The sequence below is a fragment of the Cryptomeria japonica genome, chromosome 8 (assembly GCF_030272615.1).
Source record: "Cryptomeria japonica chromosome 8, Sugi_1.0, whole genome shotgun sequence".
NCBI lineage: Eukaryota > Viridiplantae > Streptophyta > Pinopsida > Cupressales > Cupressaceae > Cryptomeria > Cryptomeria japonica.
The window spans coordinates 655,180,692-655,252,780 of record NC_081412.1 but is presented as its reverse complement, the minus strand read 5'-3'; the positions used below and the strand labels follow the sequence as shown (position 1 = coordinate 655,252,780).

The following is a 72,089-nucleotide window of genomic DNA, read 5'->3' as shown; positions in this document are numbered from 1 at the left end:
ACATTGACACCCTCTTACCAGAACTAAACAAAACAATAATGGAGTTTAAGGAATTGTATATAGACACATGCAAGACTAATATCTTGACAGTGGATATAGACAAGGAGATCAGTAAAGTATAGAAAGAAATAAATGATATAGCTGACAACATCATTGGTTCCTCCAAACCAATATCAGTTATAGAGAAAGAGATAGCAGGTTTTGAGGAGAAACTTAAAAAATTGAAGAAAGAAAAGGAAAGAATAAAATACAAGGCAAAAGAACTTAAAAGCGGACTCTGTCCCAAATTGGATTACCTCATCTCTTTGAGGAAAGAGATCTCAGAGGCACTTGTTCAAGGACTGAAGACACCAGAAGAGAAAATGCATCACCTCACTAATACAATTCAAATAACAGAGGCAACGTTGAAGGACAGTGACAAGTTCACTGAGAGCCTAAATTTTGTATTGGCAGATCTTTTTCAGATTGTAACCAACCGATTACAGGGTTCTAGCTGATAACTACACTCAGTTGAAATTTTGATAGCCTTTGTCATTGATTCCAAAGGGGGAGTAGTAGAGAAGAGAGAAATGATTGATAGAAGAGATCATCTGCTCAAGGGGAGCACACAGTTTGGGTAAGATTTTTTGGACTTCAATTTTTGGATACAATTTTTAATTTTTCTCATGGGTGTTGCCATCAATGCCAAAGGGGGAGATTATTGGCATTGCACAATCCAATGAGAATTGTAGGTGATTGAAGGTATTTTCATTGATGGAAACCTTGCAATCCTATGGCACCGGCAGGCACCGACAGTGACAAAGATGATTATCGGCACCCTAACCAACAGGATTTTGATTATTGTATATTGTATTTAATTGTAATATCTTTTTGTAAGCCAACATGGCATATAGTAATAAAGACTCATATATAAGTATGAGATCTTGAAGATCATTTTGGATATAGACATATAGATGATAGGATGGATATGATGAGCGAATATTAAGGCATATTTTGGAGTAAGGTTTATGGTTGTTGTATGAGCTTAAACCAGTACTGAACCTGACATAGCATTATGCTTTTTGTAGTAGTACATCACATTGGATTTCCATAATCCATTTTGTAAGTCAGTGAGACTTCCTTTTGTAATTCAGCAGTAAGCTCTAGGCAGCTGGCCTTCCTGCATGTGCAGGCCCCACCTATTGTAAGTAATATCCATTCATTGGCTAGTGAGTGAATATTGTGGGTCATAAATCCCACCGAGGTTTTTCCCACACCAGGTTTCCTCCCCAAAAATCTTGTGTTATGGTGTGTTTTCTATGTTGTGTTTATTGTTCATATTTACTACATTAATTCTTATTTACTAGTACACTATTTTGGAATGCAATTTATTTAAAAAGGTCAGAAAATCTCTTTACCGATTAGATACTGATTCAACCCCCCCCCCCGCTCTCTTAGTATCTTTGGGAATCCTAACAGACATAGTTTCCCTCACACACTCTAGGTCTAAGATGTATACCTTGTTAGTTCATCTTGATGTCTTTTTCTTAGTTGATCTTTCTTTAGGATCAACTAAGAGATGCAGTGTATTGGTTAAGTCTCTTCCACCTTGTTTCATAGGTCATGAGGTCAAATCTCTTTGGCTTCTTATTTTGCTTAGTCATGGCTTGGTTATAGTCTTTATTGCATGATTGGATTATTCATTTTAATTGATAATTTAATTAAGTAATTAATTTATTTAATTCAATTTATTGATATTTAATTGAGCTTTATTTATTGATTAATTATTGAATTTGTTTTATTTATTGTTGAAGATGACTTCTATTTAGTTATTATTTTTAATTTAATTATTTATTTGGGTTCTATATATTTTATTTTATTTTATTTTTTTGTTTATTGATAATGATGATTGATTATAAATTATAATGTGGTAAATTATTTAATTAAAATATAGAATATTATTTGCAAATAATATCATTTTTACCTATCGTCTAATTTTGAGGAAATATTTGTATTTCCCAATTAATTGTCATATCTATACTAAAGTGATTGAATTTGATTTATCTTTACCTACCTTTATTTTTTATTGGTTGGTATAATTGAGTAGGTAAGAAATATATATTTATATTATGCCTTTTTCGAACTTTGTAAAGGTAAGTAAGATATATGGTTTTTGGAATTTTCTATTGGTTGAAAAACTATAATCTTAAATTTATTTTATTTATTTATTTTGGCTTGCTGGTCTATGCACGGGTTAATCATCCAGCAGATCATTGCAAGAGGAGTTTTGAATCAGATTTGGAGTTTGGATTGTGATTTGGATTTTGGAAGGCTTGGCATTTCCAGATTTCTTCTTCAATTTTGGTTTTGTGATTTGCAGGTTGGTGGCTCTACTTTTGCGTTTCATTTCTGGAAAAGATTGTCTTCTTCATGGCTATAATTTTTGGATTTGATTGTGGAAATGATCTTCCTTAGTGGATTTCAGTTTGTTGTGCAAGTTTGGAATAGGGAAAGTGCAATTTTGGCTTTATATTTCCATTGAGATTGTTGTGTTTTCTCTACGACTACTCTGTGGGAGTGTGGACCTTTCCTTCCACTTGTTTTGGATGCATTTAGACCTTCTCTATCTTGTTTGAGTTCCTTCTTGTCGATTGTTACTTTCCTCCCTCTCTCCTCTGTGGTTTTGGCTCCTATTTCTCAGTTTATACTTGGTGGGAGAGGGATTTTCTTCTGCAACTTTCTTTTAGTGGCTATCTAGTGAATATGTTGATTGTCTATGATGATATTTTGATGTTCCATACCACCTTTGTTTGGTATGAGCATCGTTTTGTACCCCTAAGCCTTCCTAAGACCCCTCCTAATCCATGTGCCTTTGTATCGAAATGTTCTCTGCACTTTTTCCAGCAACATCATAGAAACACCCAGGAACTCCATGAAAACTACTAGGAATAACACCATATATGCCAAGAATGCCACCATACATGCTAGGAACACCACAGTTCATACCATATGCTCTATCAAACTTACCATGAGAGTTGAGGTCTTGATTTGCATATTCAACAAAATTGACCAGAAACACCACCCTAGAGATCAGAAACACCATCATACTGACCATAAACACTACCATACATGATATAAATGTTATCATTCCTACCAAGAATTCTATCCTAGGTTTTAGGGGTGCTGAGCTATCCCGGGGGTCTCTAGAAGTCAGTTTTTGGCTTGTTTGAGTGCATCTTTGGTCTGTGCAAGTACACCAGAGGCTTGCGCAGTATGTATTGGAATTTTCTGATGTGTTTATGATGTATTTTGATCTCTTATTATGTTTCATGTTCTCTGGTAAGAGGTTTCATGCCTTACCATTGAGGTGTTCCTATGCAATTTGATGCTCCAGCGAGAGGGAGAATGCCTCGTTGTTGAGGGATTGGTTTTGTGACTCCAATGGGATGTTTTATACCTCACTATTGAGGATTTGATGTTATTTGGACCTCTTTTATGGTTTTCATTCATGATTGTCTTATCTTTGATGTTGGATTTGTGTCCTTCTTTGAGTTGACCCTTGAGTCCTTGTTGCTCAGTTTGTGTTCAGTTATTGATATGGCTATTGTACCTTCTTGATATTTCATGATGGTGTTATTTTCTGATTTTATTTTTATCTTTACCCTATGGCCTTGGTTCATGGATAGGGGAGGGGGCTCTTGCATGTGTTGGTTCTAGGTTGTGAGTACTAGACCTCTAGGAAGGGGGTCTAAACATAGGGAATCACATCAAGAGTTGATGGCATAATTACAAGTCATAACATATTAATAACTGATTAGTGGGTTGGGTATTAGGACTACACCTAGTCAAGAAAAAGAATATGATATTGTATGCCCCAAATGGGCAGACCCAAGGAGATGTTTTTGGGATCCTAGATTGGGAAGATTGTTGGAGTGGTATACCCGATCTCCCTTGAGTTACTCCAAGGTGGAGATGGATGCCACATGAGGTTATCATGTGATGACACTCTACCCCACATGTATCCATTTCCCATATGCCTTGTTTGATCTATTTGCCTCTCAAGGATGATTGCATTGATTTAGCCACTTGTACTTTGGTAATGTATCCTTGTGTTTGGGATTTGTGGAGTTACATTGTATCCTTTGGTTTATTGGTGTCAGTTTAGGTCTTGAGTGTGAGTTGGAACCTTTGTCATCTCCTAGCATGGGGGGTAATTCCTTCATTGGTTCCACATGGTCAGGTGGTTGATTTCCTTCTTCCATTGGGATACTCTCCTTGGTGTTGCATGCGTGGAGTGGAATTCTTCATGAGATTGCACTTTGGCATTGGATTTTCTATGTTCGTAAAAAGAAGACATTATACCATAATGAAATATGTATGAAAAAGAAATGATGTATTCTTATATATTGAACTATCATGTATTTGAGAAGGAAGTTGTAATAGGACTTGATTTTTAGAATTAGGCATAGAGGTATGGTAATGTAAAAGATGCTTGTTATGAGTTTAAATTAATCATGTGAATGGAATAGTTTATTTTTACTTGAGTTGTATTGCATCCATGTGATGGATAGTCTTATGTTATGCTATAGAACGAATGATAGTAAAATGGAATGGATTAGCATTAATCTATACTTGAGTATCTAGGTGTTCATTGACACTAAAGGTTAAATGATTTGTATAATGTTCAAATAGAGTATATTGTGTGTTTGGAACTTTTCATGGTAGGAAACGATGACTTGACTAATTAAATGATCAAGCACCTTTGTGCTAGGTATCTAAATGAAATGAAGAAGGAATATGATGTAAAGGTTAGGAAGAATTCTTTGATGTTTTCTTGATGTATAGAATGATTAATATGTAAATTTTGCTTATGGGTTTAATGTGATTGCGAAATGGAGTAGTCATATGAATTTGAGTTGTATTTATATTCATGCATTGGGAATGAGTTATGTTATGACTTAGGATGAATGATGAAAAGAATAGAATAGTTACATTGAATCTTTATTTGAGTAGTTAAGAATTTATGAGAAGTGAATGGTTAAGTAAAATCTATGATGCAATATGCTAAGAGGAAATAAGATTACATACTTATGTTTCTTGTGATATTAAGCCATTAGGATGTGATGTAGCAATAGACCATGTGCTTGTTCTATGTACTCCTATGTATTAGGTCTTAATGAAATAGGAACAATGATCTTGTAATAAGATGAGGTGTTTCTATTTGAATCATATATAATAAATGTTCATTATGTTAATATTGAGATACTGTATTTAATTGATCAAATTATGTTTATAATATTAGATATGGTTCTTGAAATTGTTTAGTAGTATGGTATTCTATTTGGAGGATAATTAGTGCTTATTACTATGACCTTGCATATGAATATGGATAGTATTCTTGATGAGATGTATAATGGTTGTGATTAAGGAACTAAAAAAGTCATATATGAAGGAGAAGGATAAATGTATTTATATTCCTAATGTATTAAGTGATTGATGAATCAAGATGCTACTTAGACACATTTGATTAGTGTTTTAAAAAACATGTTAAGGAAATGAAATGTGATGGGATATGCATATGTATTAATGTTAATATAGTTGCATGTAAAGTAATTGGTTATATTCATGGTATCTTATGATCTTTTAGATAAGTGTTATGTTTAGACGATGTGAAGTAGTGACATTAATATACTCTAGGGAATGGATGTCTTTATGAAATTATAATCGAAGATATGTTAGTTTGAGATATTTTGCTTGTGTAATGATGATATATGCTTCCATACTTGTTTTTTATATGTTATTTCTTATTAATTATGTTATATGGTTGTATATTATAGATTAAAAAAAAAATAAGCTCCATTTGTTAGTAGATTTTAGGTTATTCATCTAGGGTATTTTGGTGGGCATTACACCACACATGTGTTAGAACACATGTGTGACCCCTTAGGACCCCATAAGACCCCTTTTAAAGTCTTGGTAGGTAAAACATACCCCTTAGGATACCATATGACCCCATAGGATCATATAATGTCCTAAGGGTCATAAGGGGTCCTAAGATCAGCCCTTAAGATCACCTATTATGACATAAACCCCCTTTAAGACCCCTTAAGATCGCCTATTATGACATAATAAGTCCTAATATGACATAAAACCCCTTAAGAACCCTTAAGATCACCTATCATGACATAATAGGTCCTAATGTGACATAAAACCCCTTAAGACCCCTTAAGACCACCTATTACATGACCTAATATTACTTTAAGATGTTTCCAAGATGTTCAAAATTCTTGATCTTTTATATGTTTAAAAAATGTCAAATTTATTAATTTACATGTGTTCTATATGTTTGTAATTCTAATTATATCTTTAAATTTTTTATATATGTAATTTATCTAGTTCTACATCTTTTTTGGAAAATTGCACTTTATTTCATTAATCTTCAATGTAAAAGATGTTCTATATAGATTTTTTGTTTAAAATAAATAAAAAAATCTTTTAAAATGTAATGTACATGTGCATGTAGATATCTATATTTTTCATATCATCATGGAGATCATCCTAGTTCACATCATACTGGTTCTGAACCTAGTGTTCACCTTGGCAGTGAGAAGCTATCAAATCGGTCTGCAAGATGTGTTAGTGATAGGGAACACCTTTTTGCACAAACTAGATAGAAATTACAGTGTGCTTTAGATCAACTGGATAACACTTTGAATAACACCCCTAACCTTCCAAATAGGCATAGGGAATTTAGCATTAGAGATGAGTTGCATCATACGATTGAAATTGTTCAAACATATAACCCATATGATGACATTAGCATCGATTCTTTCTATGCTTCTCTTTCACATAGTGTTGTGGGTACTACAAAATGGAAAAATATCAATGAAGATGTTTCTACTACTGATGCTAAGAGTATGTTCCCATTTTATCAGGAGAAAGATAGAATAAGAGGTTATCTTACTACTAGGTGCATGGATGTACTTGTGGCACCTTTTATATATCCGAGATGGTTGGCCGCTCATCATAGGTGGCCCCAAAAGAATGATCTGCCCCTTTATTTGTTCAAATAATTATTTGTAGAGATTCATTTATACTATGATATAGACTATTGGATTTTCATGTGCATGCTAGGCAAGGGAGAGGTAGGTTTTCAAATAATTTTAGACAACTTGATGAGCTAGACCCCCCTAAAAAGTGGGCATTAATTGGTCCAAACCTTTTGGTTCTTCCAAAACATTTGGAACTCTCACGTACAGCAGATAGTGTAGCCGATGACACCTGGTGAGATTTTTTTTCCAGTATTGCTACTATTACAACACAGGTTAATGATATGTCATCAGATCATGTTGACAGTTATTTGTTGTGTTCTCATACTAGCACTCCTCTTGTTGATGATACATCTAGTTGTTATGATCCCTACATTCAAGATGACATACCATCATCTATGGATGTTGCACGATTATATGAGGTTGATCCTTTGTGACAGATGAGTGCATGCTTATCTAGTGATCTTTTAGACACATATCAATGTATTTCTTTAGAGCATGGGCTCCCTCTACATGAGGCATCAACATATGTTAGACGAGTACTTGGTAGATCAACTCTTGCTAGCCATGGTGGTGTTGCAAATTCTTAGGGTGGTGTTGCACATCCTATAGCCCCTCCCCATCATACAATAGTTGGCTAGGATACACCTCCTCCTGGTGGTCATACATTAGTTGATCACACTGCACCTGATACCAAAATTCAGGGGTTTATACTAGTCTACTTATGGACACACACCTTGTTGGTGATGTTGAAGTCAGCTCCTTACATGATTTTAACATCAGTAGGATCGGGCGAGCATTACATTCTACAAATGAGGTATAAATTTTAAAATTAATTTTAAAAACTATTTATAGTTCGCTATAAAATTTGAATCACATGTATGATTTTTTATATTCTAGAGGTATAATTTTTTAATTTTGAATTATAATTTATGAACTCTATGGAATTATGTTGGGATCCACGTATGGAGATTTGCAGACACCTATTGATCTTCTTCATCATAAGACACAGGTTTAACTTTAAAAAAATAAGTTCAAATTAAAGGGATCATATATATATATATATATATATATATTAAATTTAATTTATTGATTTTTAATTTTTTTAGGAATTTTTCCTAAGAAAAATTGTACAAATGTTATAGGTTGAGTTGCGATTACATTTCTCTTCATCTCAAATTCGTACAGTGTGTGTACATGGCGGACACATTTGAGACCCGGTATGTTTATCTTAAAATATATTTATATATACAAGTTCGAATTAAAGGGATCTATATATATTAAAAACCATGTTTGTTCTTAGGAATTTGAATTAGATTAGAAATTTTGGGAAAGTTTATTTTTAACATTAAAAGTTGTGTACATGTGTATATATGTGGTAGGTTCATCATTCATGTATCCCTTCATCTCAAATTTGTACTGTGCATGTACATGATGCAGATATCATAGACCAGGTATAACTTAAATATTTAAATTTTAAATAAAAGTTCAAAAATTAAACCTTGATATATTATTTAATTAATCATATTTTTACCATGTTCTTAAATTTATATATGTATGTTTCAAGTATACGTGTGTACTCTATTGGATGCACAGGGATCGATACATGGATTAGGACAGGGCCCTGAATGACCTAGGATACATTCATTTGACATGTTTTATTTGCGTGTACATCATATATATATGTACACATGTGCACACATTTTCTAGACATTATAGACATATTTTATAGATATATTTGAACTAGACATTTCAGAAATATTTTAGTACATGTGTACATCTAAATTTCATTATATATAGCTATCTTATTATTCTTGTGTATGCAATTTACATTAGATTTCAACATAATAGAAGAGAATAAATAATAATAATAATATGAATTTAAATTTAAAAAGTTTACAAATACATATAATTAAGCAAGTGGATCTCAATAAGCCATAAATACTTTCAGATGTGCAAGATTTATCTCTTGATTCCTCTCTTGATAAGCCATAAATACTTCCAAGAGTCATTAGATGTGCAAGATTTCTCTCTTGATTTTAAAATTTTCTAGTTCAATTTCAAATCATTGTACTTCTAATAACCAATTATGATTATTTAAGTTATTGAATGAGTCCAAGTTGATGTTATTTTATAGATGAAAATTCCATCAAATTCATGTTATTGATGTTATAGGTATTAATGATTTGAATTAGAGAAAAAAGTTCAGTAGATTATGATTTTGTACACATAAGTATATCTAAAAGCTAACTATTTAAAATTTATCTCACAAATTCATATCGCAATAGTTGTAATGGGTTGCAATCACTTAAAGAGGAGTTTATTAGTGGAAATTTAAAGCTTCCTAATATAAGTACTATTTCATTTAAGTAAAAAATGAGAAATCCTAAAGGGTAGTTTATCCTAGGAGTAAGAATATTGTTATCTATTTCAATTAGGAAAAAGAAAGGCGTCCTAGTAGGGTCTAGGTGTTGGAATCAAGGAACACTGAGAGGGGGGGTGAATCAGTGTCCTAAAATTTTTAACTTTATTAACCTATTTTGTCAACCACATAATACAAATGAGGAAAAGTAAAGTGCAGAAACACAAAGCAAATATCAGCAACACCATAACACCATGATTTTTACATGGAAACCCGGTTAAGGGAAAAACCACGGTAAGTTTCAAACCCACAATATTAATATACTCTATTAGAAGTGTAAAAATGTTACAAAAGGGGAATGCACATGCATTCAAACACACTACCTAGAGATCATTGCTCAATTACAAGTAAGGGCTACAACCCCAAAATGCTCACTACCTTACAAAATGATTACATATAATAATTGGAATGTCTTAATTGATAAGAAACAACTAAAAATGCCAAAAATAGTTCCATTTAAGCACAAGATACTATGTTCTACAACTCTGCTTTGTTTTGATATTCTACTATATTTTGAAGCACAAATCCTTCAACTGTGCACGTGAAATTGCGCACAATCTCTTATACATGCATCACACATAACCATCGATCCATCAAGCTATTATATCAATTGGTCTAATATATCCACATCAATAAATTAGGTCTTCATCATGTTGCCCCAAAAACCGCATAACACACAAATGAAACGTGTTACCCGAGTCAACTCAATCCGATCCAAAAACAACCAAGCGGACCAAAACAAATTGTCCACATGCTTCCCACATGTCAACTTGATATCCTTGAACAAAAAAATAACCACCAAAATCAATCTACATGATCTGCACAAGGAATCTTCACACGTTACTATCAATGAACATTGTACTAATTAGAAAACTTGTCTACCGGATCTTTCAATTTACACAAGACTCGACATTGGAGGCCATAAACCTAGATTAAGGCATTTTACATTACCACAATTCTTCTCCAAAATCCACAAAGAAAAATATGCAGCACAAATGATCCGCTAACCAAAAAACTATACATTCAGCCGGATACACTATTTTTCTCACGGGACCTCAATCAATCTTCTGATATGAATGAATTATAAATTGCAGATTGCATATCTGACTCTAGTTGCCAACAATGACAATATTTGTACATACATGCAGTGTCTTTTGCAAATAATCTCCCCCTTTGGAATTGATGGCAACACTTAGTGAAAAATGACCAAGTGTCGTACCAAAACTTATATATATATATATATATATATACTGCAACAAGAATCTAATTATCAGACTCCAAAGAATCAGAAACTCCCCCTAAGATCAACACTTTTCACTCCTCTACTCTCCCCCTTTGACATCAATGTCAAAGGTAGAATTTTGGAAATAAAAAACTAAAGCCAAAAATGCTATATACAAATGTACATACAGACTTAACTCACAAAATTTGAAGATGTCTACATATGAATTCTTCAATGTGTCCAAGTGGCTATCCTAGCCCTTCTATAGATTTTCCAACACTATTATGAATCTACTAAACAAATAAGCTTGTGCCTTTGGAGTTTTTACATCTTTTGGATCACCACTGGCCAGAGCATCTTGAGTATCTTTAAGAGAACTCAACATAATGTCCATCTTAGGAATAATGATACTCCTAATTTCTCCAACTCTACCAATTATTCTCTTCCAGTCATCATTCAAATTTTTAATTTTCTCAGTAATCATATTACCTAATTCTCATGACTGCTCAATGATACTGACAGGGAATAAACTGATTGAGATATGCATTCAAGCTCATTTTCATGTACCTTACACTTTTTCTCAATATCAACAGTCAACTTGGTCAGAGATAAGCATGATTTATATAATTTCCCACCTTCAAACAATGCCTGCTTCATGCTCTTCACACAAGCATCTAAAGTGACTCTGTCTTTGGCAATCATCCTTTTCAAATTTTGGAGCCTCTTTGCATTGAATTTATGTCTAACCTTCTCCTCAATAGAATTTTTAAAAGATTTAAAATGTGTATTTACATAATTAATCAAACCCTTTAATTGTCCAGATGGAGTATCTGAAGTATCCTTTTGGAATGAGGGCATCAACTTTTCAAAAACACCAGTTGCCAACGTTAGCAACATACTATCCTCTATATGAGATTTCAAAAGATCCTCATGAGCTTTTTCTTCAACAAGTGATGCATGTTGAAGCTTTTTAATTGGAGATAGAGAAGAAATATTAATCGGACCTTGAATAAATTTTGGATCATCAATGACTTTCTTTCCTTTCATTGTCTCTGCGGTGTCTTTTGTCTCATTCTTGACTTCAACTTTAACCTCCACCTTTTCTTCTTCAACATTCTTCTTAAGAATCGGAGGATTAGTAGCTTCAACTAGAGGATTGTCAACCTTGTCCTTTCCATCGTCTGCATTCCCTGCATCTACATCCTCAGCATTAGTGTCTACCTGCTCACTAGTCTATACTTCTAGAATAGAAGTATCATCTACTATCTACTCATCTTTCAGATTGACTTTCAGATATGGCATGTTTTTTTCTCTCGGATGAGATTCTTCTTTCCCTTTAGCCTGATTGACAAAAAAATTTGTCAAAATATTTTATATTTCCTTTGAAACTTGATCAATCTTTACTAACATAATTTAATTTACTTTGTGCTTAATTTTGAATTCATTCTTTACTGATTTAATTAATCTATCTATCTCCTCCTTATAAATGACTGAAAATAGATTAACTAACACATATTCTTTCAATCTCTCATCCTCTTTATTTTTTGTTCGTCTTCTAGCATCCAAAATGTCATACAAGCTCTTGGGTATGACTGTCATTAGTTCAACTATAGATTTACTATATACATTTATGTATCCTATAGTTGCTTCTTCTAGAGTTATTTTCTCATATTCATCAAAAATGTCATACCATTCTGCTAATGGCTTCAGGTTTGATTTCTTAACAAATTATGTCACAATTTCTTAACAAATTATGTCACAATTTCACTCAAAGACATGGGAGGCTTAACTTCAAGTTTACCTTTCTTTAATGCCTCATCAAGTTCTTATTGGTTGATTTGACTCCACTAGATGGTTTTTCTTTTGCAACTTTGGTGGCTTGAGCAGCTTTAGCATTCACCTCCTTTATAGCTTCATTTGATTTGGTCTCCTCATCATCCACAGTCACAAATCTTATTGTCTTCCTCTTCTTCTCACCACCACCAAATGGCTTGACTAAAGATTTAGTCTTGCTTGTTGGCTTTGCAAGACTAAAGGAGGGAGTTATCCCTATGGATTGCCTTTTCTTAGGCTTTGATCCTTCTGGTTTGGATTCCTTCTTCACAATAAACTCCTCAGAGGGAATTTTCTCCTCCCTAGCTTTCTGGACCACTTCCTTTGTTATCCACATGCTCTCTACAAGAGCCTCTACCTCCTTGCTTACCTTCTTTTGTATTGCAGACATCTTGAACTGTTGATGTAGTTTTAGGCTTTTCTCCTTGTATGTGCCAAACCACTGCTCATTGGGGTCGACTAATTGACTCAATAAATATTGTGCATATAATTCTAAAATATGATCTTCCACCCCATATCCTATTAGCCCAATCCATACCATTTGCGGCTCTACAGCTTCCATCAAACATTGATCTGTGTGTAACATAAAATAGATGGTATATTTTTCTACAATATATTTAGGGATTCTCTCCCTCTCATGCATTTCCTTCTAGAATTTTTTGAATTAAACCCATAGATTCTTATTCTAAACCTTAGAGTCACTATAATTGTATAGGTATTCCCAGATATGAACTCCTACTAGCCTGTCAAAGGCCCACTACACTTGCCCAACACCCAGAACCTCTTTCACAAAGTAGAAAAAAAAACATAGAAGTAATGTTCTGAACTTGAAAGGATGTTTCTTAATTTATTTGATCTTCTTTATATTCTTAATAAGTTCACTCCAGAGCTACTCACAAATATCATACTTCTTGTTTTCTCTCATCATCTCATAAGCAGCATATATGGCAGTACCAAAAACGGAATTTTCTCTTCTAGAAAAATAGATCTTATAGCCAATGACCATTGATGAAAACTTGATATCATGCTCCAAGATGTCATTAATTGTCATCATTTGTTTATAAAATTTTGACCTAGTTACATTAGTCACAATGTCATTCTTTACAGCTTTCAGGGATGGCAGTTCACCGAACGCACACAATCCTATCACAGCTTGAATAATCGTCTTGGTGATCTTGTGGGTCTTGTCCAACCACATGAATTCATTATGTACTTGACTTAATATGAACTGGATCCACTCCTTTTCATAGAACATTGGAAACCTAATGAAATGGGTAAAACCCTTATTTACCAATTCTTAAAATTTTGATTTCAATATTGAACTCTTATCGGATAGTTGATTATTATATAAATTCAACATTTATGAGCTACCCAAATTCTCAATGGGGAAGTACATGTAAACCCTAATGTCTTCAATGTGCAGTACTTTTTAGGGCTCCAATGAAAACACACTCTTAGGATCATCTTCCATAGAGATGAAGGGATGATTCTTGATGTTAGGTTGTTCATGCTCAATGATTTCAACAACCAAAGGAGTTGTAGTACCAGATGCAGCCATCTTATCAAATTCAACTTTCAAACTTCAATCAAAAAGGGGATTCACTATTAAATACCTTTCAATTGAATATGAGATCACACACGAAGTCTAGATATTTCTCAGAATCTCTACAAATTCACCTTTACTGCACTCTTCTTCTCTCTTACTTTGAATGCAAAGTGACAAATAAAGTGATTAAGTCACTTTTTATTCACCGCAAACCTAAATTATCATCGCAATAAATGCACTTAACCCTAATACTTATGGATACTTTGTGTTTCATAAATATCTTTTGTGGACCTTTAAATATGCTCAAACTCTTCCAGAAATCCATCATAAACATCTGTGATCATCGCACATACCTCTACAACCTATTAGAATCAGGCATAGATCTCAAATAGGGGATTTGTAATATTTTTATGAAAAACCTCCCCCTAAGGCTGGATGCCTTAGCTTAATTACCGGATGAGGTTCGGGCATTGGAATTAGGTGTGGACCCATTTACTATATTATCATCACTCTTCTTCACCCAAGTCTTCTTCATCTGATCTCTGATCTCATCAACTTTTGCTTTACCCTTCTCATATGGCTTCACATTCTTGTTCTTGTCTTTCGGACCTCTCCTATTCACATTTCTTCTTCTACAATACTTAGCAATGTGACTGGATTTGTCGCAAGCATAGAAAACAATATTTCTTTACATAGGTCTAAAGTTCATGAGATTTCCTCTTGATCTGCATTAATTAGCAACATGTCCAAACCTACTACATGTATAACATCTGACATTTCTCCTATTTTGAAAGTTATTCATCACACTTTTGCATTCATTTTCCTTGTGACCATACTTGTTGCATTTGAAAATTTGATTGGTAAAATATGGAGCATTATTGATTATCCTATCTCTATATTTACTAGCCATATGACCAAATTTATTGCAAACAAAGCAGTTACCATGAAAATTGTGAGAATTAGGTTGTCTTACCAGAGGCCTTCTTGAGTTGTTCTTATGTTGTGCTAATTTAGAGCTTTCACCTTTCTCAAATCCAAGACCTCGAGTATCATTAGGATTCTTTTGACTTACAAGCATCTCATCTAGCTTGGTTGAACTGACACAGAACTTCTCCTTATACTCATTTTTCACATCAAGATCAAATTTTAGAAGGGGGGTCTGCTTTCCAATTTCTTCCTCATGCTCCCTAGCATCTTATAGGGCAGTCTTCAACTGTCCATTCTCATCCTCAAGTCTACAATATTCTTCAGATTTGTCTTTCAGGGATTGAGAAAACTTCTTCTCATTCTTCTTTCTTTCCTCAATTTTTTTTATCAATCTTATCGCAATGGCTTTCATCTCATTCTTCTATATTGTATTAGCTCTAGCAAGTCTGTCACATTCTTTTGTCTTTTCCTTCAAGGCTTCTTAATCAATGCTTTGACTCTCTTTCTTCTTAAGCTGATCAACAAGATCCTTTCTCTTCTCCCTTGACTTGTTCAAGTGATCTTTCAATGTTTCATGTATTCCTCAGCAACTTTAAGATTTTCTTTCACTTGTCAGTTATCATCTTGTGCATGATCAAGATCTCCAAGAGCAACAACTAGTTGATGTCTAAGACTACTAAAATTTGTTGATTCACTTTATCGGATCCACTTGAAGTTGTTAGGCTTCTTTTGAGGAACTAATCTCTGATACCAATTGTTGAAATCAAGGAACACTGAGAGGGGGGGTGAATCAGTGTTTTGCAATTTTTAACTTTACTAACCTATTCTTTCAACCACTCAATGCAAATGAGGAAAAGTAACACGTAGAAACACAAAGAAAAGATCAACAACACTATAACACCAAGATTTTTACGTGGAAACCCAGTTGAGGGAAAAACCACATTGGAATTCAAACCCACAATATCAATATACTCTATTAGAAGTATAAAAATACTACAAAAGGGGAATGCACATGCATTCAGGCAGACTGCCTAGAGCTCACTGCTCAATTATAAGTAAGGGATACAACCCTGGAAGGCTCACTACCTGTAATGGTGGGAAAATGGTGAATGATAAATCAAGAAGGAAACTACCCTTTCCCTCAAAGAGAGATGAGATTTTCACTATCGATTACCATTCAAGCACTTTTCACCATTACATTAGGAAGGGGGAGAAGATAATTCACTAGATCCAATATCTCCACATAAAGATGGTAGATTGAATTCTGAATGAATTGGGAATGCTAAGTTGATCTCCTCTTCCTTGTTTGATTTGGAAAAGAATTTATTGAATTATGTAGTGCAAAAGTGACAAAAATTTGATTATAACTTGAGATCGGAATATGGGATGAAGTTGTGCACCTAGATCTGGCAGTAAAATGTTGAGACAAAGTCGCCCTGCAAATTGGAGGAAAATTTGTCTGGACCATGGCGGGAATGTACACAGTCCCTTAAAAAAAAATTTGAAATGAAAAGGGATTTTTCTACCTCTACAAATGAATCCCAAATCTGAAAGTATAGCTATGCACCTGCAACCTACACATAGAAAAGAGAGGAAACAGGTTGGGATGGGGGGTATGCCTTTAGGTCAAACCCCAGTTTTGGAATTAACCAAGTAATAAAAGAAAGTACTTGCAAGTAGATGTAAATAAAAGACTAAATTATAAATTACCTCGAGGTTGTAGTAGCAATGTTGATAGAAATTCTTATATGGGATTGAATGTTGAAATCAATCTCCTCTTCAATGGTTGAATCCTTGACTTGAATGCAGCACCTAGCCTTGAAGGGAGACTTGAGAATGCTCATGCTGGAAAAGAATGCTTGAATGTTTGATCACTTGTGCAACTTGAATCTCTCCAACTTCGAACTATCCAACTTATGCCAATGTGAGAGCGAATGCCCCCTTAAATACATGTTGGTGGATTTGAATTTCGTCATGGGCCAACATCAAGGGAATTTCTTGCCTGAAGCACAACCCACAATGCATGCTCTAGGAAGGGTTCTACCCCAAAATGGGGCAAGGATAGGGGTGCCACGCCCCTATCCAAGGGGGGTAAATGGAATCATGCCCCTATCCTACCCCTTTCTCTAGGGAAGAATGCAGTCGGGGTGATGTAAAGTCCAACGAAGAAGTTGTTTTCACAAGCTGAGCAATCTCTGGTCTCTGATCAAGCTAGAGGATTCGAATTCGCACGCATGAGGACCCTAATGCAGTCAAAAATTTCTAGGGTCGCAAATTTATAAAACTAAACTACCTTAAAAAATGATGACATATAATAATTTGAATGTCTAAACTGGTAGAAACATCTACAAATGCCAAAAATAGTTTGGTTAAGCACAAGATACTTTGTTTTACAACTCTGCTCTATTCTGATATTTTGTTGTATTCTGGAACACAAATCTTTCAACTGCACACATGAAACTATGCACAATCACTCATACACACATCACACATAACCATCAATCTACCAAATGATTATATCAATTGGTATAATATGTATGCATCATTAAATTATGTCTTCATCATGTCAGCCCAAAAACCGCATAGCACACAAATGAAATGTGTTACCCAAATCAGCTCAGTCTGATCCAAAAACAAACAAGCGGACCAAAACAAATTGTCCACATGCTTCCCATATATCGACTTAATATACTTGAGCACACAAATAACTACCAAATAACTCTGCAAGATCCACACAAAGAATCTTCACACATTACTACCAATGAACATTGTACTATATAGAAAACCTATCTACTGAATCTTCCAATTTACACAAGACTCAACACCAGAGGCCATAAACCTGGAGTAAGGCATATTACATGACCACAATGCTTCTTTGATATCCACAAAGTAAAATGCGTAGCACAAATCATCTTATAACCAACAAACTGTACATTTAGTCGAATACATTGTTCTTCTCATGGGATCTCAATCAATCTTCCAGTATGAATGAATTATGAATTGCAGATTGGATATATGACTCTAGTTTCCATCAATGACAACATTTGTACATATATACAATGTCTTTTTCCAACACTAGGTATTCTTGAACTACAAGTCATTTGGTCTTTAAGCACTTATCTCCTTATTCACCTCTTTAAATTTGAGTTCATATACATGTATATATAAATTTAAAAAGGACCTACAAATACATATAAGTGAAAGCATAAATAAAAAGTCCACAAACACATATAAATGAATCCATACATGTACAAATAAAAGGTTCAAGTGAAAATACATGATTGGATCCACAATTAAAATGCTTTTCTAGAATAGTTACATGAATAAATTCATAAATAAAAGGTTTAACATTTCAATGTGCGGTTTTTTCTTTAACAATTTATGCATCCACAAAATTAAATTTCAATGTCCATGCAATATATTATAATATATAACCTGTTGGCATTGTATTGTTATTGATTTCAACCTGTATGCAGGCAGGCAAGTAAGATGTATTACCAATTGTTTATGGTGAAAATGGATAACAACAATATTGAAAGACTAAATGAATTCAACCACAAAACCCTAGCCTAACAACAACAAAGATCCACCATAACATATGAAGATTGCCTAAGACAATGCAAATCAAATGAAATCACAAATATTATACCATCACATGTCCAATAGGGTTTGGATCTTCATTCTTCCTATCTCCATTGATCTTGTTTGATATATTTGCTCTCAGATTTTATGTGTGCACAAGAGCTCAACAAAGAACAGAAATGTGGTTGCAAGTAGGATTGATCGCATATGAAAGTTCGAATGCTAGAAGACTTCAAAGATCGATTAGGAGTTGAATAGCTTGATTAGAATGATTAGAATGATTATATTTGATAATGAAGGAAGAATATCCTTATATAGAAGACACTATAAGAAATGGAGGGATAAGATTAAGAGGTGTAAAAGATAAATGGTTGGGAAAGATTAGAGGGTAGGTATGAAAAATAAGAAAATAATGAGAGGGTAGGTAGTGTAGGAATTAAGAGATGAATGACATGTGTCATAGGTAGAAAAGGATAATGAATTAATTAAATAAATAAAGATTTATTTAATTAATAGAAGAAGTGTGATCAATTAAATAAATAAGATATTTATTTAATTTAGGGAAAGGATAATTAAATAAATAAAAGTATTTATTTAAATGAGAAATAAGGCTAGAAGAGGATAAATGAATTAATTAAATAAATAAAGATTTATTTAATTAATAGAATAATTAGGCTAAAATAATTAAATAAATAAAGATATTTATTTAATTAGACAAGACAATATTAGGTGTCTACATTTTGCCCCTCTTTGAGACAATGCAGCTTGTCATGTTGTTTCAAAGAAGATAAGATGAACTGATACAAAGTTGCCCCAAGATCGGAATGATATGCCCCCTCGAGAGATTGGATGAAAATGTCTAGAAAGATCACCAACAATCTCTCAATAAGAAAGAAAGGCTAGAATGAACATACCGGATAGGATAGAGTGACAGAGTCATGGGATAAAGAAGACTGACTGGGGAAATGAGGACTAGGGTAGTATATAAGATAGACTATGAGGGAGAACATCCTCATTGTCATCCACACACCTAAGAGATAAAAGTGCAGAGCGAACAGAGAGTAGTCAGCAGTGATGGCATTGGTGCACAGATTCGATCCCTTTCGCCAATATCAGAGGCCAGCAGATGCAGGAGAGCCGATAAGTACCACAAAACCTCCTTGTACTTTTCTGCATTAATTTTTGTCATAAATGCATGCTATGTAGAGCAATAAATGTGCTCTAGGTAGGTCTAAAAAAGTGTCAAGCGGGGTAAAAATTGTAAGGCATGTCTGTGAAGTATGTAAGCATGTTTGCACCATGAATGCTTGTTTATGTCTTCAAGGTCGAATTGATAGTTCTATGATAAACATACGTTGTCGATTGGATAAGTTGTTGAGAGGATACACTCAAGAAGGTCCTCTAGAGAAGACTAGGATAGCAGACAGGGCTAGGATCGACAATTCTGTGATAGAACATATGTTGTCAATCAGGAAACTACTCAAGAGGATACACTCAAGCAGAGACCCTAGGATAGGATAGAACAAGGAACTTTGTGATGAATAGGGAGTGCCATGAAAATTGACAATTATATGATAGAACATACATTTCCAATTGGATAAGGCTGAAATTGACAATTCTGTGATAGAACATACGTTGTCAATTGGATAAGCTACTCAAGAGGATACACTCAAGTATGTGCCCTAAAAGATAGGATCAAAGCAACACTTTGTGATGAATAGGGAATTCCACTAGGATAGAAAGTAGCACTTTGTGATGAAAAGGGAATGCCACTAGGAAAGGAAGCAACACTTTGTGATGAACAGGGAATGCCACTAGGATAGGAAGCAGCACTTTGTGATGAATAGCAAGTATGGCTAGGATAGAGTGCCATATGATAGATATAATCACTAAGATAAAAAGCAGCACTTTGTGATGAACAGGGAATGCTACTAGGATTGACACAGCTGATTTGCTTGACTGCAGGAGGACCTACCGATGTTGAAGTCATGAGAAAGATTCCCGTCGACTCAGAGTTTATGAGCAGAGCTGACATTAGAGGATAGAGTAGCAGTTCAGGCTATGGGCTTGCAATATATTTTGTATGTGCCTAAGTTTTGGACCAACATGGGATTGCTGATTGCACTAGCTGAGAGATGGCACTCAGAGACTTGTACTTTTCATTTTCCAATGGGTCAGATGACAATCACCTTAGAGGATGTATATAGGATACTATGGATACCGATCGATGGGGAGTTAGTTCCTTACGATCAAGAGGGAGATAGGGATGCACTAAGATGAGTGTTTTGAGATCCAGGACTAGAGATGAGGGTTGTACATGTGGCCTGGGATACCATGACATGGATAGGATTAGCGCTACCAGCAGTGTTGGTAGGAGTGATCAATGGATTCCTCTGTCCGGATAGGGTGACATGAGGGTTGGATGTGGTATGGGGGAGGATGAGCTACTATCCTTGAGAGAGATCTACCAGGGACAAGAAGATGAGATTCATGATCTAGAGAAAGATGCAGCTAGACCTAGGAGACAGCTGAGGGATATTGAGTGGGAGAGAGATTAGGCTATTCAGTGCTATACAGAGGCTGAGATAGCACTGAGGACAGGGAGGCGGGAAGCAGAGGACACAGGAGCCAGATACGCCTATGTTCTATGGGTAGAGGAGGAGATAGCCTACTGGAGAGATCTGTACTATGGAGTGGTGTCACTAGATCAACAAGCTAGGAGCTTCCAAAGACCGTCACGGACTACGACAACCACTAGAGGGAGAAACAAGAGACAGGCGTCTAGTGGTGGGGTAATGGGTCCTCCACCACCACCAGATAGAGGGGGCAGGAGAGATGATCCTAGGCTGGGTCCTTCCAGGGCTCAGACTCCGTCGAGGCCAGCTGGCTCTGAGCGAGGGAGTTCATCATAGCCTTAGAGGGCTCCCTATGTGGTGCAGGAGCACCTAGCTTCATTTTCAGCTTCATTTTCATCACAGGTTTGATTTTTCTTAGTTTTGAGTTGGAAAGTTTGTCTAAGTTGATTTTGAGTTGTTCTAAGTTGTTTGGATGAGTTTTGAACTCATTGTGTGTTCATGTTTCCTGTTTTCATCTTTTTGCTCAAAATTGCCAGTTTTGGAGTTGCCTGGCAAAATGTTGTAAAAAGTGAGTTTTTGATGTGTTTTTGTTTTGAAAAGGTTTTAGACATGTTTTATTCTTGTGTTTTATGTGTGGGAAGTGTTTTTAGGTGATTGTTAGTCTTGGAGGTCAACCTTGCATCATCTAGGCATTAAAAGTTGTCATTTTAGACATGAAAATGTCAAATTTGTGTGCTCTTGGACATGTACCTGTCTGTATAGGAGGATAACTGATTTGTGGAGGTATTTATTCTTCTTCTTGAACCATTGTAAGGGTTGATTTCATGTATTTATAAAGCATTTTACAAGTTTACACTAGTTTTACTTGGTTTTTCCCTAGTTTTTAACTCCATGTGAACAGCAGTCCGTACACCTGATGTACTTGGTTGTACCATTCTTGTGTTTTAAGATTCTATTATTTTTTCTTAAGCTTTTTCCTTTGGTGGCATCTAATTTCATCAAGTTTTGAGTTTGTAGTAAAATTAGTTTGTTTTGACAGTTTCACTGCCTTGTCTAGGAAATTGGCAAGGATGCTTGACCAACTGGGCTTCTTGAAGTCCTAAAATGTTCATGGCTTCCCAAGAACCTGTTGGTCAGCTTGTAAATTATGTAAATACATGTTTTGTTTTCAAGAATGCAGGTGCAAGGAGTTTTGTGGCCATGGAGCCCTAGGCAAGTGTGCCATTTGGCTAGGGTCTTGTAAAGGTTTGATGCTTTGCTCTTCCATAGCAAATGCATTCTTTAGGTGGACAGATTTGTCTTGTTATCCAAGATTTTAAGTGAAATATAAGAGGATTTCTAAGCCAAGAGAAGGAAGGTTGCATTTTCAGTTTGTGCAAATTGTAAACAAAAACAGTGAGTCATTGTTTTGGTGATTAGTTTACATTCAATTGTTTGCTCTCCACCATACATTGGTGTTTGTAAAACCTTGAATCTCCTTAATTTGTTTGCAAATAAGAACAAGGAGTGGATTTTGACCCTGCCCATGGGTTTGTGATGCCAAGATCAGTCAATGGTCCCTTTGGCAAGGTTGTAATGGCCAGCAAGTTGTCACAGTCAATTATGACTGATTTTTGCATTGTAAATGAATGGTTTATTGTAATCTTCCTCTTCCAAATAGCAGGTTTGAAGAACAACAAGAAACCAAGGATAGGGCATTGATATAAAGCACCAATCGGACCTTTAAAAAGGTGTTTTAACAGTGGTTAAGTGCAGGTTGAAAAGGAAAAAAACAATGAAAGGGCAAAAGTGCAGTGATAGTTAGTTTTGACAGTGAATGGTCCATTGTTTGTAATTGCCTAATACTTTTGTCCAGGGCTATTGTGGTTCCCTTTTATCTCTAATGACATAAATTTTTACATGATGGAATGTAATTTGTATTTAAGCAAAGATGTGTTTGTAGAAAGCAAGAATGGAAAAGTTGTCAATTGTTGCTCACTCCTTATGAGCAACTTTTTGTAAAATCTTGTTCTCCAATCTTTGAAATGTAAATCTTCTTTATTGTGGCCTAATTAGTCACTAGCATGATAGAACTAAGGTTTCTTGTTTCATATTGGAGGTCTCTAGCTTGAAGATTGATTTTCACCATCAAAACCCTACCAAACCCTCCTTTTCCACCCATTTTTGGGACAGTCACGGAGAAGGCCTAAGAGACCCTGAGACTTGGAAAATATTCAAGAACTCCCAAAAGGGTGTCCGAATATCAACTTCTTTTTGTCTGGAAGTCCATCACTTGAGCTGGGTGAGCACAAAACCCCAAAAGGAGGGCTAATTCCTAGTAGCCCGTTTTAGGCCTAAAACTAGGTTTTTGTCAAATCGGGTATGCCAAAGAAGGTTGAAAAGCATGAAACCCAACAAATCAAGTTGAAATAGGTTAACCTAACATGAATCCAACATATTTGGTGAGTTTGACTTCATAAGTCGGTTTTGTAGCACTTGAAAGGATGACAACAACTATGGAGTTGGAGCCCTTGAGTAACCAAGGAGAGTTTGACTTAGGGAGGTGGAACAAGGAGAGTTGCTAGATTTCCTTTGAGCCTTTTGCACTCTGATTTTGGTGAATACACCTTGAAAACAGCAAAAACCTTTCATTTAGTAAACATTCTAGCCACTTGGCAACCACCTTGCACTACCTCCCTATCACTATGTATCAGTTTTGTACCATTTTGTATGATGACACCTTTGGGTGATTGTAGCCATATGATTTTTGCATCATTGTATCATGACACTTATGATTTTGATATATATATATGAGACGATTCATCTTTGCGGCAGCTTTATGCATGTGTACCTATGTGATGCATGTTTCTATGTGATGCATGTATCTATGTGATGCTTATGATATGGATGCAAATATGTACATGATGGAATGCAATATTTTTGTTCTTTAATGTTTTTAATGTTATGCTAATGTGAATATATGAAATGCAAATGAATATGATAATGCAAATAACTATTTACATGATGAGAATGTAAAATGTGCTAGCATGTGTTGTGTGCAGGATGTGATGTAATTGTGATATCTATATGAATGTGTGAAATGCTAACATGTGGTAATGCAGGTGCAACTACATGAAATGCAAATATTTTTGGCATGTCATTATACTCAGTCATGTGATAACGGGCCACATGGACTCAAGAAAGACGATGGAGTTCAATCAAGAAAGGGGGATGGAAGGTAGAAGATATGAAAGTGAAAGAGCTTCTTGTACTATTATCATCATTGAGCTTTATTATGGAAAATAGGTTATGACAATCGAGGTATATGTTCGACCCAGAAAGTCATTGTACCTGTTTGCATGGAGATCAGACAGTTGCAAACAAGGAATGCCCTAGTTCACACTAGACTCACAGTGTCCTCATATCATTGGACAAGTCATAGCATTACTAAGAGACAATCCACAGACAACAAAGAAAAATAGGTGATGATACCCCATCCTTGCCTTTCTAGTCAAAGACATCCTGGAGATAGAATCTCTAGTCAGAGACATCCCAGAAAAGCTAAAAGACATGTCACCAAAAGATAAAATCAAAAGAAAATCAAGACTCGACACCAACTGCTTTCCTCAAGTTTAGTGTCTCTTGTCACTTGTATAAGTCTATTTGATTGTGGTCACAATGTTTACTTTCACAAAAGGATAGATAGCACTGAACCATAATGTTGTCTGAGTCTGAAATATTTGATTTATTGAAGCCCATTGTTGCTACTGTGTCTCATTTGAAACTGGCTGAATCCATGAAACTGATACTTTATTGCAGAGAAGAAGGAACTTTATTGCAGATCTATGATGCAAGTGTTTCTTTATTGTGGATTGTGCACGGATAGACTGAAGAAATTTGGAAGAAACTGTACTCCTTAGAACATGTGATGCTCTCAGTTACACACCCATCACTAGACATAGGGTTTGCCTTAGCCACAGATAGGAGCTGATTTATTATGGATGGAAAGAGGTGAAAATGAGGTATTATTATGAATGGCTAACCAATCCTAGGTAGATCAATAACAAGCCATGATGGGAATGGATAAGTTTGTTATGAATGAATAGGTTGTGAGTGTGTGCAAAGTGAAAGGATGAGGTTGAATCCTGAAGGAGGGAGGAGCAATGTCTCTACACATGGCGCCAGCAACCTGGTTTTCACCATGGTACTTGCCCAGGGTGCCACCGAAGTGGTTTTCACAGTTGGACGAAATGTTTTTTTCTTTACTTTTTTTTATTTTTCAATTTTTTGTGTCACAAGGCGCCTGTTTGCCAGGTTTTCACCAAGTAACGATTTTTTATTTTTATGATTTCTTTTGTATTTTTGAATTTTTTGATTTTTTATTTATTTTTGAATTAGGATACTCTGAAGAGCTATGTGTAAAACCTGTGAAGGTGCATGTTGTTGATTGGATCCTCCAAAGTTTCTCCATCTAGTGTCGAAAGCTGATATGCAACAGATCCATAAACTATTGTGATGATGTAAGGACCAAGCCAATTCGGTTCGAACTTGCCCTTCTTCTCTCTGTCTTGCTGATTTTTAGGATTTTCTCTGAGAAATAAGTCACCTACCTCAAATGTGTATGAGGCTTAAACTTATGATTGTAGATGCGTTGTTCCTTGACTGAATAATATGTATCTCGAGTGACTGTCTTCCTTGATGAAGGAACTAAGGCAAAATTACTAGAGTGTGAACTACATAGGCCCATATGCGTGTCACCTAAAGAAGTTTGGCATCCTTGATAATAAAGTCCTTCAAGGAAGCTCCATTAAAGGTCCATGATGTATCACCATAAGGGAAAGGATGTGTCGAACAAGTGGATGATTTATGAAGGCTTGTGATTGCAAAAAGAAGTGAAAGTAGGATAGCATGATGGAGATGTAGGATCAACAAGTGTTATTTTTTACTTAAAATTTTAGAACTTTTGCCCCCAGTTATTTTGATATTAGGGGAGATCAACTCTTGTTCTTTTTCTTTCGTAGGATTTTTATCCTTGACCTTGATTTTTGTATAGTCCAACTGCTTTTGATTTTGATTTGGACTAAAGGACTTCTCTTTATTTTTTACTTTTAGATTTTTCTTTTCAAAGCTTGATTTTTTATCTCCAATAAGTAAGGGCTTTTGTGATTCTTGTTGATCCAAGTGTAGAAAAAGATTGGAAATGGAATGAATAGATGAAATGGTAAGGCTATGTGAGCTCTCAAGAGGGCTGGTGATACGCTCAATAGATTCTTTGTTGGAACCACTCTTAGGACTATTGATATCAAGAGATGCTTGCACCACTAGAGGAGATTTGCATTCAGACTTAGTAGCCACAACACTAGGTGGTTCACACCCAATTCCTTGAAAATTGTTTATAGATTTTTCCTATCGAGTGAATACCTTAGGAGATAGTGGGAGTTGATCAACATGAAAGATATATTCACCACATCCCATGTCTTTAATCTTGAAATTTTCTTTGATCTCTGCTTGTGTCTTCATAGAAGCTTTCAAAGATTCTAGATCCACATATACTGAAGAAGAAACAACTTCTTGATTGACTGGGATTTTTATTTATGATCTAGGTTGCAGATTGTTGAAATATATGAATGGGTTTGGGTCAACCTTGATGGTCACTTCAACTCCATTGTGTGGAAACTTGATACATCGATGATATGTAGATGGAACTACACTCATCTCATGAATCCATGGACATCTTAGCAATATGTTGTATGTGAGATCCAAGTCTAGGACTTGGCAAACCACATCTTTTATAACTGGCCCAGCTCTGAGAGGTAAGGTGATTGTGCCCTTGGATGAGCGCTCTTCATCATCATATGCCTTGATGGTAATTTTGTTTGTAGAATTCACAGCCTTATCTGAATATCCCAATTGTATTACAGTGTTCAAAGTACATATATTGAGACCAGCTCCTCCATCTATCAAGACTCGTTTTATTCGATGTTTGTGTAGGAAGGCTTCAATGTGTAAAGGTGCATTATGTGGTTGGCTCAAGGAGGCGTCTTCAGTTTCTGTGAATTTAAGGGAGTGTGGGATGGAAAGGTATCCCACCATGGCTTGAAATTGGTCCATGTTCAGATCGATAGGGATGGAAGTGTCTCTCAAAGTTTTGTCAAGAATGGCTTTATGTGCGGGGGATATGCATAAGAGCTCGAGGATGGAGATAAGCACGGGTGTCTTCCCTAATTGTTCTACAAGGTCATACTCAGGTTTGGTTGATGAGGAAGTGGTGTTTTTAGCTGGAGCACCTTTCAAGGTGAATTTACCTCAATGAGTTGTGACATTACATTTAGAAATTGGTTCAGAAGAAGATGCAATGCCTTTTAGGACAATCTTGGGTCTTTGGGTAGAATTCTTAGGCATTTTGTCCTTGATGATAATGGTAGAGACATAATTGTCCATCGAAATGTGATTGACAGTTGAATCATAGCTATAGGATGCTCTGGTTATGTTGTTCTACTCATCTGTGGCTTTAGATTTTCCCTTGTCATGTTTTGGGAATGGGTCTTTAAACATTTCATGTTCTTGATTGGATGAGTGTCCTTCAATCTCAATGTCACCTCTATCAATGAGATCTTGTATGATGTTCTTCAGTCGATGATAGTTTCTTGTTTTATGTCCTTTGCTTTTATGAAATTCACAATATTCATCATCATTCCACCAATTTGGTTTAACCTTTGGCTCATATGGAGGCAAATATGGAATTGTTATTATTTTGTTTGCCACTAGCTTTTTGAAAACTGACTCAAGTGGTTCTCCCAATGGGTTGTACTTCCTTTGTGATTTGGAAGTTGTTTGAGTATTCACTTGATTCTTTGTAGAGCTTGATCCAGAAAAAATGATTTCTGGTTGTACTGTATTGGCATCAACAACACCATCATTGACTGTGTTCTTGTTTTTATTCCAAAATCTTGGCTTGTCTTTTCCTTTAAAGTCCTCTTTGTTTTCTTTGAATATTTTGACGATGTCTTCCTCAATTAAGACTTTCTTTGTTGCTAAGCCTTTTTCAATGACATCCTTGAAGGTGGACAAACAAGCTTTTCTCAGGTCATAACAAATGTCTTTGTTAACATTCTGGGTGAACATATCTACCATTTGTTTTTATGAAATTTCACAAGAGAATCTGCTGGCTAAATTCCTCCATCTTTGTAAGAATGATGAAAATGACTCTCCATCCTTTTGCTTGGTGTTGCACAAAGTAGTGATTGATATGTCTGTCTCTATGTTGTATGAGAAATGTTGGATAAATGCCTCTGCTAAGTCACCCCATGACTTGATTATAGGTGGGAGTTTGGAGAACCATTCCATAGCTTGATCACCTAAGCTTTGTGGGAATAATCTCATCAAATATGTCTCTTCTGCTGCTACCTCGATGCAATCTATGAAAAATTGTCATATATGTGCCTTAGGATCTCCTTTTCCTTTGTACTTATCAAACTTAGGTGTCACAAAGTGTGTAGGAAAAGGAGGCATTGGAATGCTTTTATCAAATGGATAGGGACATATGTCTCTCATTGTGTAAGATGGCTTTCGTGTATTTATGTCCTCCATTTTCTTTTTTAAGTCCTTAATTTGCTGCTCCAAATTGTTCTTAGGTGGAGATCAACTTCTTAGACCATATCCCATGCCCAAGGCACTAGGTGGAGGAGGAGCATACTGCATATATGGATGATATTGATCATACACATGTTCATATGGAGGAGGTCTATAGTGATGTTTCATATAAGGACCACTTCGTATAGAGTCATGATGAGGAATGGAATTTTTTTTTGTCAATGTATACCATACTCTACAAGAATGTCATGAGTTTGTTCTAGTGTGTTTCCCCCAAATTTGACATAGGGTTTCCTTGTGTCCAAATTTTGAACATGCCTTTGGATATCCAATTTCTTTGGTGGTTGGTCCTTAGCATTGGCATATGCTTGAGTATATTTTTCTGCATAAGACTTCCATAATGGTTTGCGAAGGTGAGTGTCATATGTTTGACCATGTGTATGGGGGACCTCAGGTTTTTGAAACAAAGATGATGGTGATTCAGGAACAATATGTGGTCCTCCATTTCCTCCACTATTAGACCTCCTTTGATCCATGTTGAGGTGAGGTTGTTGAAAAGGTCGATGTTCCATTATTTGAGACATGTCAAAATCATGAGGGATCTTGGCTCCACTTTGTACCATCACTTGTAGAAAATATTGTCTATCTATCCTCATTATTTCCTCAACCAATCGATTAAAACGGGGATCCATAATGGAGTCTTCCACTTCTGCTGAATGTAAGGAAAATTTGTCCATATTGTCATTGTGTGTATCATTGTTGTTTATAGTGTCCATGTTCTCAATGTTTGGAATTTTTCTATAGGCATCCATGGCAGGTAATGTAGTATGATCAAAATTAAAAAAGACATCACCATACTCATAGGCACTCATGTTTGTGAACTCTTGAGCCTCTTTAGCTTCTCTCCTAGATTTTTGGGAACGGGTTTCAACCATGAACTAGGTCTTGACCAAGATGTGGGAGACTAGATGAAAATGGAAAGAGTATGGAAGACCAAGAGTTTGGATGGAATGTAAATGAATCTGAGGTTTACTTGCAATGTCCAAAGTGTAAGACCAAATATGTATGTAGTAGAGTAGGTGTGGCTTCCAAAGAGATGATAGTTTCTCTTGATGAGGTAAGTTGACCTTGACTCTAAGTAAGACCAAATGAGACCCAAAGGTGATATGCCTTGATGAGGGACCACTTAGTAAAATGTTGTTGTATGTAGTGTGTTGACAAAGTATGATGAGGACAAGCAAGTGACCTTTTGACTCAAGTTTAGACAAATGTGAATGTAATGCAAGGTGTAAAGAAATGATGGACTTTGTGAGACCCATAAATAGGCTAAATGCTAGATGAAAACCCAGAGAAATAACCTAGGAAGCTCAAAAATTCTGAAACTGATTGCTCTTGTTTGTTGGACTGTAAATTTTTCCAATTTGTGAAGTTGTTGTTGTGACCAAATCTGAATTTTTTTTACTATTTTTCATGACAAGATGACACAATGTTGATGAGGACTCAATGTTTGCAAGTGTTTAGACTCAAAATGATTCAAATAAAGTGTGTTGTTTGATGTAAAATTATTTTGCATACACTTGAAGACACAAAAGACACAATGTTTTGATGTTTGATCTTGAATGTTTGATTGTTTAAAATAAGACAAGCACAATTCTTATGGTTGGTCATGATAATAGTTGTTGATCCCACATGGGGTTTCCCTCAAGGCTACGCTATTCAAAATGGATACTTAGATTCTTGACCCCACTGGCTCCACCCTCGGCACTCACTTCTCTAAGGTAACCAAGCATCAGTCCCCACAAAAACTCCCCGTGGAGAACTTTAGATCTCTACTAAGAACCGTATGTATGTGGGTCGCTCTAGAGGTCTGATCTCCTTCCCCAACAACTAGAAGGATTTTGGCTTTCTAAAACAAAAAGGTGCTAGTAAGGGCATCCGCTCGTGTGGCCATACATGCGGCACTTTCAGCTCTGTAAATACAGAAGGCTCCTAGTCGGTAGGGGTTACGCCCTATAATTGATCAAATAAATTTGATCAAATGGGTTTATGGGGAGACATAGTGTCAGTATGAACTAATCAGCACATGTTACCCATGTTTTTCACCATGGATATAGTTGTTTATAGCGGTTCGGAAGAGGTGGGTTTTCCTCGCTACCACTTTTGTCATTCTCTCCTCACTAGTAGTCCTAATGACCACACGGGGAGATAGACCCTCTAAAGATGAAACAAAAAGAGCCTATTGCCCAAGACACAAAAGACACTGGTTCAATTTTAGTGCACCAATTGAAGTGTTTGATAATCTATGAAAACAAGGCACACAATAAAGATCAAAAACCCTTGCCAAAATTTGCAACAAAGATTTGTTAGTAGTTTTGCAATCTCCTTATATAGAAGACACTATAAGAAATGGAGGGATAAGATTGAGAGGTGTAAAATATAAATGGTCGGCTAGGATTAGAGGGTAGGTATACAAGGCACATGCAAGATGAAAGCAGGAGAGGTTACTGGTATAGATGTTTACCAGCAAGAATGCATAAGAAAGAAAAGGACAACTAAAGGTAAGATTGGTTGTGTTAACCGGTATAGCATGATCAACATGTATGTATTGTTCACCAGTGAGCGTGTATGAACAAGCTAAAGACAAATTAATAATAAAGAGATGATACAAAGATTGGAAGGGTAATGCATCGTTGGTAGGGTAAGATGACTGGTAGTATAAGTAGAAGTGTCAGTAGTGTGTTTTAGTCGGTGACCAAGCCTGAACCAACAAGTGAGGTGGATGCTCACATTGAAGACACATGGACTCTAGGTGGCAAACATACAAATAGTCGATGAGGTATATCTTGGTGAGGTTGGTGAAGAGTAGGTCGACATTAAATGTCAACTTTTGAAATCACGAGAGGAGTACAGAGGAATGCGACTTGATGTAGGCCGAGGGGCAGAGATTTGATCTTTTGTCTTCATGATCGATGCATGATATCTAATCTCCTTGTCGACCTTGAGATGTAAACTATTGGAACATTAATGGTGATTGACAAAATGCAATCTGTGCTTGCCAAAAATAGAAAACGTGTACAGATAGAAGAAGATATGGTGGTGAAATGTTAACTTGTTGTAGGATATTGATCTCAGAGGTCAAGTTTGATGGGACCCTATCTGATTGGTGTCGGTAAAGAAAACCCTAGGGGAAAATATTTAAATGTTGCAGTTAGGTGAGAAAAACTAGTGTATAAATATGTCGATTGATAATCAAAGATGATTATGCTTCATAAAAGATAGAAGTTGGGAAGGAGAGAGTGATTGAAATAATAAAAAGTGATCAAAGCAAATAGAAAAAGTATCTAAGTGTTGGGGTAGAACGGACAAGGAAGAGAACGGGCAAGAGGGTTCAGAAGAGGTTTAACCGGTAAGGATAAAGTAACCAGTAAGCTACCAAGAGTATTGCAGTTGTGTGAACTAGTAAAGGAAGATCTAGCTAGATAGAAACATAGAGTCTAAGAGAGAAAAGGTGAGTAGAAGGATATTCAAGAAGATAGAACGAGAAAAGCAACCAATAGAATACAGAGTAGAGCAACCGGTAGAAAACTGAGCAGGGTCTCAACCGGTGAGAAGGCATCTCAGAGTTAGAAAGTGTTGAGAAGGGATCTGAAGAAATCATAAAAGGCAGAGACTGACCGATAAGAAGTCAAAGTGAGTGAATAGTGAATAGGTAGTAGAAGAAGCAATGAGATAGAATAACCGGTGGAGTGTATTCATTGGAGGTGTTACAAAACTCATTTGTAACAAGTTCCTATCATTGTAATAAGTTGTTATTTCATTGTATATCACTAAGTTGGAGCTCGGTGTAGGGGTTGGTGCTCCTTTGGGTTGGTTCCCATAAACAAGTAAGGGTTGGTGCTCATTGGGTTGGTGTCATAAATCTGTAGGGGTTGGTGCTCCTTGGGTTGGTGCCCTAAATCATTATAATATTGTGTTTCATTGTGAGGCTGGATTGGAGCAGTAGACTCCAACAGCTTTTCTCACTGAGGTTTTTCCCACATTGGGTTTTCCTCGTATAACCGGTGTTATGTGATGTGTCTTTGTGTGATTGTGTTTTGATCTCCTCTCTTATCTCACCGATATATCCTCTTAATGTTTGAATAGCTAACTGGTACTTAAAGTTAGGATTAAAGGGTTAAGATTTTTGGAAACCACTGATTCACCCCCCTCTTAGTGGTATCTCATGTTCAACAATTGGTATCAGAGCATTAGGTTCCCTATAGGTCAAATCTTTCTCTAGCTTGGGTAGATTCAAGTCTAAGAACACAATGGAAAGAAATGAGTCCTCCTCCTCCAAAGCCACCATGTTTGATGGAACCAACTATGCCTTTTGAAGCAGAAGAATGGAAACCTATCTATCCTCAATAGGTTTTGATGTTTAGATGTCTATAAAGAATGGGTATACAGTCCCTATTTATCCTCCTACATATCTGGATGCTAAGAAGGATTATAAAAACAATGCAAAGGCTAAAAATGATATACTCGGTGGGTTGTCTGATAATGAGTTTGTCAAATTTATGCATTGCTCATCTGCCAAGGAGACTTTGGATAAACTGCAGAGATTATTTGAAGGAGATTTCAAAGTTAAGGAGGCCAAGTTGCAAACACTAAGAGGTCATCTTGAAGGCTTGAAGATGAAAGATGAAGAAAAGATTGCAGACTACCTTCACAGAGTTGATGAAACTGTGAACACTATCAGAGGACTTCGAAAGAATATAGATGATGAAGTTATTGTCAAAAAGGTACTTAGATCACTCACATCTAAGTATGATACAAAGGTATCTACAATAGAGGAAGCCAAGGATCTGAAAATATTTTCAATGGATGAGTCATTTGGCTCCCTAACTGCTTATGAAATGAGGACAACCAGTGAAGGAGCTTCAAGGAAAGAGGCTACTTTCAACTCCACCAAAAGAGGCAAAGAATAAATTTCTCATGGTGAGTCTGGTGAAGACTCAGACATGGAGGTGGAAAAATTTGTCATGAAGCTTAAAAGAGGATCCGGTAAGTATAAAGGAAAATTGCCTCTCAAATGCTTTAAATATGGTAAAATGGGACACTTTGCTACTAAATGTCCCTATGGTGAAACCGGTGGAGATGAGCAAAGAATCTCTAGTAGGTCTTCTGGTAAAGATAAAGAGAAGAAGGTCTACTGGCAAGGAAGAAGAAGTTACTGGAAGCAAAATAGCCTATATACCTTTGAGGGTGGTGTCATAGATGAAGAGAGTCCATTAGAAGATGACTGCCATGAGGATGAAAGAGTAGTTAATCTCTTTATGGCACTAGAAGAATCGGTTGATGAAGATGAGGAAGATGAAAAAATTGAAGTTGAATTGGACCTAGAAGGTGAGCTCATAAGTGCTCTTGAGGAATTAAGTAAGACAAGAAGAGAACTCAAGAAGGTCAAGCATGTTGTTGCAAAAGGACAAGATCTTTTGAAAGCAATCACTAGATGAGTCCAATCAGATAATTTTTTATTTAAAACTTCAATTGGAAGAGGCTAAGAGGATATGTGAATTTACATCCTCTGATTTTATGAAGAAGGAGAAGGATCATCAAAATCTAGAAGAAGAGATTGTAAGGCTCAGAAAGGAGCTTGAAAAGAGAAAGGATGAATTGAATATGAGAAGCAAGTATGAGGGCAGCACTGAAGCTTTAGACAATATGTTGAACAGTCAAAAGAATTCAAAAGATACCGGTAGTTTAGGATTTGAAGAAGAACAAAGTTCAAATAGTAAAGACGCATCCAGTAAGGAGATACAATTCACTTCCTCAAGTGAAAGTAAAGAGAAACAAAACTTTACAGTCAGCAAGGATACCGGTAAGAAGACCTATGTTGAAGCTATAATAAACCATCCTATGAATCGGTATTCTCATCCAATGTACCAGAATGCAGATCATAAAAGCAAGTTTAAAAGTGATGATGAATGATTCACTAGAATCAATAGCATGAGAGGAAGACATCTGGTGAGACAAAGGTTTGTCGGTCCATAGCAACAAGATTGGTATGTACCTAACTTCGATGGCTACTACTATCGATGTAATAAATTTGGACATATAATTGTTGATTGTAGATTGATGAATAAACCTCATTTCATTTTTGCAAGTAAAAATCCATTTAATGCACTCCGAGATATGGATGTTGTTTGTTATCAGTGCAATAGATTTTGTCATAGGATTTTTGAATGTAGGAGAAGTCAACCTGTGTCCTACAATAGTTTTAAAGGTTCATCTTTTAATGTCAATGTGAAATGCTATAACTATCAAGAGTTTGGACACATTGCAAGCTCACAAAAATCAAGGAAAATAAGTCAGCACCTGATCAGAAGTCGGTGACAAAACCAATGCAAGAAGTTGCAGCAGACAAGAAGGAAACTCAACCGGTATGGGTTGAGAAGGACAAGAACAAAGATGAATCAAATCTAATTGTGCATACTACCATGCATGTAGAAAGAAGGAACCTATGGGTTGTAGACAGTGGATGTTCCAACCACATGACTGGAGACAAGAAGAAATTTATCAAACTAGAATATTGGAATGGAGGTTCAGTAAGATTTGGAGACAACTCCTCCATCAAGATAAAAAGAAAAGGAACCCTGAATATAGATGGCAAATTGAAGGCACATGATGTTTACTATGTAGAAGGTCTAAAGCACAATTTACTAAGTGTTAGTCAAATGTGTGATAAAGGATACAAATTCACTTTTGACTCTACCGGTTGCCAGATAATAAAAGAGAGTATCCGTCAGATTGTAGCAAAAGGAAAAAGGACAGATAGAAGTGTGTATAATCTAAAGGAATGTTATGAGTCCCAATGTATCATGGGACAAGTGGATGAGATTTGGTTGTGGCACAAAATATTAGGACATATAAACTTTGGCAATATGTGAGACACGTACCGGAAATCATCAAACTGGTAAGCACTTTTTGTGATGAATGTGTGAAAGGAAAGCAGACTAAGGTGATCTTCAAGACTAAAGAACATAATACCTCAAGGCCACTTGAACTTGTGCATATTGATTTATGTGGTCCAACCAGGACAAGAACTCTAGTCAGTGAGAGATATTTTATGCTTTTCATTGATGATTTTTCAAGGATGACATGAGTCACTTTCCTACAGGACAAATCACAAGCATATGAAAGGTTCAAAATATTCTGGAAGATGATTGAAAGGGAAAGTGGATGCAAGATGAAATGTCGAAGATCAGACTGGGGTGGAGAGTTCACATCAAATGAGTTTGAAGATTATTGTGAGAGACATGGAATCAGAAGGCAATATTCAGCACCTAGGACACCACAACAAAATGGTGTGGGAGAAAGGAAGAACAAGGCAGTCAAGGAGATGGAAAGAACCATGCTAAATGAGGCAAACATACCAGATATATACTGGAAGGAAGCAGTTCACACTGTTGTATATACTTTGAACTGGGTTTAACTAAGAACAGACAACATGATGACACCTTATGAACTATGGTATGACCGAAAGCCATCACTCAAGTACTTCAAAGTATTTGGGAGTAAATGATTTATCAAAAGAGATCAAGATGGATTGGGAAGCTTTGATTCTAGGAGTGATGAAGGTATCTTCTTAGGTTACTCAACTCACAGTAAGGCCTACAAGTGCTACAATAAAAGACTCGAGAGAGTCATTGAAAGTGTGCATGTAAGAATGGATGAAGATTTTCATAAAGGGAGAGATGCTCAAGTAAATCGGTATGATTACACTGGTGATGAAGAAGAAGTTCAGTCAGACAGTGAACCGGAAGAAGCATCGAACAACTCTCCTGACTGGTATATGCAGAAAAATCACCCTGAAGATCATATTATAGGTAACAAGAATGATGGTGTGCAGACTAGGAGAAGACTAGCCCGGAACAACGAATAGGTAAACTTATGCCTTATGACTAAAATGGAACCTAAAACATTTAATGAGGCCAGAAAAAGTCAAAAATAGATGGATGCAATGGAAGAAGAGTTGCAACATATTGAGAAGAATAAGACTTGGGAGTTAGTTCCTAGACCGGTTGATAAGAATGTCATTGGTACAAATGGGTATACCAGATCAAGATGAATGAAGAAGGTAAGATTGTTAGGCATAAGGCAAGGTTAGTGTGCAAAGGGTATTCCCAAGTAGAGGGAATAGATTTTGAGGAAACATTTGCACTCATGGCTAGACTTGAGGCCATTAGAACGTTTCTAGCCTTTTCATCATACAAAAGCTACAAAGTCTGTCAAATGGATGTAAAATTTGCCTTTCTGAATGGAAATTTAGAAGAGCAAGTATACATGGAAGAACTGGAAGGTTGTGAAGCCCACTAAAGTCAAGAAATATACTAAACATAGGTTTACCTCGCCTGATAACAGACCATCCTTTGATTGCCCGACTCCCAGAAATGGTATCTCCAAGATGAGAAAATCCTCAACAACTGCCTCAACACCCTTAAAATAGTAATAAAGTTTACCAAGTCCGCTCATTGACCAATTTACTCAGTTGATCCAGAAACATAAATCTCGAATTAGATATATTTCGTTACTGAACTGGTTTGTTTCTCCCATCTCGCATTTCCATCTTTATTTGCTACTATCGTAGAGGTACTACCAGTTGTTGACCCGATTGTTTATTCGACTTAGTTGGTTTGGGGCTAGACGAAGGATCAAGAAAGGTAGGGGGAAGGTCACAATCGAGATATCGACTAGAATTCTTAATTAATCAGTGCCCCCCCAAGCAATAGAAATTAACTTTCAAAAGGGATTTTTAAAAACCATTGTTAAAAATTGTCTGTTCTAGGACCATACCATGCACATGTATAGCCACCACTTTTTGACGTAAATAAACTTTTTTTTCAAACCCTTTTAGGAAAAGATTTGTAAGACACTCAATATTGATGAAGATGTTTTTTGTAATTTTTTAACATTTTTTTAATTAACTATTTATTGGCCCTAATTGTTGTTATAAAAATCTCTTGTGTAAGGCCACCATAATTGACCTAAAATTATCATTTTATGAAGAAAAAAATTCATTAGAAAATAATTTTTTGTAGATAGATGTCATATAATTTTTTACTCAAAAAACAAAAAATAAAAACTTATTGAATAAATAAGAAAACTTGATATTTTAAGTTTATGGACCACTTCCAATACAAATTAATTAAAAAAAAAACTTTAAAAAAAATTATATACTACACAACGTAATCTCTAATGGGTTTTAATTTTGTCTGATAATTATGTAAAAGAAGGCATCAAGCATATGTTAAAAGTCACTATTTTGTTACTCGCATAATCCAACCTTGTACATGTAGGTCCAAGACTCAAATTTGGGCATTCCAAGTCTTACTCAACCCGAATCCCAATGCACGTGATGGGGTTGGTTTTCAAATTTTAAATAATGGGGCCTCGTTTTAGAACGGGTCTCCATTTTTCAAATGTAATGGGTGCCCATTATATAAAGTGTGAAAATGAATTTGTAGGATTAAAAAAAAAATTACAAAATGAGGCCTCATTGAATAAATAACAAGGCCCATTTTTTACATTATGGGGCCCCATTTTTTAAAATGGGGTCTCATTTCATAAATAATGAGAGACCCTTTTTTAAATAACAAGGCCCCATTATGTGAATTTTTGACTCGAGGTCCTCAAGCATAACAGGTGTCCATTTTCTAAAAACAGACCTCTATTTCTAGTGGTATTTTTCCTCACAAGAAAACTTCCCCCAAATTGGTACTCATCTTCTTGCACTTGCCAAGTGAATAATTATTATTGACATGGAATTGTGAAAGATGGTTGATTTTAGATTCTATTATTATTTTTGTATGTTAGAATTTGGTTATTGATATTTTATTATTATTATTATTTTAATATATTAATGTCTATGTACCAAGTGTGTAGGTGAAGTGCCAATCAAAATTTGAGATCACATAGCAATTCCAAATTGTGTTCTTATATGTGTAATTGTGAGAAAATTAATTATTATTGTTCTTTTATGAGTTGTTTTGTAGTTTTATTTTAAGGAGTTTCATGGGGATTTTAAAAACATTAGTCAAGTTGGGGATTTTAAAAAGATTAGTCAAGTTTTTTATATGTATAATTTAATGGTATAAGGATGAGGACTAATTTAAACTTTAAAAAGACCTTTTAAAGTGTCTCTTTGTGCCTTAAACTTGTTGTTTCAAAAATGTGGCAAAAATGGGGAAGTTAGTTAGTTGTGAGGTAGTTAGGGAGAAGAATTGTTTTTCTCGTTTATTTATGTATTCTTCTTTTGAGGTTGGAGAGGGTTTTTTCCTTTTTGGAAAGTTTTTATTTTGGGGGCTTTTCTTCTTAGAGAGAAAACTTTCCAAGTTGGGGAGGAAAGAAAATAAGAAAGAAGAAGGATAGGAAGAAGGAAGGAAGTTTGATCAAGCTTCAAGAAATATATCAATTTTGGGAAGCGTTTTAAGGTAGGATCCAAATCCTCTTGTTTAGACTTTTTTATGTTTGTGAAATATTTTTAGAATTGAAATGACCACCCTTATTTTTCCAATGAAAGAGACTTGCAAACTACTATGTGATATCAATTAAATTGCTTAATAATCAACATGGCATTTTATCAAACACTTGACAAACATACAACAATATATGCAAAACCCGAAACTTCTTATTTGTTGTTAAATACCGATTTGCAATATAAATGTGCACATTCAACTGCCTTATGGGTTGCGACAATTATTCAAGTTTGTATTCAACAATTACAATGCTTAGTTATGAAAATATGATAGAAAAAACCTGGAATTGAATGTTGTAGTGGTCTGCAGATGTAATGGTAGCCTTCCAAACTTCTAATCCACAGGAAAAACAAGTAAACTTCATACCAACATTGTTCATGCACTATAGCAGCACTAATCATGGCACTGTAGCATTTTTACTATTCACGCGGCACTGTAGCAAAAACACTATTCACGTGGTACTGTAGCAAAAACACTATTCACATGGTATTGTAGCAAAAACACTATTCACACGGTACTGTAGCAAAACACTATTCACACGGTACTGTAGCAAAATCACTATCTTCAAATCTGCACTTTCAAACCCCTGTAAAAACTTCATGCGAGAGCACCAAATGAAGCCCAATGTGTTTCCTGAATGAAAACACCATTAATCCTCCTGATTGTGTCTTTCAACAGCGAAGAGAATGCTAGCAAAGAGGGATTCCATCCTCCAAGCCCAATAATTAGATCTCTACGAAATCCAACAGCATAACATTAATCTCATCCAAGCATACCCCAAAAGAGAGCTCTCAACCTCAATTTATATCTTCTTCCTGGATGCAAACACTTCATTTCCTAAATGTGGGATAATACATTTTTTTCCCACAATGCACACATTAAAGGGAACTTTTAATATTTTAAACATTACTTTATATTCCCAACCTTATAATATAACGATAAAGTTAAATATTTAATTTAACTTAACACTTTATCGTTAAATATTAAAACATTGTTGATAATCCCTTTAAATCATTGTCACCTTCAAATATTTTTTTACTGATAATTATGCCAACCAGGGAAACACTAAAAATTTCAAGTCACTGCTTGGAGACTAACTTACTATAAATAGTAAGTGTCTAGAAACCCTGTCAGAGCAGCACCGATTGGCCTGAAACTGAAAACACCTAGGCCAAAACACCTCAAGATCCCGCCAATGTCCTTGTTAGCCTTCGGGACCGTGTAAGAATAGTCTAACGACACCCCATATCATGTTGCGCTAAAAAGGGGACATTACAAGAATGTTCTTGATTCATGTGATCATTATCGAATTTGTAATTTCTTAGGAAATTAAGATGTGTTTATAAAGTAAAAGTTATTGCACAAATTGTATGTCATTTGCAAAGTATTCTTATGTAGAGTGGACCTTCTTTCATGAGAGTTAGGTCCTCTATGAAGTTTGAGTAGGTGTAGCTCCCAGTTTGGGAGGTGGGTGTGTACATAATGTTCAATTTCTAGATACGAGTATCCTTTTATAATGTGTTATGAGGAGAAAATAGAAACTAGAAATGTAAGATTTTGTATTAATTGGTGTTGGAGTGTGTGTGTGCGCGCACGTACACGCGTGTGTGTGTGTGTGTGTGTGTGTGCGCGTGTTCACATGTGTGTGTGTGTGTGTGTGTGTGTGTGTGTGTGTGTGTGTGTGTGTGTGTGTGTGAAATGGAATATAATGTTTTCCCTTTTTAGTAAGAGCCTTCACTCCCCCTATGTAGGATTCTATAATAGAATCCTTTATTTTGTGTGGTATATATGTCAGATTAGCTTTGTTGTGCATAATCCTATATTAGGGTAAGTGCACCAAGATGGTGAACAGAAAAGTGGCCACATGCAAAAAAAAAGAATTTTTTCATAACCTATGCGTGTTCTATGAAATTCAAAAACTTGCTAGGCTTGGTAGCAAAAAAAAAAAAAAATTCCTCAAAACACATATAGGTTATGCAAAACTAGAAGTTTTGGCCTTAGTTTTGCATATAGGTTATGTAGAACTAGGAACCAAAGAGGAAGTGGGGAGAAAGATGGAGGGAGAGAGAGAGAGAAGGGAGAGAGGGTGAGAATAGAATTGAGAGAGAGAGAGAGAGAGAGAGAGTAGGGGGAGAGGGGGTAAGAGAGATAATAGGGGATAGGAAGAGAGAGAATAGGATAAGATAACGAGAGGGGGGGGAGATGGGGGAGAGGGAGAGGGAGAGGGAGGGGGAGAGAAAGAGAGAGAAGAGGGAGAGGGTGAGAAAGAAGGGGGAGAGGGTGAGAATAGGATAGGATAATGAGTGAGAGAGAGAGAGAGAGAGAGAGAGAGAGGGTGAGAGACATGAGGTAGAGAGAGAACGAGAAGGAGAAGAGAGTGAGAGACTCGACAAAGAGAGAAGTGTGAGGGGGAGAGAGATGAGATAGAACTCAAGGAGGATAATTAGGGCTCATAATAGACAGAGACAATGATGGGGGAAGGAAGATGAGAGAGAGGAAAAGAAGAGAGACGTACATGTATACAAACATATATACATATATCTATATGAATATATGTATATATAACTATAGATATGCATATATACATACATAAACACATATTATATATGTATGTCTATACATATGTGTAGTAAATGCTAATTTTATAAGCATACATTTTGATGTCTTCATAACTCAAAATGATGGTTTTAGTTCTACATAACCCGTACGGGTTATGTAGAACTATGAAAGGTACTTTTTGTTTTTCAAAACCCAAGCGGGTTATCTTGCACATCATAACCTGTGTGGGTTTTGGCTTGGTAAGAGGGTTGGAAAACGACCCTAAGGCTTGCAAGCCCATTTTTCCTCCATTTTTGTCCCTTTGCATGTTTTTTCATCTTCCAACATGATTTCCTGATTTCGTCGTCATCGGGTTTATAAATGATCAAGTGGGTACCTCTAAAATTACCACCATAATCTCACACGTCTTCTCAGCTTTCTGACCATATAATTTTTTCTATTTTTGAACAACATTATCATAGTAAACTTTAATTTTCTTTACCAGTACCTTGACAGTCCTCACAGACATATGTCTACCATTTTTTTAACACCTTTTGATATACTTGACCAAATTCAAAACAAATTACATATTATTGTTCTACACTAGATTTTGTATACTTCTAAAAAAAGAAGTTTGCATTTTCAATTATTTTGATGTAAGTTATGCCCACCGCACGAATAGGTACCAAATTTTCAGGATGCGATCACTTCAAAAAATCATAAAAAAATAAATAGTCAACAGAAAATTACAAAAGAATACACTTCTAGATCTCACTCTTACCTATCATCCTACCAAAGGGTTTTGAAAAAAACTAAATATAACTATATATAATGTGTAGCGCACGAAAACAGCTATGTTATGTTTTTTCTAAAAAAAATCAGGAACAATTTTTCATGCGTGAGAGGTTTGACCCTCTTAATCTTATCCAATTTTTAAAAACTTTAGTACTACAATTCTTATTTTTAGCTCAACTCTTGGTTTTGAGTTCATGACCTTCAAATATCTCTTTGAAGTTCAGGTTTACCTTTTATCAAAAAAAAAAGAAAAAAAAAGTGGCCACTTATACCCTCCTTTTTGTTCACCATCTTGGTGCACTTACCCATTAGGAAATGTGTTACAAATTGCATACATTTTTGTGAAAGAATAAAAAAAGTGCTAATGTTTCCTTTTAAATCTTGTAATATAATGATATCTTAAAATGGCTTTGTGACTGCAAGCTTGGAGGTGGGTTATGTTCATCCCTATGGTTGGGACCTGTGAGCTCCCACTGGCCATTATAAGAAATCTCCTTCTTGAGTTCAACTATTGCAAGTCTAAGGGTTGTACATGAATACCATTTTAGGATCAATTTTTGTTCTTAAAAAAAAGGGAACATGAGGTTTATTATTTTTTTAAACGATTCAATAACTCACTAAAATGTAAGGGTGAAATAGAGTTTTTAAATTGTATTATAGAAAAGACTGTTTAGCTTTGAAATATTAAATGCAAATATTGTTACTATCTTTATCAATTCAGTATATGCACGAAATAAATAAATAAAATTATGTTCCTAGGCAGGCAAAATATATTATTCTATAATTTGACTATTTTACTATGATTGTGTGAAAATTTAGCAGAATCTATACAACATGATCTAGCAGAATAAGAACAAGCAAAATTTTTAGGGAAAAAATACAAAGAAATCAGAGCAACTAATTGAAAAATTAAAAAACTTTATCATTAACTGAATGCAATTAAAAAATACCAAAAATACATTAACCATAGAAAAAAGAGATGTGGTGAAGAGGCAGAGATAGAGAAGACTAACTTGTTATACACATTAGTTAGCTTATTAAGATGTTGTTTGCATGAACTAAAAATCCATTGATCTCAAAGAGAATAGAGGAAAGACAAAAAGCTAATGCTATGGATCCATTATTCATAGAGAAAAAATAGACGATAATGCAAAGTGATAGAAAATTGAAGCTAACATGCCCCCTTAAGTCTCACCCAAAGAAAAGATGAAAGATAAGAGGAAAGAGGGAAAATCCAGTGGGAACAAAACCAACCCCCCCCCCCCCCGCCCCCCCCCCCCCCTCAAAATTTACACTAACTTTGCATGGAAGCTACTATGCTACAATGTCCTTCACCAAAAGAAGGTCTCACGGAAAGTGAAAACAAAAAGACAGATGGCATGAAAGGACCAAGTATCCCCCACAATATGCAGCCATTGGTAAATGCTTAAATGCTCGAAACTGGATGTGGAAGATGGTTCACAATCTATAATGTGGAAAATTGGTGTCTTAGCAAATTCTCCACGTGGAAAGGGAAAATTCACTAAGCTCAATTTTCACTTGAGGGACTTTACATTCAAAACAGGGGGTGAATCTACTAGATCCTAAATGATGCAAGGATTGAATGCTAAGTAGATTGGTTGAAATTGGAATATAGTTGACCCTCATTTGTAAGTTGAATAGGTAAAGTGCTAAAATTGAAGACAAAATAGGCGGAAACAATGACCTACAAATTTGAGATTCGGTCATGCACCTGGATCTGAGAAGTATGAGATGATTCAGAGTTACTCTGTGAAATCGAGCAAAAGTTGCTTAGACCGTGTGTCTAGACAGGGGCGCCCCCAACTTAGTCCTCCAAAATTTTCACGTGTCGAAAAGGGTTTTTCCGTCTCTACAGATAAAACATAATTCTAGAAGTACAGTTGCGCATCTTCTTCCTACACAGAGAAATAAGAAGAAAGGGGTTGGGAATAGGGGTTTGCCTAAGTCAAACCCCAATTTGGAATCAACCTAGAATGAAATACTACAAATGCTTGAAATAAATGATGGAAAGGTATACCTTCATATCTGCAATAGATGATGATGATGCTTTGCTTCTTAGATGTAATCACATATGTTGTATGAAATGGAATTAACATGACAAAACCCTAACACACACACATTCTTGCAAATGAATGATGTAATGTTGCAACAATGGAGAATATGCAGCTTTAAGGAATGCTAGACAATGAATGCTTGAATGCTTGATGCTTGAATGTAGTCTTCTTAGCTTATGATCACTATCGTGTTCTTGTGTTATCGTGTTGTTATGTTCTATCAAATGAGAGGGGAAGACCTCCTTATATACTTGCCCGTCGTTAATTTAATTTTCCAACTGTAAAGCGGAAAATCGCGATCGAACCCTAGTTGCTCTCCCCTCTTCCAACTCCGAGGAGAGAGAAGGGAGAGTCACTCTAGGGTTGATGGTTTTCACTTAGGAGGGACTTTACATTCAAAAGAGGGGTTGAAACCCACAAGATCCAATCCCACACAATGCAAGATTGGATGCTAAATGTGTTTCAAGGGTTAAGAAAGCAAGGCTACCCTCTTTTGTAAAGAATGTTGATAGAAGAATTAAGCTAGGAATGCATAGAAAGTGATAAAGATTCGCTTATAAACTGAGATAGGGATATGATATGAAGCTGTGGACCTGGAATTAGCAGTAAAATGTCGATACAGCGCTGTCCTGCAAATTTGAGCAAAAGTTGACGGGACGATGGCGCCCGGCGTGCACACGGTCCTCCGAAAAATCCGCGAAACGAAGGGGGATCTGTTCGTCTCTGCACAAGGATTCTAGATCTTCAATTTCAGCCGCGTACCTGCAACCTACACACAGAAAAGCGAAGACGATTGGGGGGTTAGGGATTAGGGGTTTGCCCTTAGGTCAAACCCCGGTTTTGGAATTAACCAAGAAATGAGAAATGCTGTAAATGTAATGTAAAACAAGTACTAGTACCTTGTTGTAAGGATGTTTGTATCCTTATGTGCGAAGGTATAGATGTTGTTGTTTGTTGTATGTGGTATGTTGTAGCATGTAATGTGTTGTAAGTGATCTCCTCTTCAATGGTTGAATCCTTGTCTTGAATGCAACACTTAGCCTTGAATGGAGACTTAGAATGATCAATTGCTTGAAGGAATGCTTGAATGCTTGAATGCTTGAGTATAGTTTCCACGCTTTTTCCATCATATCGAATGAAAGAGGAAAATGTAGTTTATATACTTGTCAATTAGGGCTGATAGACTGATTTTCTCGACCTTAGGCCGACCAGGAAAGATAATTTTCCATTTTGCAAACATAAAGACCCGAAGTCCAAAAGAGACCGGGCCCAAAATAGGACCCAGGGACCAGGGCGTTGGGCGCTATGGTCCTGGGGGACCAGGGTGCTGGGCGCCCTGGTCCTAAAGGACCAAGGCGCTGGGCGCTCTGGTCCCACCTCCCGAGACAGCAGGGTGCAAAGGAGGTTCAGGCCAGGGTGCAAGAAAATGCAGTTTTCAGTGTCATAATCAGGTTTCAGGGTCTCCATTCAGGTTGCGTGTTGCGTCGCCATCGTGAAGACCGAAATGCAGTCAAAATTGCAAGTGTCACAATTTTAGGACGCTACACCAACATAGGCCAACATGGGGAAGTAATTTTTAGCTCAAATCTGAGATAGGGCCTAGGGGCCAAGATAGGTCCTCATTAGGGAGGACCAAGGCATGGTGCCATGGTCCTGGTGGGTACTAGGGCATGGCACCCTGGTCCTGCCCTAATTTAGGCCAGGATTAAGAGATATGCAAGGTGTAAGATGAAAATAATGAGGTTTGGTTGCATAGGGGAGGCATAAACAGATCCCGATCAAGCATGGGGATGAGACCGATAAGGTGAGGGCCCAAAATACAGTCAAAATTGAAAAGGGTGCAATTTTAGGATGCTACATTTATCCCCCACTTTAGCGGGAGTATGAATTGATGCAAATACTCATGGTAAAGTAGAAGAAGAGAGAAGAAGAATGTGGAGCAAAATCACAAAGAGTATAAGATATCACTAATTTCGAGGAACTAGTAGAAGAAGAGGGAAGAAGGATGTGGAGCAAAATCACAAAGAGTATAAGATATTACCAAATCTTTTAGGGGTACCACTTATCACAAGTAAACCTCCTCAAATGTTGACGTTGAGGTTCTTCATCTTCTTCAAAATTCTGAGAGCTACTAAAACTCTCCCCATTGTCATTTCAAATAGGAGTACATAATTCATCTATTGTCAGAGTAGATGGAACTTGAACTATCCTCTTATTTTATTTCTCCTCTTTCTCTAGTTGTAGCTCAATTATGGAAGGTATCATCTCTCAAAATATCTCACTTTTGTTGTAGAGAACCTTTTGTCCTAGTGGATCCCAAATCTTGTACCCCCTTGCATGGACACCATAGCTGATAAAGATACACTTTATTGCCTTGTTCTCCAATTTTGATCTTTTCTCAATAGTAACATGAGTGTAACTTCACAACCAAATACTCAAAGATGTCTCATCGAAGGTTGTTTACTAGACCAAACCTACATGGGTATCTTATCAACAAGCGCAAATGTAGGAGCTTTATTTATTGATCAAATAAAATGTAGTGGCTACAACTTTAGCCAAAAAAATTGTTCAAGGCTTGCACCACTCATCATACTTCTATCTCTATCCATCAACATCCTAGTCATCCTCTCTGCAACTCCATTTTGTTCTGGGGCATATGCACTTATCCTATGTCTCTCAATCCCATGGTCCTTACAAAACGTATCGAATTCTGCAAAAAAAAAACTCACCACCATTATCAATCCTCAAACAAGTTTAATCTTTTTGCAAGTATGATTTTAAACAAGTGCCTTAAACTCCTTAAATCAACTAAAGACTTTAGATTTACTTCTAATAAAATATACAAATGTCCTTCTACTATATTAATCTATGAATGAGACAAAGTACACAAATCTAGATAAAGAAGGACCATTCGTTGGACCAAAAATATATGCATGCACACTATCCAATAACCCAAAAGACTTATGAGAATTAGAATAAAAAGAAACATGTAGTTTTCCATATATACAATGTTTACAAAAGTTGAACTCAAGATTATAGTTATCAAGGCCTTCATTAAGGCTCTTACTTTCCAGGGCTTTGAGACCCTTCACACTAGTGTGACCAAGTCTTTGATGTCATAACATGGTTTTCTCTACTAAGAGTTTCATCTCCAAGGAATGAGCACCCTTAGGTACCTATATCATGACTGTGGATGCAATTGCTACAACACTCTTCTTTTATTGATCTAATGGTGAGGATGTACAATCCAAAGATTTTTTTCAGCATGTCAAAAGAACTATTGCATTGAACCGTGCATGCATCCAACTTGTACAAGGTGTTAATCTAAATACCCTTAGGCAACACCATATATCCATATCTCTAGTCATCTTGCATCCTCCATTCGAGAAACCAACATGCATACCCAAATCATTCAATTTACTCATTTAAAGTTGGTTTTTGTGTCGAACCTAGGATATGCAATACACTATTTATCCCATTCACCCTCCATCAAGGAATCTAATCTTAACTTTTCAACAGCCTAGAAGTTTTAGATGACAATCATCACCTAGAAGCACCTTCCCACCATCATACTCTTCATATTTTGAGAACCAACCCTTATAAGGGATCATGTGGGAAGAAGCTCCTGAGTCTACCAACCACACATCTTCTGATGCATGTTTTGTCAAGGCTACAATAAAAGCATTAGCATCATCATGAGAGGATTTCTCAAAATTAGATAAATTATTTTTACCTTTCTTTTTCTTCTCATCCTTGCAATATTTACAAATATGACCAATTTTACCACAATTCCAACATTTCACCTTAGACTTTCTAGGAGACTTAGATCTCCACCAAGATTTAGATCTTGCTTTATTGTCCTTTCTCTTGCCTTTTTCTTTAGATCTACCATGAACGACAAGGGCTTCCTTGGCCATTTTATAAGATTTTCTTCAGACAAAAGTGATGCAACCACCTCATCCATTTTGAACTTGGTAGTGGTAATTTCAATAGCCATCACCAGGTGATCCCATGAAATTGGCAAAGAACATAACAAAAGAATGCACCAATCTTCATTTACAAGCTTATCACCAACAAAACCCAATTTTGCAACATTCGTATTAAAAGCATTTAAGTGATTTGCAACAAATACTCCTTTTGTCTTCAAATAATAAATTGTCTCAAGAACAACTTGTTTACCAAATATTTTTATTGATAAACATCTCCAAGATTTTTCCAAAGATCCTTTGCATGCTTCTCTTCATGAACATTCATGAGCACTAAATCAACCAAACATAGCCTAATCAAACCCTTAGCTTCCTGAACCTTTAAATCCCAATCATCTTGGAGTAATGGTATTGGTTTTGTACCAGATATTGCAACCCATAAATCTCTATCAAGAAGCTAAGTCTTGCATCTTGAGTTTTCACAACCCAAAGTTGCCACCATTAAACTTTTCCATTTCAATTTTGGATGTGCTTGTCATCTTTGCTTGCAATAAGGTTACATAATCTTTCTTGCAAAGATCCCAATGAAACTCATATTAGTACAAAAAACCCTTCAATCTACCAAATAAAACAAAGTTGGCCAAGCTTTGATACCAACTAAAAGGAAGCTGAGTAAGCAAAAACAACTTCCTACAGCAATCTAAGACAAGGGAAGATTGCAAAATTCCTTCAAACACTTATTCAATTATAAAAGCAATTATGTGCACAAATTAAAATCAGATTTAAACAATTGAAAACTTAAAACCATAACACAATCATTTATGTGGGAAAACCCTTTTGAGAAAGAAAAAAAAACTCCAAAACACCCACAGCTCAATTGTATTATTCAATAAATATCAATAAAATTTATCTAAGCTAATGCTCTTCAAGAGTCTTCTAGAACTTGAAATAATTTCAATGGCATAATGGTAGATCTCAAATCAATTATCTCTCATAAAATAATGAATTACAAAGCATATATATCAAGCTTTATAAGCTAGGTGCCAAAGAAAACAATCTCCATCTTCAACAGAGCAAAAAAAAACAGTTGAAGAAAGCACTTCGTCAATGGCTCCAACTTCATCTTGTTGATCTCAATAAAAGAATCTTCTTTCTTGAGCACAAATCTCCAAAGAAATAAAAAATTTCCTTAACTTAGCCTCCAAGAAAAGATAAATCAAAAAACTACTTTTTTTTTTTCTGTTATGAAAAATAGAAAGCACAAATCTCAATTTATCTGAGCTAATGCTCTTCAAGAGTCTTCTAGAACTTAGAAAAAAAAATAGTAACATAATGGTAGCTCTCAAATCAGTACTCTCTCATACAATAATGGAATACAAAGCATATACATCAAGCTTTTTAAGCTAGGTGCCAAAGAAAACTATCTTCGTCTTCAACAAAGCAAAAAAAAAGTTGTAGAAAGCACTTCATCAATGGCTCCAACTTTGTCTTGGTGATCTCAATAAATGCATCTTCTTTATTGGTCATAAATCTCCCAGGAAAGCAAATTCTTCTTTAACTTAGCCTCCAAGAAAAGATAAATCAAAAAACTGCTTTTTCTATTATGAAATAGGATACACAAATCTAGACTCTCAAGTCTCATAAAAAGCTGTCAAATCAGCATTTTTTAAATCAACGATGAAACTTTTGGTTTTAACCTCCGAAAAATAGGAAACTTGTCAAACACTTGATTTGACATGTAGGAAGCCACCTATTTTATAGGGACCCAAAAGATGAATGGCAAAATTAGGAAATTAATAATATCATAATAAATCAATATGCTCCAAATAATCCTCCATCAACAAAAAAATATGCTCGAAATAATTAATCAAATTAATAATTAATGTGAGGACTCAAAGGTTGAGACGCCTTATTCCCAACAAGATGGAGAATTTTTTGTCGAAAAAAGGAAAATTAGAATTCAAAAAGAAAAAGAGAGGAAAACAACATATTAGTACACCAAGGGAGTTGGGTTCCAACAAATGGTGAAAGAGTTTCAATATTTTAGAGTTGTACTTGTGTATTTGGGTTTTGGTTATGCATGTGAAGATGGAGTTATATCATGGTGTGAAAAAGAAGATAACCAAGTTGGAATGAAACCTTTCAAGAGTTACAAAGAGCACAAGTAGATGAATGAGATGAAGATGAAGAGATAGTTGAGTTTGATGGAGCTATTCAATTGTGTTACTTTGAAGAGGGGGAAGACACTGAAGATCACAATGCAAAAAGATAAGAGTTGGAAGACAACAATGAGAATGAATACAAACTATCACAAGAGGAGGCCAAATAGTTGTAGTAGTAAAAGAAATCCACATTGGAGAGGAAACTGTAATAGAGATGTAGATCTTCAAGAGCCCCATATGTGATAATGATTTAAAAATTTTAGATAACACAACTTATCAAAAAGAGCTAGATGAATGTCTAGAGAATCCCACCAATGAGAAAGGAGTAAAATATCATAAAATACTTAAAAACAAGAAAGAGGGTAATTAAGGAAGGAAATAAAAGTCAAAACATTTTTTTCGCAACAAAAGAGGACAATGAAGAAAATGAGTTGACTTGTGAACATCATGCAAAGTCAAGAAACAAAAACCTCATAAAAAAGAACTTGAAAGCATGCCTCAATGACATATTGTGGAGGAGAAAACACTTCTGGGAAATTTGTATTCTCTTAACTTTATTTGTGTTTAAATGATTTATGTGCATGTAATACAAATGGTACAAAGAGAAATGATGATTTTCAGCAAAGGATAACTCCTAAACCTTTAAGAAGATGGGAAAAAAGAAGAAAAAGACCAACTAGATGTTAGGACCCGGAGGGAACTGAGGGTGGGGAGGGGGGGGGAATCAGTTATCTAATAATTTTATCTCAAATACAACTTAACCAAACTTGATACTTAATACTGGTAAACCAAACTTAATGTTGGTAAACAGATTAATAGTTAATAACAGTACCGATGAAACTTAATGCATGAAACAGAAAGAGAAACAATATCCACAACACATAACACAGAGATTTGTACGTGGAAACCATGTAAGGGGAAAACCCACAGTGGGAAATCTTACCCACAATCAAATGATACTAGTGCAGATAGTATGTGTTTACAAATGGGGTCTGCACGTGCAGAAAGGCCAGCTGCCTAGAGCTCACTGCTCAATCACAAAATAGAAGTTACACTGACTACAATTGGATGATTAAATTCAATGATGATGTACTTCTCAAAGTAGCATCTCCAATGTTGGATTCAGTACCGGTTAAGCTCTGATTGTCTTCTTCAATCCTTTCTTGAATCTTCAAATGATGTATGCGTGAGTAGCTCTACTTATATTCGCATATACCGAATATCACAACCTTATAATACCTTATTACATACCACCTCTATATGAATCTTATAATTGAGATCTTACATATATACCAAAACCTAAGACCAAATGTATAGGTAGGCTTACTAAGAATAATACAATAAAATCAATTACAACAAATCAAGATGTGATGCATCATGTCGGCTCAACAACAATATTAATTGATTAAACCATCTCCACAACATGTCATGCTGAACGCATGTCGGTCCATAACCTAGACCAATTTGTCGGTAATAGCATATATGTCAACCCGGTTGGACCAATAACCAAATCTCCAAAACCAACTGTCCAAACCATGTCTTCGACATAACAAGGTGATCTCCAGATGATAACAAATCATCCTCAATGTCGGTGAACAATATAACCTGCCGGTGAACCAAATACTGATGACTGTGCATAAGTCACTGAACTTGCCGATGAACAAAATCAAAGATCTCCAAAAGGATAAGTGTTGATAAGTGTTGACATCAATGACAAAACCAATGCAACATATCCAAAATACCAACACTAGCAAATGAAGAGGACCTATATTCTAACAAGTGGTTGAAAGTGAAAGAAAACAAAAATCTGACGCTTTGACGAGATATCTAATTTGGTGGAAGGGAACACCTTAGCTTGATTCTTCCATTCAGAAGGACAATTATATCATCTATTCCAAACTCTTTCCTAGATGTTTGATGCAGTAGCATCTTGGAATAAAAAGCAATCCTATATCATCAAAAAAAATTTGTAATAATAAGATTTTTAAGACTCTTAATGTTTTTATTCATGTAAATAAACTTTGAACACGAAGATTCAAATTTAAAAAAAATAAAAGATGCATGCAAATTGACTCTTGGAAATCAGTCGGTACAACAAACCAATACCTTAAAAACTGTATTTACGAAATTTAGAATTAGTTATTAACCGCTCAGACTATTGGGGAAAAATAGTTGAAAGATGCTGTTCTCAGAAAGTTGGAGTCAATTTAGAAGAATGTTTGTGTGAGCAATTGAAAAGGTTAAAATGCAATGGTTTAGTTGGGAGGGGTAGAAATTCTTAGGAAGTTAGTCCTTACAGTCAATTTAGAAGAATGTTTGTGTGAGCAATTGAAAAGGTTAAAATGGAATGGTTTAGTTAGAAGGATGGGGTGGAAATTCTTAGGAAGTTAGTCTTTTGAGAGGGGATACCTTTCTTATGTAAGCTGTTTTGTATCACTAAAAATTAATTTTGCTGTATGCGTTTCAGCATGATGTGTTATTTATAATGTGTCTTTTCGCTCTGCACTGCTGTGTTGTGCTGAACTGAGTGAGTGTCACATCTCCACCTGTCCCTAATCCAAAGTTTACTGATGCAGATTTTTGGGTTTTTTTTGCTAGTGATTGCCCTTTCATTGTTATACAGGCAAACATAACTGGAAATATAGAATGGACTTCAGTCTTTTTTTCTACTAATCATTTTTGTGCATACATCCAGCCTACATTACACATCTAGGATGTAGGCTAAGTTCTTACGGATGAGATCTCACCTTGTGTATGCGATCTTATCTATAATCCTTTTTAATGAACAAGTCCTCTTTACCTTTCGAGATTGCTATGACCTCGAAATTCAGCGAAGAATGCCCATGCTAATAAGTTCATCTACTTGACAAGTGTACTTACCCTATGCAGAAAAAAGTCTCGCGTCTATTGAAGACATTAGGTTCCACAGTCCATTGTAAATAAGTAAGAATGCTTCTGGTAAAAAATTTTGGGGAAAAAACTGTGACTAAATAAGAATGCTTCTGGTAAAAAATTATGGGGAAAAAACCGTTGGAGTAGCTGCTCCAACATAAATGAATAAGTCATAATGTAGGGTTGTGTCTGTGTCATTAAATAGTGTTTAGGTGTTCAATATGTTTAGTTAAGTTCAATGTGTTGTCAAACAATACCAGTTAGCTGTTAATCAGCTATTGTTGGTGTTAAAACAATTAGCAGATCTATATGATCCAATTAAGATTATTTGTAACTACTTATATGGATACCGAATGATTAATAAAATGAGCAGTTGAGTATTCTGTTAGTTCTGCTCAGCTCTTTCATTTCTGCTCAGTTTTGTTCAGCTCTTTCATTTCCTTTTCTGATATCACGGCCATTTGCTTCATTTTTTTTCGTTTGTGCAGTTGTGTTTGAAAGAAAGTCATTCAGTAGTTTTAGAACTCTGAGTAAATCGAGTTGTTGCAATTTATATTTGTTGGTTTGCTGAGTATTGCTCATCAACTGCTGTTGTTGTGGTGAGAGTGCACTTTATTGGAAGCCACCACCAAAGGGGGTAGTCAAGGGAATCTGCAAAGCAAGCGAAGCAGAACTACGTGTTCTTAGTTGAAGAGAAGCTGAAACTACATGTTGATGTCAGCAGAGAGAATTGTTGTGTGGTGAAGGCAGTAAAGGTGAATAAGTCTCAGTTTACTAAGTTTGAGAAGAAAGCTCCTCCCAAGTCAAATCTTGCTGGCATGGCTATAGCTGCTATTTGAAGAACTACCATATGTGATAGTGATAATGACTTCATTGAAGATGAAACACTTGTCCTGTTTTGAAGAGGCCAACATTTGGAAGACATGGAAGGATGTGGCAGAAGGGAGTTAGATGCTCAATAGTTTGAGGTGCATGTGGATCAAATAAACTATAACTCATTGGGGTTATGAGACATACATGTGAGCATAGGTGTCCAATAGTTCAGGGGAGATCTGAAATCTGGAAGTTCAACGTTATACCTTTACGAAGGCAATGAGACACTTGATGTGCAAATGGTGTCGAATGATGTTAGGAACTTGGATGATGGCTAGATGACTATAGCTTTAGTTGGGGAGCGGCTTAAAAATTTCTTACTAATCTGAGAACTGTTTTCAATGAACAAATTTTGCATAATGTATTCCCTATTGTTTTGCTGTCAGACCATTTACCGTTGTAGCATTAGGAAGAAGTGTTGGTATAAATGCTCCAACATTAACGAATAATTCATGATGGAGTGTTACGTATGTGTCATCAAATAGTATTTAGGTGTCTGATAAGTTTAGTTAAGTTCAATGTGCTGTCAAACAATACTAGTTAGCTGTCAATCAGCTATAGTTGCTGTCAAAACAGTTAGCGGATTTATGGGATCCAGATAAAATTATTTGTAACTATTGATATGCATACTGAATGATTAATAAAATGGACAATTTAGTATTCTGTGAGTTCTGCTCAGCTCTTTCATTTCTGTTCAATTTTGTGAGTTCTGCTCAGCTCTTTCATTTCTGTTCAATTTTGTTCAGCTCTTTCATTTCTTTTAAAAATTCTTCATGTCTTTTATGTACTGTATTGTGGGATGAAAAGATTGAACTGCAAGTCCTTCATGTTTGGCCATAGAACACTGAGACCTATATATAGTACTCTATGAGAAATAAACAGCATTTTATCTCTTGAATGTCTGTACACGAAATAGCACACCATGTAACATTATTGCTTTTGGGCAGAGATTCCTCCAAACGAGAAATGACATGAAAGGAGAAATTCAACAAAGCTCAGAAACGAGATCCACTTACTTACGTAACAGAATTACAATAAGATACAAATTTAACTCAGATTTTGTAAACAAAAATTGACAAATGTGAGATGAACTCATATAAGCCATATCTTAATTGGTACAAAAATACCAAGATTTTTGCGGTTGAATCTTGTAGCCCACATTAGGCTCTCACCTAACGCAATTTTTTTATTTAATTAATTGTTAAATTAATTGATAAATTAATTGTTAATTAATTTGCACCATATGGCACTGTCGTCAAATTCCACTGCAAGAAGGTTTACGTGCCAAAACACAAATGCACACTAGTTGCAACAGATAGTCATTCCCGCAACAAACACCAAAAACTATGTGGCTTGTGCCAAAGTTTGGCTAGAGGATAGTTAGTAATAGTAGGTCAGAAACCACCATTTATCATAGAAAAATGATTACTCGTGGAAAATAATTATCAAAGTTATGCTTGAAACTCTGAACATAAACTAAAACATCTAAATTACCACTAATCGGTCAAATATAACCTACGCTTGGCAATTACATAAAAATTTAAAATGACAGTGCACCACTTAAAGATTTTGCAGGCCAAAAAATGACAACTGCAAATTCTCAGGATGAGAATCTTTTAGCTGAATTGAAAAAACAAAATCACATAAGCCGGTATTAAAGTGCAGCAACCGATGAAATTACAGTGTCTAAATACAAGTGATAGAATATATGTTTTACCCATCAGTTATGATTTCATCCAAATAGTATACTCAGCGAATCAGCGAAGCTCTTCCCAAGATTCTATTTCACCAAAGCTCACAAACCTAGATGGCACAAAAACAATAATGCTTTATGAAAGTCATACAAGAAAGTACAATTATTGAACAAATTCCGTGAAACAAGAAGACAAGTTGAAAAAAGACTTCAGAGTTAATTTCTCTGTTGGCAGTCTGTTCAGGGAAACCCCGGAATCCTGTACCCATTATTACCCAATCTGGTACCCGGTCCAGAGCCCTGGGGCTGTCCAGAGCCCAGTCCACTGTAGAGTGAACCCAGGCTAATCCAGGTCTGCTTTGCAGGACCCAGACAAATTTCGAAACAAACCTGAAATCACAAAAGACAGCCAGTAGGATGAGTGTCACTTTGGCAGCCACAAAATGTTCTTGGCTCACCCAGAAAACATTCAAGGTCTCTCTTATGATCTCCCACAGGCCCAAATACTGAAGCTCCTCTGCCTCCCTATCCAGCTTTCCCAAGACTCAAACCTGTCCTGCATCCTGGACAAGTCAATTTGAATCCCTGGGATTGCCATGCACTATGCCCAATTTGGTGATCTAATTTTTGACACATCAAGGATTAGAGGCACCCAAGTGATTTGTTCATGCAATTCTGTTACACAATGAAATAGGTCAACAGATTTTCATTCCCTTTCCCTGACCAACGTTGCAAATGAGAAGTTCTAATGGTGGAGATGGTATCAGACAAGACTTGTTATGAAGGAACAAGATAGAACAAATATGTGGCTGGTATTTTGTTATGCTGATGTTATGCAGTCTGCACCATCCTGATAATGCTGCTTTGGCCAGGAATACTTTGTCTGTAGGACGACTATCAGCGGCAGGCTGATTACCTAAGGGAGATGGTACAGTACCGTTGTTGGGTCCAGTATTCCATGTTTTCTTTTATAATTCCCTTGGGTTGACTGATAATTTCTTTGCATATTTTGTATTTGATTGTTCTGATTCCTTAAATATGTGACCTCAGTTGATAATTTCCTAACCTGATCGATCAATTCTTTCATTTCGTCTTTCTCTTCTTGAGTTCGGACTGAAGTCGTTGCATTTTGAAGATATACTGGTTAAGAGGATGGCACTTGAGAAATAGGTCCTCCTAGGTGGAGAACTAATTGATTATTTGGAGTAGGAACCGGATTCATCATAGGAGTATGCTGAGCCAACGCTCGATTGATATCTTGAATTTGATTTTGGGCAGCAGGAATTCCCAAATAATTGAGCGGTCCTAAGGTAGTACCTACTCCCAATTCGTTGCTAGTTGTAACTGCTGCAGCATATGCTTCCTTTAAATTTGTTGGGACTGTATTCTTTGATTTTACAAACATAAAGATGGTCTAAGGCTGCATAATATACTTTCAGTGCTGCATCATTATTCAAGTTGTAAGGATCTCGCAACCTTGTGTAGGCCTTGTGGAATCTGTTGTTAAACGTGCTGATTGATTCATGTGACTGTCTCTTTACTTCCACAAATTGTCTATACAAGTCCGTCGGTGAAATCGGTGCTCTAAATTTCTCTAAAAAAGCATCCTTCATTTCTTGCCAGTTGTGGATAGAGTTGACTGGCAAATGGATATACCAATGAGAGGCTTCTTCATCAAAAGTGTAAGTGAACAATCTGCAGGTAACATCTTCATGTTGGATATCCCTATTGTGAAGGAGATCTTCAAAAATCCTAATATACTCTTCAGCTGATCAGCTTGGGTCATTACCGTGGAATTTGGAACAAAACTGCTCCGGGTTCTTTGGCATGTCATGATAGGCAGTAAAAACCATAGGTGATGCATTTGCTGGACACCACGCCATTGGAATGTTTGCATGATGTACTCCTGCTTGAATTTGCTGAACAACTGGAGGCGGGGATGCTGGTAGGGATACTACTTGAATTGGTGTGACTTGTACTGGAGATGTGTTAACTTCTAGAAGTGGGATTTCTAGCACTAGGACTTCTCGGGTACCCCTTGGAATTGAAAATTCTGTGGTGGGAGTTTGAAACAAGCTGGAAATATGGAGCAAACTGGAAATATCTTCTTCAACAAGTATCTCTTCTCTTGATGAACCTTCTTCTTCACTTGTCGCAACTATTCTCTTCCTTTGCTTTATTTTAGTAAAAGATTCTAACTCTACAAACTTTTTGGATGAACTCGGAGCTAACCTCAGGACTCTTTGGAACTTGCCTAGCGAAAGGGAACTTGCGTGATCCAGCGTGACTTTGCTTAATTTTGTCAAGGTGGTGCAGGATCAGGTTGAGGAGCTAGCTCAACGGCTTGCGGCGGTAGTTGACGTTGTTCTCTTTGTATTTCACCATCAATACGATCAGCAATTTCTTCTTCTTCCTCAAGAACAAAGCACATTCGTTGCCAATCAGCATAGCCTCTTTTTACTTCCCACGCTAGAGTATACAATTTTGTGATGACGTTTTCTTGTTCGTCGTTGAGAGTCAGGTTCGGTTGTACTACAGGATCGGGATCTCTACTAGGTGGAGGAGGAACGATTGGTAGTCCCATTTTTCATCATTTCTCTGACGAAGCGGCTGATTTCAAGGAAAATCACCTTATATCTCTGTGAACTTGTTGTTGAAGGGCCAAAAATCTTTGTTCCTTCGAATCTTTCTCGATTTCTGCTTCAATTTTCCGGCCTTTCTCTTCTTCTTCAGCAATAACGCGACTTGTCTATCTAAATTGAGCATGGTCTGTTGCTGACTTCCAAGCAAGCGAACGTAATTGATCGGCATTGTTCGTCTGGTATAGTCTTGGTTCTGGTTGCTCAAAAGGTATGTCAAAAGGAAACTCATGCGGCAACACCATACTGCTTCATACCTACTTTTTTAACTTGTAAATATCTTGCTTTGTTATTCCAAGCCCTCCTTCTAGCGCCAATTTCTGTTGGTGTATGTTTTATCATATACCGAACATCAAAATAAAATACCCAAGGATACCCTATCCTCTCTTGAAAAACCACCACTTATGCTAAGATTGCAAAAAGACTATGTGGCGATTCCAAGGTTTCTTTGGTCAGGTCTTGACGTGTGGATAAGCTCAATGGGCGTTGTGATATGCTGGTAATAGACAAAGGGACTTACGCTTGGCTCGTTTAATTCACAATGGAGATTTATCATTTGGGTTCGGATCATGGACTTCAAGAAAATTAAAAAAAGAAGATAAGGTTTAGAAATTCTAATCTATCCCTAAGAATTCAAGAGACGGTATTGACTAGGTGACTTCAATAACAACACTTTGCTTCACCACGCTTAGGACAACTACACAAAGTGAGTGCGATCTTCAAGGGATGTACTTATGATTTTCATACTTATGAATAATACCAACAATTGAACAATATTACTCAAAGTAGAAGTTAAATCCTTCACAAAATAAGCTCAAACTAACTTTACATAATGAACAAAAATCATCTGTTGATCAAAAGTATGAGCGGAAATTCACCATAAATCAATACTTCTAACATACATGAAATAAAATCTAAACTATGATGAGGGATAAGAACCATGCAGACTCCAAAATAAGGGAAATAATCACCATCAATTCGAACAATGTATTACTTATTATTTTGGCAATCCTAAGCAACAATTGCTTATCTCAACATGTTTTGCAACATGCTCCCATGGAAGAAGTTGACCAAATTGTGTCCAGATTCATCGAATATCAGAAGAAAGGGATACAATCCTAAAAAATAGCATCTTCTGCCACTTGTTTCTTTTGAAGTTGATTTAGGATTTTATTTTAGAAACTTTATCTAGGGTTAGGTTGTTTAGATCTCAGTCGTCGATCTTAGATTGATCTCGATCGTTTATTGTGCTTTCAAAAACTCTATATAAACTCTCATTCTCTCATTTCATTGTGTTGTGGAGAGATTTATGAAATTGTTGCATAGAGCTATTTGAGTAATAAAATATTCATAATTAGTATTGTTTTGAAATCTTTTTATTGCTAAATAGTTGCATGGTTACACATTCCCCTTCAACCATTAGATTAGATTTGCTTAAGTAATTTGTTTTTAAGTTGTTAGATGAATGATAGATTTGATAAGTATTGATTGGTGAAATCTTGCTCATACTTTTGTTGGATGGATGATTTTCTTTCAATGTGTAAAGTTAGCCTGAGCTTTTAATATGGAATGATATTGTTCAATTGTTGGTATTCTTTCTGAGTGTGAAAATCTTAAGCATAACCCTAGAAGATTGCACTCGCTTTGCGTAGTTGTCCGAGTTTGGCAAAACAAAGCATCGTTACTAGTTTCACCCAATCTTTACCGTCTCTTGAGTTCATAAGAATAGCTTAGAAGTAGCATAGAATCCCTAAACCCTAATCCTTTTTATCCTTTTAGTCCTAAACTAGAAAATCCAAAAACATAGAGCATAAATTGTTAAATCTGCCTAAGTTCAACCTATGAATGATATTAGTTGTCGAGCATAAGTCCCCCTTGAGATTTTCAGCATACACTACCCAAGAAGCTATCCCACTAAAGTCACTTGTTCACACATATAGGCCTTGGAGTCCCCATAGACCTTGGAGTCCCCTTATGGTCTTTCTAGCAATCTTGGCACAAGTAGTGATTTTGTTCAGGAGAGGATATAGTATCCTTGTAGTATTTTAATCTAAGTGTTCCGTAGATGATAAAACGTCCACCAACATGTCCCTTCTCTCTTAAATGCACTCAACTAGTTTCCAATTGTCCCTACTCTCTTTGTAATTTGTATTATTTCATGACTATCCCAACTTCTCTTGGTTCATCTTCTACATTTTATTTTATTGTATGTGGTTGTTGTGGATGTGCATCAGAAGCATAACCTAGGCAAGACGGAGAAAGGTGGATAAAAAGAGTAATGAAGTTTGGCTGCGGTTTTAATAATGAACAACGAATATCTATCATGACATTTGAGTTTAACAAATTTTGACATTAAAGTAGCATTTTTAGTTTATATGATGGTTTTATTTATTATATGCATGCTATGAAGCATTTTTATGAGCTCAATTCTTATTTTTTATGATTTTTTTTAATTTTGTGCTGACAAACTCAACCCCAATAATAGTTTGCTGCAACAGTTACCCAAAATCAAACCAGTAACTTAGGTAGTTATTTTTATAATTAACTTATTGTAAAAAAGGGATCAAGTTTAGTTGATCCGGATCAAGTAGCTCTTATAAAATAGAACTTAACTTAGAGATCGTCAATAATACTCCAAAAGGGCTTCTTTTGCTTTTCTCAAAACAATTGGGTACTACACATTGTGAAAGTGTACAAAGGTCCCTCAATTTTGTCAAATGGTCCTAACGTAGTAACACTGATCGGTTCACGTATCTTAAATAGGCAACCTTGTGATGAACAGATCCTAATGATTCTTTTTATATTCCCCTCTATATAATTTATAAATTCTTCACTAATCATTGTCTCTTCAGTTTTCCTATGAAGAATAGCACCAAATAAGAATGAATCGGTAAAGAATGCACTGAAACATTGCTTAAATTTATATTATTGACTAAAATAAAACAATAACAGAGTGTGACAATGCAATCAGGCAGCAAGTTTTGGTCTTGTGCGATGGGCATGGATATTTTGTCAGTGTTAAAGATCTTTTCACAGGGAAATGTAAGCTTTGGCTGTTTAGAGAACTGAACTCGAATTGCCTCTGAACACTTAAATGAAGAACAATGCTCTGATAGAATCAAAAGAAAAGTTAAATTGATTCTTTTTAGTGGAAGAACATGAAGGTTTTAAATGCTTCAATTTATGTACAACAGATTTGAGGTTAAGAGTCCAAAACCTTAAGCCCTAGCATGTAGACCAGCTTACAGTTTTAGTCCCCTGTGCAATCAGATATTCACTTTGACCAAGTCAAATTGTAAAATGCTATTGTTTTAGAATGCAAACATTACCTAAGCAACCAAACAAGCAGAGGAATGCATGTTCGATTGAAATTAGAGGGAAAGTATCTAACCTATCTGCCATAATGAACAAAACATTAACTGCAATTTTTTGACACATATTTCATCTTCTTATCATTATTATGTACATCTTAGCACACCTACCAACAAGTCAGACAAATGGAAGGCTCGATGCATTTCCCTTTTAAGAATTAAAACATTTTGTCATTTTCCAACTTGCCAAAGGAAAGTGTTTCTTTTCACATAATACCGTCATTAACAAAGTCACTCATCCAGCAGGAAAAAGAAATGACAACAAAAGAAAAAAGATGGGTCATAACAGAAGTGGAGGACAAACACATTCTACAAACAAACTTCTGCAAACTGTGGAAAAGATCCCAAAATTAAAAAGGCGCGATTTCGAAAAAAACTCTACTATAAAGTGGAGTTATAATTATTGACCAACCAAATTTGTCCTAATTATATTCAAATAAATATAACACAGGTAACAGTATAGCCCCACTGTTCTTACATAGCTTAAAAGGTTTTGTCCATAAGTGAACACTGAAACCATTACTATTTCATCATGGTTTGAATCCAGGCTCCTTTACAACAGTCACAGGGCAGATGGCATTGGTTACAACATAATTACTCACACTTCCAAGGAAAACCCTGCAACAAAGAAATTAAAGAGGAGTCAAACAAAAATTCAATCAACAAAGTAGATTTACTCTAAATTGTTTGAGCAATAAGCCACACAAGCGTATTCCCCTGTGCACAGACCCACACTGCCCACAATGGTGTACCATGATACAATGGATTGCAGCCAGTTATTTGTGAAAATCTTGCAGCCAAGGAGAGATACGAAAAACATTCAAAATCAGTTCATACCTTTTCAGTGATCCAAGACCCCTGCTGCCCATTACCAAGCTGTCAAGCTGAAGGTCCTCTACTGCATCACAAAGCTTCTCTCTTGGATCACCCCAGTATATCTTGGCTACTACTATGATCTGTAGCAGAAGAACTTAAGAATTAATTTGCAGACTAGTCAAAACCCATTCTACTAGAAAGAATCAAAAGCGAGATACGGAATGTACTCATCCGTCCATCAAAGTGTACAGCAAGAAAGCCTACCCAAGTAACTTCCAGGTAACCACCTTATTGTAGATCCGTGCATAAATTTAATTAGAAATGAATGATACCTGAAAATTGCATGTAGAGAATCTCTATGTACACTCAGCATACCCAGTTCATCAAGTCAAAAAGTATTTTTCTTATGGAAAAAAAAACATAAATGATAAAAGGCTGCATTCAAAGATAACATACATCTAATCTTAATTCCAAAGACTGGAAACATGCTAGCCATAATTTTATGAGAGGCAAAATCTCATGTTGGCTGTGCAGGAATATATCACTATATGTCTAATAATACAAACCAACCATAAGACAGCCAGAGCACACTTGGAAATGAACAACTGCACTTTGCTCAAGATTAGCATTCCTGTCACATTTCCTGAAGATTAATCATTGAACATTTGTTTTCTGACCTAAATAATCTGCGGCACAATTTCCATATGTTCGTAGATGTGAAACCTCCAAACAAATAAAAATGAACGACTAAAAATCAGTTACAGAGCTAACTACGTAAGGGACAACTAACTTTGATTTGGGGAAACATTAGGCTTAAAATCTAACAAATATTTAATGAGGATTCCTGTTTAAACCCCATATGCAGAGAAATTATCTGGAAGGTAAAAGGCCGGTATAGCTAGAGACAAGCAATCTTGGTTACCCAAGGAACACACCCAATTACAGGAAAAATTTCCCCAACCCTGCAAATGATAAAAGCTGAGTAGCCTCAACTTGGATATCCGTTAAAATACTTTGCCCTGCTGAATTATAAGTCAGCCCAAAATTCAGTACATGGTTTTTAAATGTACTATCAAGCTAAATATACAGTTGATTGTCCAGTATTTTAATACATAGTCGAAGAATACACTATTAGCTTAGCATAAAGTTGATCTTAGAATCCAAGGGAAAAATGTCCAACTGAGATCGAACCGGGATCTTTATTATGGTCTATGCTAGAGGATTATAATGGCTCAATTGGGTAACCTCCAACGTCCAATCGTGCAACATCCTAACAACATGCCAAAATCATCCTTCTCAACCAACATATGAAATCTTAAATCAAAATAATCAAAACAAATCTTAGAGAATTCATTTTAAAACTGGACACCTCACGGAACAGTCATCTAAAGGGTTTCTCATATTAATATTGTGTGGATTATACAATAAGTTCAGAGGGCCTAAATATTAGTATTTTTTTAAGATATAAACCAAAAGATCCCATGATAGTTAAAAATCAGAATGCTATTGGGAAAGCCAGGGTGTACACATCCACCTAGACCAAGGAGTTCTCAGATATAATCTTAACTAAGTTATATTAATGTTCAATTGGACAAGCTCCCATTTTTCTAGAGACCATATTACATTTTGACCTTGTACATGACATCTCAAATCAAAACAATTAAACAAAGCTTACAGAATTCACTTTAAAACTAAACATCCATAAAAATAACCATCTAACCAAGCAGATCCTCCACACCAGTTTGGCCAAAAGGACGTCACAACTGTTCTAAAGGGTAGTTACATTTAATAAAATATGGCATCCTTGTTCTATCGGGTACCATTCAAATCCTTTCAAACCCCAATACTATGGTGTAACCCTGCATCAGGGCAGCTAGACATTCAAATGATACGACTTGGCAATGAAAAAGACGACGTTTTATGTTACCCTGTCATAAGATTGGATGCTATGCTGTAACATTGCATTAAAAAAGACGAATTTCTATGTAACCCTGTTAAGATTGGATGCTATGCTGTAACGTTGCATTTAGGTGGAGCTATAAATCTAAAAGAAACATGACAATGATTTATACGACCTCTGGTTGTGTGACCTTGTCGTCTATTGGTACCAAGGCTTAATCTTGCCAAATGCAAAGGTCTGATGCTCTAAAAGGATGGGATCGAGATCATGTCCCATACAACTAAGTCTTAATCCTTGACGCTAAGATGTCAATTATTTGTGCACCCAGGATGATTCTGCTACCAATACCAATAGGTTGCTATAAAAGATCTAGAATGTTTATCCTCTTGGCTTTGAAAAGAACAGAGGAAAAAAAAGAGAAAGGAAAGGGTTGAAAACAACCGACCTGCTTTTGCCTTGCAGCAGTGTCCAGCATGTCCAGGGTCTCGGAATCTGGGGTGAGATCATATTGCTTAACCAAATTTGGCTGTCTGAGCTCAGACAAAGGAATAAGAGCTGCATGTAAAACCCACCAAAAGTCACATATATATAAATAAAACATGTTTGAAGATGTTTGGAGCGATTACTCTAATCTTCCAGATGCACAAACATTTTTTTTTCTACAGTAAAAGCACTAGCTAAAATCAGATCTAAAACAGCAGATCTGCACCAAAAGGCTCAAAGAAAGGTGGACGATGGTAATTTAAGCAACTAGGGTACTGATTTAACCAAAATGGGTATTCATTTATGGGACTCCTTACGCGATCCAGATTTCTCCCAGAGCTGGGACTGGCCTGTTTCGGCGCCCTTGTTGTTATGAACATGAAGGATCACAACATGGTCTCCCTTGTCAGCAAGATTGTCCAGAGCCCATTTCAGAGCATATTTGCTGCTTGAAGAGTAATCCACAGCAACACCCACCTTTCGATCTCCTGACATCCTCTTTACTGGTTTTGATTAAATGGATTTGTTCGATGAGAAATGTAATTCTGTCAGTTCGAATTAATGCTATGATTTCGATTGTATTGAAGTGATATAATGGCTTCGGCTCTTTATATATCCGATGGGGGAGGCATATGGATGTGCATTGGAAAGTTAAGGCAGTGGGGAAATCGTTGTGTCCCGTTGGATCATGTTCGGTCTGATCGTTTTTTACTTTTCTTTAAACTGCTATAGAAAATTCGAAGAGGACTTCTTAGGCCACGTGTCACACGCAGGATAAGATTTTGGTCTTTGAATAAATATCTTCCAAAAAAATTGTTGTTGGTATTGATTTATTGTTTAATTCTTCCCTTGATTTACTGTGTTCAAAAACATAACATATATCAGGGGTTGAGTTGACCTTGAGATGTATAAGTTTAACCCTAAAGTATTAGAAAATATTGTCATTGATTGTTGTATTAGAAAGTAGATCTAGTTTAAATTGTTTTTATATACTTTTTCTGGAATTGATTCAATTAAAAATAATAATTAGCAAGTGGATCCGGTTTAAAAAAATTTAAGAATTAAGAAATTTATTATGGTCAAATTTGTATAAGTCAATCTAATTATTAATAATAATTGAAGATCAAAAATTATAAAAGATATTTTCATTGTAATTAAGTAAAACTTGTCTTTTATGAAGTAAACGTAATAAGTTTAAAATGAAATAAATTTGAGGTGTCATTTTTTTCTCACAATAAATTATATAATAATTATGTAGATTAAAAGTATGTCTAGTGAAAGGATAATGAAAAGAGAAAATATTTCAAGATATAAGTTGAATGTGCACCTTCTATCTAGATGAATAAGAATTTTGTTTTAGTTGAATTTTAGAATAAAACAAGATAAATATGTGACAATTCATATAATTGACTAGTTCAATCCTATATCTATAACAAACAAAAGATTAATTAAATAAAGTCAAACAAAATATAAGTTAAATTAATTTAAGCATAAAACATTCAATAAATAATCCAAATTATTCAAACAACGATTTCGCACATTATTAAAGGTATGCAACTTACATATTTTCCTAACACTACAAAAATTTCTAATAATTTGCTATCAAAGTTGAAATAATACAAGTCGCCAAGATTTATTAATTTTAGATCTCAAAGTAAATTTAAATAAAAAATACCTTCAAAATTAACCATCATAACTAAAAGTTTATTTTAAAAATTACAATTTGACTTGTTTTCATTGGCTATTAAATCAAAATTGCATTTCCTCCAAACTTATGTGGAGTCTAAAATAATACAAATATATCTTAGATTTAATCATCAAAATAGTGCATCACCCAAAAACCCTCCAAATTTAACTATTATAATTAGTAGATGATAAATTAGGTATACAATTACTTCTTTTGAGCCATAAGAAGTGGATGGTCTTATGGAGGAGTGGTAGAATCATTACTTGCTATGATGTTCAAAGTTTTAATGGTGATCATGTAGTGTATTTTGTCTACAATTTATTTCATTGGCATATCTTTTTTTTGTCGATGAACATGAGATTTTTTTCCTCACCCAAGTCAAATGAGGCTATAATCATGCAACCACATCTATGGCATGAACACACAACATTAACGTGAATATTCCAAACTTGCAAGCACGAAAGCCCAGTAGGGGCACAAATCTCATGAGCACACCAGCCCAATGAAGGTTTGGAGCACTAATTCATAGTTCATGTCAACAACACCAATGTGAAGTCTCAAAACCATGAGCACAATGGATCAACAAGAGAAAAATATTTGTGATCATAATAGCTCCCAATGGAAGTTTGAACCTTAGTGACAATCGTAACAATGTTACAATTTGACCATCACACTATGCCATGAATGAGTTTCATTATCAAGATCTAATTGATCGTATTCATTTTAATCTCCACCATTAATATATGTATTACATTTAATAAAATCTAATGATGTATTTGCTACTAAACAACATTATTTGATGTTGTATTTGTAAAAATTTATTCTTATTTTAATTAAAAAAACATAGTTAGTAGGATTGTTATTTTTATTAGGATAATATTATCAACATAGAGATTATGGTATTGTAATGATAAAAATTGTACTTGTTTTGTTTTCATATGTTAAAGATCCACTTTAGTTAGAGTTTATTTTATATAATGAGAAGCATGCAACTGATATATTCTCATGTGATTTTGGCTTATGAAATTATCCTCTTATGATCACAACATCATTCATTTCTACAAATTAGCATCAATCGACAGGTCCTTCATTCACCATCCTATATTAAATCCACAAGGGTGGAATTAACTTAGATTAGGTATGCAATTTGTACTTTGAAAATTTAAAATTTACACTTTACACTTTACTGACCTTTATTCTAGCTATTGTGTTAATTTATGTGTTATATTAATGTATTTGAATGTATTCATTCATTTAAGATTATTTAGGCCATCCAAGGAATCTAACAATAAAGAAATAATTAAAAAATATTTTAAGTGTCATAAAAATATTATCAAAGCATTATATCATCATGCATCATTTTAAGCGCATTGTGTGTTTTTTTAATCATCCTAGTGGTTTGACTAAGAAGAACATTACCCTTGTGATTCAATAAATTATCTAAAGATGTTTTTACACATGCTACTAATCCTTATCAAGAAGATCAAGATGAATAGATTATAGTAGTTAGTGACATGGAAAATTGATTCGTAGCGTCTTCCACATTATTTTCCTTCCTCTAAGGTATAGCTATTTAATTTCAATATCGATCCTAACTCATTTGTTTAGGTTAATTATTTATTTTTAAATATAATAGTTCTTCAATTGGACTAGATTTTTGTGTGAGGTTTTTACTTATCCCTTATAATTATACTAGATTTTATATGGGGTCTTCAACCAAATCTTCCAAGGTCAAATATAGAATTAATTTTTAAATGTAGATATGAAAATTTTCTAATCATGTGGGATTGAAAGTGCCTCTACATAAAATCCACTTTTTTCTTAAGAATAAATATAAAATAAAAATATAATGATATGATATAATGGTAATAATGAAAATCTTAATATATAAAAATATAATATTATAATAATAATTTGGTATTAAAAATTTACCAAAAAATAATTTGATATTGAAAATTATTGTTTTTAAAGAATGTAATGTAAATGTAAAAATATAATAACAAAAACATATTTAAACATAATAATATAATCATATTTTAATAATAATTTAATATTAATTACAATATAATAATATGATTTAATGATTTAATATTAATTACAATATAATAATTTTTGAAGTGAAATAATGAACAGATATGATATCTTTAGACACACTTTCCCTAAAAATAGATGTGCTAGTTTTTCTCCTACTTTCATTGAATAAAAAACAAAGACAAACTTTTATCATGTAATTCTTTATCCCAAATTCCTTGTCCAATTGCATTTCTATTTATTGTCAACCTCGCCCTTAATTATGCCCAGATGCATCTACAATGACATCAAAATGTCAGTAAACAAAAAATTCAATTTTGAAACAATTTGACATGCAAATGACGGGTAAATGCATGAAATATGCCATCTTTTGGTTTTTGTGGAGGTGTTATTTTATTACTCCAAATAAAATAGAACCCTTGCCACTTGTCTCCAACTATATGAAACTGTTACATTCAAATGATAGTGGAAGAGTGCCATAATATTTAAAAGGGAATGTCGTCTTAGATAATATGTTTGAAACTCTTGTATACTACTAATATTGTTGCAATTATCAATCCCTTCTATTATAAGATATCTCTCCCGCATAATATGGATATACTAGTCCTATATGTAAGATATAAAAATAATCTAAAAAAAACATAAATATTAAGATTAGAAAAACACTCTATTTAGGTTTGAGTCAACATGTCTGAACAAGACAACTGAAAACTATAGTTTTAAACATAAGCAAGACACGATGCAAAAATATTAATTTTCTAAAACAAAAATATAAAACACAAGATCTTTAGCAATGCTATCATATAAAAGTAGAGTGAAGGTGTACGCTAGCGTACGTTACCATTACGCTAGAAGAATCTTCTTTTCGGTAAAAATTCCATCCCCCCCTATAAAGTCATAAAAAAAGTTTTATTCAGACAAATTTTCATCCTTTTCTAAAAAGATATAAAAGAAAAGTTTTATTCAAAAACTTTTGGGGGGATATATTCCAGAAGCAATGAAGTTCTTACATATCATTTGAAAATGTAAGCCGCCTACAAGTTGGTGCTAGACAATAATAAATGTAATGAGTGGGCCAACGAAAATATGATGTTCATTGCCTTAGACTTTTTATAAGCCATTTAAGCTGTTATGGATGAGTAGATATTTATAAAAAAAATTTGTTAAGTATTTGTAAATTTTATTTTATTAAGTTGGTAATAGAGTTATAAATATTTGTATTTATTAATTACATTTGATAGCATTTTTAAATATTGCTTATAGTATATTATTACGTCGAAGGTGTCTCTTCCTATGAAATGGATCTCTTAGATTTTCGAAATCATCGGTAGAGACTGTTTGAAAAAGGATGCAAGACGATGCAAGATATCCTGACCGTTCATCGTTTTCAGTCACAAGATAAGTCGTAGCCAAAAATTAGTGCATCACTGTGTATAGTACATATCGTGGACTGTCACGCAATGTTCATAATACCCTACAATGTCCTGTATTGAATTGATGGAACAAACGGAGTACGATTTTCTAATCAAATCAAATCAACTGTCGTAAACGGTCAGAACTGGCAGTAAGAAGTTCTTGAAGTTGTAATTGTCCTGGGATAATTTATATCAAATCTAATTAATACATACCAATAAATTACATGATAAAATTAAAATATCTATTCAGGTCCATGGAAAATTATGCAGCCGACCATGCTGGCTAGCGCATGATAAAATCATTCCATGCACAATCACAAGAAGAAAAAAAATTGAATTTTTTTGACTAACCAAACAATAAAATTGGTTGGCTGCAATTGCTTCAAAAGATCTAAAAGACCCTTGGAGTTTCAGAAATTGCTTACTTGGGATCACAATATCGATGTTGAAATAAGTTAGACAAAATATTTGTTAATTAAATTTTCTTTTCAAACAATTCGCCATTATAAATTGATCACCTTCTTTAAGGAATCGGTATAATTAAAATAAGTAATTTAACATTTTTATTATTTGCATGGATATTGAAGATGGAATGACTCATATGTGGAAAAACTACATGTGTTGAATTAATATTTGGTATTATATAATTTATGTTTATAATAATTAATATTATATTTTTATTTAATAAATATTATTTATTAAATACATATTATTTAAAATACATGTCTAATAATGAATAATTCTATAGAGTGTACATAGTAATAAATATAATTTCAATATATTCTTTTTAATATTTAATATATTTTCAAACAAAAATCTAAAAATATTAAATGTATAATATATTTATTATTTTAATTAGTATTATATGTAAAAAGTATAATATATATTGATTATATTGAATTATATTTATGTCTAATAATATATATTATATAGAACATAATCTATGATAATAAATATCGATCGTATATTAATTTTGTATATAAGAGACATGCATAAATATTAACATATAATATATCTAATATAAATAAAATATAATGTTAAATAAAAAATAAATTACTTAGACAACCCACTAATTACTTTATTTGAGTTCAATATAATTCTCAATTGGTCCCAAGTTTTATGAATTTTCTAGAAAAGAAGTATGTAAATTCATCCTATCAAACAATATTAAAAAATGACTATGTGATGATGTCTCTTTTCATTATGTTTTCATAGATATCAATCATGTTGTTTGTCTATTTTGATAAATGAAAACAAACAAAGCTTTCAAGGTGAAAAAATATTTTGTTATATGTTAAAAAGATCAACACTAAAGAATTGCCACGGTTAGGGTTTCAAGCAGATCCGAAGCAAATATGAACTAACAATTATATGCAGATTTAAATACAAAAGATAAAGAAATAAAACAGGACACAGTTAACACAGAGATTTAATGTGGTTCACCCAGAATGGGTTACGTCCACCATACACAGTCATCCAATCTTTCTTATTATCCAGCAAAAACAATACATCAACCTTACAATGCCTTAAGCATCCCAACCACTTATAACATGCATTTTTAGGGCAAC

At 35.1% G+C, this 72,089-nt stretch overlaps 1 protein-coding gene across 1 annotated transcript; it reads right to left on the bottom strand.

Annotated features, from left to right (window-relative positions):
- Positions 1-62,553: 62,553 nt before the first annotated feature.
- On the bottom strand, positions 62,554-66,083 carry LOC131052001 (universal stress protein PHOS32). Its single transcript, XM_057986607.2, has 4 exons — positions 65,706-66,083; positions 65,351-65,460; positions 63,027-63,145; positions 62,554-62,807 (listed from the first exon to the last, which is right to left on the bottom strand). Exons 1-4 carry the CDS (start codon positions 65,881-65,883, stop codon positions 62,720-62,722), a joined length of 495 nt encoding a protein of 164 aa, XP_057842590.2. The 5' UTR covers positions 65,884-66,083; the 3' UTR covers positions 62,554-62,719.
- Positions 66,084-72,089: the final 6,006 nt, after the last annotated feature.

Coding starts and splice junctions, on each gene's coding strand:
- LOC131052001 (XM_057986607.2), bottom strand. CDS start 65,883: ATGTCAGGAGATCGAAAGGTGGGTGTTGCTGTGGATTACTCTTCAAGC. Junction 63,146..65,350: donor CTGCTGCAAGGCAAAAGCAG/GTCGGTTGTTTT, acceptor CTTCTGCTACAG/ATCATAGTAGTAGCCAAGAT. Junction 62,808..63,026: donor GGTCTTGGATCACTGAAAAG/GTATGAACTGAT, acceptor TCTTTGTTGCAG/GGTTTTCCTTGGAAGTGTGA.